Source organism: Rhyacophila brunnea, unplaced genomic scaffold (genome assembly GCF_057557595.1).
Source record: "Rhyacophila brunnea isolate RB1 unplaced genomic scaffold, BYU_Rbru_1.0 scaffold_6, whole genome shotgun sequence".
Classification (NCBI taxonomy): domain Eukaryota; kingdom Metazoa; phylum Arthropoda; class Insecta; order Trichoptera; family Rhyacophilidae; genus Rhyacophila; species Rhyacophila brunnea.
In genome coordinates, this window is record NW_028233276.1 from 13,343,659 (window position 1) to 13,415,747 (window position 72,089).

The 72,089-nt window shown below is 32.5% G+C and overlaps 4 protein-coding genes across 5 annotated transcripts; 2 read left to right on the top strand and 2 right to left on the bottom strand.

The window, feature by feature from the left end:
- Positions 1 to 13,803: 13,803 nt before the first annotated feature.
- On the top strand, positions 13,804 to 36,441 carry LOC147065217 (microtubule-associated protein 1 light chain 3 gamma-like). Of its 2 annotated transcripts, XM_085956720.1 has the most exons (5): positions 13,804 to 14,063; positions 14,341 to 14,396; positions 19,274 to 19,408; positions 21,114 to 21,254; positions 36,144 to 36,436. In XM_085956720.1, exons 1-5 carry the CDS (start codon positions 13,973 to 13,975, stop codon positions 36,147 to 36,149), a joined length of 429 nt encoding a protein of 142 aa, XP_085812846.1. In that variant the 5' UTR covers positions 13,804 to 13,972; the 3' UTR covers positions 36,150 to 36,436. The 2 variants fall into 2 exon arrangements, with proteins under 2 accessions (XP_085812846.1, XP_085812847.1); XM_085956721.1 differs by lacking the exon at positions 19,274 to 19,408 and having other exon boundaries at positions 13,820 to 14,063; positions 36,144 to 36,441.
- A 1,427-nt stretch (positions 36,442 to 37,868) lies between these two features.
- ix (mediator complex subunit intersex) lies at positions 37,869 to 42,507 on the bottom strand. The gene is made up of 4 exons (XM_085956526.1): positions 42,104 to 42,507; positions 40,499 to 40,560; positions 39,531 to 39,615; positions 37,869 to 38,239 (listed from the first exon to the last, which is right to left on the bottom strand). Exons 1-4 carry the CDS (start codon positions 42,320 to 42,322, stop codon positions 38,015 to 38,017), a joined length of 591 nt encoding a protein of 196 aa, XP_085812652.1. The 5' UTR covers positions 42,323 to 42,507; the 3' UTR covers positions 37,869 to 38,014.
- A 5,584-nt stretch (positions 42,508 to 48,091) lies between these two features.
- On the bottom strand, positions 48,092 to 54,609 carry LOC147065219 (protein phosphatase methylesterase 1). The gene is made up of 9 exons (XM_085956591.1): positions 54,344 to 54,609; positions 54,059 to 54,260; positions 52,443 to 52,552; positions 51,553 to 51,707; positions 51,353 to 51,443; positions 51,076 to 51,141; positions 50,579 to 50,794; positions 50,189 to 50,346; positions 48,092 to 50,038 (listed from the first exon to the last, which is right to left on the bottom strand). The coding sequence occupies exons 1-9, from the start codon at positions 54,415 to 54,417 to the stop codon at positions 49,881 to 49,883; spliced, it is 1,230 nt and encodes a 409-aa protein (XP_085812717.1). The 5' UTR covers positions 54,418 to 54,609; the 3' UTR covers positions 48,092 to 49,880.
- A 274-nt stretch (positions 54,610 to 54,883) lies between these two features.
- On the top strand, positions 54,884 to 67,161 carry Noc3 (Nucleolar complex protein 3). The gene is made up of 12 exons (XM_085957050.1): positions 54,884 to 54,987; positions 55,077 to 55,369; positions 56,141 to 56,322; positions 56,803 to 57,035; positions 57,970 to 58,135; positions 59,879 to 60,213; positions 61,734 to 61,922; positions 62,034 to 62,215; positions 62,963 to 63,177; positions 65,028 to 65,209; positions 65,616 to 65,845; positions 66,897 to 67,161. Exons 1-12 carry the CDS (start codon positions 54,979 to 54,981, stop codon positions 67,111 to 67,113), a joined length of 2,433 nt encoding a protein of 810 aa, XP_085813176.1. The 5' UTR covers positions 54,884 to 54,978; the 3' UTR covers positions 67,114 to 67,161.
- Positions 67,162 to 72,089: the final 4,928 nt, after the last annotated feature.

The following is a 72,089-nucleotide window of genomic DNA, read 5'->3' on the forward strand; positions in this document are numbered from 1 at the left end:
ATTAAATATGTAATAAACTGATATTTAATTTACATTTATTGTAAACTGTGCTCTAAATAAAGTAGTGTAACTTAATTAGTTAAGCAGTGAAATCATTCACAATGGCACCCTTGTGTGATGAAAGGATTAAACGTAAGTGAAACACATAACTACCTACTTAATATCTTATTAGATTTCAAAATAATTATACATTACAGTAGGTATACATTTAAGAAATTGATAATTTTGATACGTGTTTCGTTGTGTGATAAAGTAATTAAATTTTGTTTAAAATATAATACAAAATTTTGTTATATGTGTGACTTGCAATTGGTGGTGGCCTCCCACTGGTTAAATAACCCCCGGACATAATAATAGAAATAACTAAATTTAATTAAGTAATTATTTTTTACACATCCATAGACTCGTGACTGAGGATTGTGATCTGGCGAATTTTGCATGACGTTTCTCCATAATATGTTTCTGCCCTTAGAAATTATATAGATACGTAATAAATTAAAGGAATCTGATATATTTAGATATTATAACATTACAGTAATAATAGTGGTAAACGGAGAGTTTTATAACGTACACTGTAAGTCTTAAAGAAATTTTAGCTTTACTGCCAGTCGCGGGTAGAATTGGGTTTCTCGAGAAATTTTCGAGATTTTTAACATTTCGAGATTTCTTTAATATCAAATATTAATTGAAAAAATGATATTCCATATCAAAAAAGTGGACAGAAAACATAAAACTTTCAAAGACTGATCGGGGTATTTAACACAATAAGCCAACGTCGACTCAAAATGAGTGCAATTTTTGCAACATCAAGGAATTTTGTGTCTCAAAAGTGTATGCGATTGTCAGACGCAGCGATTGACAGTCTGTCTTTTTTGAAATTCCATTTTATTAAGTAGGTAATGTTTTGAATTATTTTTGTTTTCCTACTTCTATTTTGTGTTTTCTTACATAAATAAAAAAATCATATCATATCATGTCAGTTTTAACACTGATTTTAAGATTTTTACAAGTTTTTTAAATTTCCCGATATCTCGATAATTCTCGAGAATTCTTTTCTGGAAATCCCTGGAAATCATCTGGAGAATTCAAAATTTCATCATTTCGGGAAATCCCGAATCTCGAGATTGAGATTTTCTCGGGAAATACCCAACTCTAGTCTGGATTGATTATAGATTCGTAGAATAATTAACTTAAAACGTATTATATTTTTGTACTTTGAGCCATTGAAAAACAGTTATTAAATGATACCAAAAATATAATTGTGGGAATATTTATGATCACATACTACGGTAGTTAATTTTGACATTTTATAAAACCTAACCGATTTTTTTTTAACGGTACATGTTCAAAAACGCGCGTTAACATGATCTTACTCCCTACTTCCTTTATCGTTTGTCAATTTATAGCTACGGCCGTATGTTGTAGCTTAACCACTGGAAAATGCCAATAGAAATGGCGTATTTTAAAAAAATACTACCTTATTCTTAGGTAAATAATTATTATGAAACAAGCATTATTCGTCGGATGTTTATCACACTTGAATGGTCAAAGACATAGCTTAAAATTAGTATCTTTAGAATTATCTTCAAATGTGTTAATCTTGCCCATTTTTTGAATAATAAAATGCCTAATTCTTGTCAAATTCGGGATCACAGAGATTATCAATATAATTTTTTATCGTAAATATTTCACTATAATAATGTCGACATAAATGTTACTATTGGTTTAATAAATGCATTTAAAAATTAATAAATTTAAAAAAAATCTTAAAACCACTGAAATATGGCTATATTCTAAAACATTAGATCGAGAGGTTTAAAAGAATACTATTTTATATAATAAAAATACTTTATGCAGTCATCAAATGTTTAAAATAAATATAAGAGATAATAAGGCTTTAAAATTATATAAATAGATTATCTACAACGTTTAAGGAATGTCCAGGGTTATGCTCTGAAAATACCATAAAAGCTCCATTTTGACCTACGCTGAGCACTTCAATTTCATTTATCTGACATTAAATGATGTGTTCGAAATTTAAAAAATGGCGAACGATACAACATTGTTTGACTTTCCATTCCAGTATCATTCAAATTAATATAATAGACATGACAGCAATATTGTGTATTGTATTAAAATAAATTAAAAATTTAAAAACGTTGTATATAAAAAGTTCTTCTTATATTATAATTATTTAAAGTTTCCTCCTTAAGGGGGGACATGCTCGTCGAAGGTCAAAATTGAGTTTTTATTGTATTTTCAAACCATGATCCTGGACACTCCTTAAACGTTGTAGATAATCTATTTATATAATTTTGAAGCCTTATTATCCTTTATAGTTATTTTAAACATTTGATGACTGCATGAAGTATTTTTGTTACATAAAATAGTATTCTTTTAAACCTCTCGCTCTAATGTTTTAGAATATAGTCATATTTCGGTACATAACTGTGCAGTGGTGTTAAGATTTTTTACATTTATTAATTTTTAAACGCATTTATAAAACCATTAGCATAATTTATTACGAGATAATTTTTGTAAAATATTCACGATAAAAAATTATTTTGATAATCTCTGTGATCCCAAATTTTACAAGAATTAGGCATTTTATTATTCAAAAAATCGGCAAGATTAACACATTTAAAAATGATTCTAAAGATACTTATTATAAGCTATGTCTTTGACCATTCAAGTGTGATAAACATCTTATGAATAATGATTGCCTTATAATAATTATTGACCTAAGAATAAGGTAGTGTTTTTTTGAAATACGCCATTTCTTTTGTCATTCCCTAGTGGTTAAGCTACAACATACGGCCGTAGCCATAAATTGACAAATTATAATTAAAGTAGGGAGTAAAATTATGTTAACGCGCGTGTTTGAACATGTACCTAACCGAATTTTTTTTTATTTTTTTTTAAACGGTACATGTTCAAACACGCGCGTCAATATCATTTTACTCCCTACTTCAATTATAGTTTGTCAATTTATGGCTACGGCCGTATGTTGTAGCTTAACCACTGGGGAATGACATAAGAAATGGCGTATTTCAAAAAAACACTACCTTATTCTTAGGTCATTAATTATTATAAAGCAATCATTATTCAGAAGATGTTTATCACACTTGAATGGTCAAAGACATAGCTTATAATAAATATTTTTAGAATCATCTTCAAATGTGTTAATCTTGCTGATTTTTTGAATAATACAATGCCTAATTCTTGTCAAATTTGGGATCACAGAGATTATCAATATAATATTTTATCGTGAATATTTTACAAAAATTATCTCGAAATAAATTATGCTAATGGTTTTATAAATGCGTTTAAAAATTAATAAATGTAAAAAATCTTAACACCACTGCACAGTTATGTACCGAAATATGACTATATTCTAAAACATTAGAGCGAGAGGTTTAAAAGAATACTATTTTATGTAACAAAAATACTTCATGCAGTCATCAAATGTTTAAAATAACTATAAAGGATAATAAGGCTTTAAAATTATATAAATAGATTATCTACAACGTTTAAGGAGTGTCCAGGATCATGGTTTGAAAATACAATAAAAACTCAATTTTGACCTTCGACGAGCATGTCCCCCCTTCTGGCATGGTACAGAGAAAAATCGAATATCTTTGTGGAAATAATTGTAAAATATTAAGTAGGTATTTAAAAAGTTGTAAGCGACTACAAAATGATTTTTGACAGATCGATATAAAACTATTTTTTAACATGCGATATCTTTGAATGTTTTTATTAATGTATTAAAAAGATGTGGTAACCAAGATAGGTCTCGCAAATGTGAATAAATCAAAGTGAAAGTGTCAGACAACAAAATCGATGGTCACATATAAAAATCTTCTCATTAAACGTGCCTCATAAAAAAGTGGCGTATTCATTGTTACATTTTTATAAGAATAAAAGACATCGAAAATTTCAAACTAAAAAAATAGTTTATTAAACCCGATATCGTTCGTTTTCCGTTATTAATTTTAAATATACAAATATAAAGTAGTGTAGATATTATTGTGGTTGATGACCGAAAACAAAAGAACGAAGTAATAGTGTCAAATACCTATGTTCAATTTTTATTTTCTTCTTATATTTTATATAATATATTTAAAAATATAAACAAATGCTATTATTCGATTACATTGTTGCAACTATTTCAAAAGTAATGAATTAAAAAATATACAGTATTATTATCATTTAATTATAAAGAGGTCGTGGTACTGTTGATAAAACTTTTCGAAACATTTAGAAAATCGATAAACTTTATATCTGTAGAAAAGGGTCGAGTATACAACTTCATTATTTTTTATCGATCATGACCTAACAAGCAATGTGGCTAAACAGCGTTTTTCACAAGGAACGATTGCTTCATTATTATGTATTACAAAGCCTGAGCATATCTCTTTTTGCACAAGCATATTTCTCAAAAGAGTGGTCCTACTGTTCAGCTGTTTAAATCAGATCCCATATTGCCTGACATATTGATTTGCACAAACACATAATTATAAGCCCTTTCACGTTTCTAATTGAGTTATAAAAATTTGAGTCGGCTTTAAACCCATAAGTATTCAAATATTATTTCAAAGTTAAACAAAACTCAAGTAGAAGAAGGACAAAATGTTCTGACATTGCGGCCACGACGAAATCACATTGTAACGGTGTTGGTGTCATTTGAAAACGATACCAACACCTAAATGAGTCTCTTGCATTGGCACAAGAGTTTAATACCATTCTGCCATTCCGTACAAATATTGTTTTTCAAAAAAAAGTCTAATCGTTATGGTTCTATATTACGTTTGGATATTACGGATATTACGGTTGGATACATTACGTTTGTTCAATAAATAATTGTGAATTTAATAGATAGTTAAATTACATTATATATTTATCTCGAGTTATATATCTGTATGTCTGTCACTCTGTCTGTAACGCATAAGCTGTCTCTCTCCGACGCACGTAAATTTGCATGAGTTTGCGTATTTGTTGCGCGATCTCAAAAATAACTATAACACCCACGTTGGATTCCTCTCACACGCGCTGCACTTAATGGCTTAGTCATGTATATTATGTAGTTCGCTCACATGCACACTCATGTAAAATACACAGGTTTTATCGAAATAGATACCTGCCAATCTATATTGGTACTTATTCAAATCGATACGTTCTTTAGCTATGAATATCGTTAGTCTATAATGCTTTGCTTATGATATTATTGTAATAGTATTATTGTGCGCATCGCCAAGAACGTTGACAGGTGTCACTGCTACTTCTTACATTGTCCTAGTTTAATAATATTTACTTGTATAAGTATAATTTAGCTCTAAATATACGGAAAAAATTGTCATAAAGCTTTAATTAATGTAATATCGAAATCGACGCATCATGACATTTTTGCATACAATTCTATTTAGTAGTTGAGCAGTAACAAATGGGATGGTGTGTTGTATGCCATCGCTTTAAACCCGCTGCACAGCACCATTTTCAGAATCAATGGGTGTGTGTTTGAATCCCACATATGGCAAATATTCAATGATCTTTTGCCAACGTGTGTGCGATCAAGAGTACGCTTTCAATCAGTATGTTTAAAGAAATGGGCAAGCAGTATTTATTAAAAGTATTTTAATATAACCTTGACTCTGTGGAGGCCCTTATACTTAGCATAGAATGTATACATTGATCGATTGATGTGTCCGGCATGAACCGGCTTATAGAAAAAAAGACCAATCCCGCTTCACCGTGTCGACATAATATTCATAATGTTGGCTGTTGGTCGCCACTGTTGAGGTCACTCGTGTGTGGTGTTCGTTGCGTAGGTAGAGGATGATAGTAATGACGAAGTCTTCGATGTCGTATAGTGAGATTTATTTAGCAGCGTATTTATACAATGATAGTTACTTGCTAATTACTCTGAGTCGAGTGACTTGATTTGAGTGACATTGTGTTGAATTGTTTTCCCTTATTTATACAATACCAAAGTAACACGTCAACACAAAATTTACACAATATAAAATATACAATTACATTAGACTAAGTATAAGCATCAGCGTTTTAAATCGAATAGTGAAATGAAATATTATTTGTTATAAAATATGACACTACGAGAAAACTGATTATTCAGATTAATATAATAATAGTATAATGCGCTATGATATTATATTATTATAGTTGTAAGCAAATACTATGGGAAATGTTTACTTAGCTCAATACGCCGTAATACTAATTAAGTATTGTTATATGTAATACTACACCGTCTCTAATTTCGCTGATGATATGCTCTGTTGTTTATTAGAAAAACATTCAGTGGGAATGTATCCCTGTAAAGTAACTTGATATTTTTATAAACAATAGATGAATTCGCTCGAGAATATATTATCGCAGAGCAATTTGATATCTTAAACAATGGATGAATTTGATATTTATTGTATGCCGCTACAATAACATTAATAATTCTGTTTGATAATATTAATTTTTAATTTATAAATGCTGAAATATCATTTTATAATAATTTGCGTTTATTTCCAGTATACTCCCCACTTCCCGTCCCTTTCTAATTTTTGTTTTGATTTTCTGCATGTTTGTTTATTTAAAGTTGATATCAATATTTACATGAAAATAAAATTAATCAATAAATAATATCGCGGAATAGTTTTAAAACCTACGTATATAATGGTTTATCGAGATGTTATGTTAATAATAATTGTATATTTATTTTTAGAATATCGCAATTGGTTTTTACTAGTAAATGTTTCGTAGCCGGAATTTAACTTCCGGTCTTATTAAAATTTGGTCATATTGTATAAACTACAAGAAAATAATTACAAGATAAAAAGAACTTTTTATACGCCACGTTTTTAAATTTTCTGTTGAATCATATTAATAAAAACTTTTTATTGTACTTGATAGAAATACTGAATAAATATTATAGAATACACAAATGTCATTTTGACATTTCATATTGATTTCCATAGTAATGCACGTATATATTAATAATTTAGTTGCTAGGACTCACTTAGCAACCAATAATAGTGAGTAGTAAATATTACTTTTAACGATTTTTTTCCGAAACATACAAAACAGAATTAACTGAAAATGAATTCAATTCTGCTTAAAGATGGCCAAAAGTATTAAAAGAATGCATTGTCGTCGTGTTCTGATATATTCTAAAAGTTTCAAATATCCAGCTAGTCGGAAAGTTGGTTAAAAAAATTTTACTGCACAAGAAAAAATCTGTACCGGACAAACAAGAATACGAGCTAATAAAAACGTGGTAAAACAGAGCAGAAGTGTCAATAACGTCGATCGCCAAAATGATTTTAATTTATTTATTCATATTTTGCAAGAATAGTCGGATTTTATTTATTCTACATATTATTTTTATTATCCATTTTTTTTAATTATCTAATTCTTTCAACATGCCTTATTCATATAAAAGGAAAAATACGAGGTGAAGATTTATTAACCAGCTTTAACTTCAACAGGACTGCTCAAAAATTGTAGACACCTTACAATGTAGGATAAGTAAGACAAGCTAAGACAAGCTCAAAGTAAAATAACTACTGTTATGTAAATAAAAAAAAATTATGTATAACGCTTTATTTATTTTTCGTAGTAAGATGATTTGTTGGTTTAAACCAATATATATTATAATAATATAACTATACATTACATATATCTTTAATTTCAGAAAAGTAGATCGCGGAGGATTTTTCTTCTCTAAAGTAGATGTAAAAATTAGTTGAGACCCCTGAAATAGAGAATGAATTATTAAAAAAAATCCATCATATACAAGGCTGTGCTAATAGTAGTTGTAACCCAACACTACCCCTTTCCCCCACAAATATAAATATTTTTTTCAATGACAATATGTATGGCTAGATTTCTGAAAGATCGGTTATTCCGTATAGTCCCGGTGAGTTTGCAACATAGTATATAATACATACCACTGTGTTAAATAACTGTAGGAACAACTAAACTGTTAAAAATGAATAATGGTTATTTCCTAATGAAATAAGTTCTAGTGTAATGAAAAAAATGCCTCTTTTTTTATGTAAAAAAATGTAATGAATAAACCAAAATAATAAGATCGATTTGGAAGAGTTCGCGGTATACGTACTCGTGAATAGTAACTAAATATTTTTCCGAATTCTCGTTTAGTACCTACCTATTCAAATGCTCGGACGTTTTTTTAAAGCCATGCAAAACGAAATATCAAAAGTTTGTGTCATACTGGCGAAGAAATAAAAGTTGTAGTACATAAGAATATGTTTTTTATATCTACTAGGTATGCACGTACCTATTATGTTCAACAATCTATGAAACTATTTCGTTTTTTGAATTCACTTAGAAATGAGAATAATTATTGCCCCACGTAGATTTTGTCAGATGTCAAATATTACATAGATGTAGGACACTAGCGTCGTGTCGCATTTTCCTTTCTTTTGAGTGTAAATATATTAGTAAAATTATAATAATATGACTTTTAAAAACTCTATGCTTTCACTAAAAAAATAATCAATTCAATAAATATGTATCCTAGCATGACAATAACAATAAGAAACTGTGATTAGTTTGGATTTGTTACATGAAAAATCATTATAGTGTATTTGTTTTCTCTTGAGTTTGATTGTAAATATACGAATAAAATTCCAGTAGCATGACTAAAGAAACTTTATGCTAGCTATTACTCTTTTTTCCCTTTTAAAGTTTACAAAACTTAATAACACTTAATATTGTTATTCCTGCCCTGCCTCGTAAATCCGTTGGCAACCCTGTCAAATGTTTTTCAATACTATTGTCTGTAATCAAATAGAAACAATGATAAACAATGACTAGTTGTGAGGACAAACAAAATAATTACCTATGTACTTACTAAACAAAACGAAAATAAGTTTATATATACATTGAAATTATTACAATATATTTAATCAGGCGTACCGAATTATTGACTTCTCTTGAAGCGATAGCCTATAATCAGTGACAATTAATAAACAACTATTAAATGAAACACCAATGAGATGTTAAACCCATTAAAGCACGGATGGAATGAATATTAATTATATTATGTATTTATCAAAAAATCGAAGAAAGAAATAAATTCTAATTAATTTAAGATTTGGGTACAAATCGGTTATGGGGAAGCCAGGCTACCGGGAACCAATTGTCATTGCCAATTTTCTGTAAAATTCATGAATTCAAGAATGAAAACCTAACCTAAACTAACCCAATCCAACAAATAATCCAGTATATCGACTATTTTCAAAATGTATTTGCCGCTGGCTTCCCCATAACCGACTTGTGACAAGATTTGTTCTATTCAATTGTAATCATTTTTAGCGATCCTAGTTTAGACTTTCGGCTTATTATTCAGGCTTTATGCACATCTTCTTCGGCCATGTCCACCCTTTATCTGAAGCATATGGACACCACATGGCGCATCCAAAAAACCTCGCTCACCTGTATTGTACGGCATGCCAGCATCCCGTAGTGATAAATGTACATACCTATATTACGAACACTTGTATATTTGTTATTGCTTAAATATATTTACTACAGATAAACGTGCATAGTTGCTGAAGTTGCCTAAAGATGACACCAGGGACGCTAAAACAATTCAAGTAGATTTGCACACAATTTCAATCAATTAGGATTTAAATTCAATTCATATTAAGATCAGTGAATGGTATTATTTTTAAACAATGAAATTATACCGTCTTATTTTCAATCACAGACATTGATCAGCATATTGTTCACGAGATCGAAAGCGATGGAGACTAAATATATGAAAGTGAAGCTGAAAAGGAGGTCATGATCTACTATTTAAAATACTTACCTGCACTTAATTTAATGTTGCAGTTTCATTCGTAGCAAACTTCACTATTTTATAGGCAAGTTTGCGAATTCAGTAGAGCACAGGAGTTCCCATTCTCTTTACTTAATTATATCTTGGAATTTTATCAACCAGCTCTGTCCCACATAAGACAGCTCCAGCTTTTCCATATTACGAGCTTGAAGATATCTTTACTTAAATTTTTCGGCAGTCATAGCTTTTTGTTTTATGTTTTACCATTACATTTTTTGCTTCGATGAACTCATATCTTTAATTATTACTTAGCTAAAGCACACAGTGAATGGTGATCTCAGTCTTGGATAATTGCTCCAAAGATATTCTCAGATAAAAAAAAACTGACTCACATTGAAACGTAGGGTCTCGTAATTTTCGTCAGAACCTCACGACTGAGGAATATGGGTTGCATGATTTGGACGTCGGGCAGCCTTCTCAATGACTTGGATACATCCCTATTAGCACTCAGTGGCAGGTCCTGTAGAAAATCCGTAACATTTTTGGCTTGGTCCGTCTATCTGGTAGAAGCTCTTTTTCGTCCTATCTGACCTTTAACTAACCCACATGCCACAAGTTTTTCCATCTTACTCGAGAGCTATATAACCAATAATTTGGAAATTCTTGGCAAACCGAGAAGACTAGGACAGTCTATCTCAAATATGGAGTAAGTTCCATGTAAGACGCTATCTTTATTTTTTCCTTGCCTTCCAAGTCTCGATTGTATACATACAAATCGAGAAACAAGATATTACCCCATTCGCACTTATTAGTGGTCTCAGTAATGTCTCTGCTCTTCGAAATTGGTTGTAGTTCAGAGAGGGTGTTTGTTACAATTCGATAACTTAGTTAAATAATATGGAAACAATTCAAATGCCTTGTTCTAAGATAATGATGTTTGAAAATTTTGCACAAATTCTCATTTCAATGCTAGAGCGTTATTTTTTTTTTAAATAAATGTGTTCATTTCCTATTTAGTTAAAATGAACAAAGCAATGCACAATGATATTTTACAGTTTAACCAAAATCGACCCAGACATTCCCGTTTATAATTGAATTAATGATTAATCCCAGAAATGGTTATTCGATTTTATGGCCGGTTGAAGAAGGTTTTGGTTATTTTTTTTATTGAATTATAAAGAAAAGACCTTACTACATCGAATAGTATTATTAAATCAAAACCTTTAAATTTTGAAGTAGTTGTTTCCATATAGAACTACGGTATCGAATTGCTCTTCTCCTTTTGACAGCATTCAGCCTCGTAAGGAATTATATGAATTGGAGAATTAAATCATAGCGCATAGGTATAACGCATAGCGCATAACGCAAACACAATCATTATGAATTATTTATTTTAAGTTTATTATTCATTCCTTATTCCCTGAGAAGAGTTACAAAAACGACTAACGATGAATCCTCGTAAAAATGGATGCTAGATAGAAGGATAAGTCATAGATATAGATAGCACCACACTGTAGAAGTTCAATCATTCTGTATGTAATGGACTTTTTGATTATAAAATCTCAATATCTAACGTTTAAGTATTCTGAATTGATATCGATATACTACCTAAGTACGAGTATATACATAATTTAATAATATATTTTACTTTTCGCTACTTTGTGCAGAACTACCCTAATAGCAAATCTAGAAAACATTTCTAAAGTTACTTTTGTACATCATCTCTGACGCTCTTATTTCAACGAATCTTTTGAACCTACTTAATAATTCTAAATGTTTTTAATAAGATATTTTTATTATATGTGGTAGGTAGGTACATACATCAAGAACCCAGTAATTCAGATCAACATGAGAGAACAAAAGTCCATTTATATTTTTTTAACGAAATTTTTATTTCATATGGGATCTTTTCAATCACATTGGGACTGATTCATTCAAGGTTTCCTTATACAAAAATAATATTTTAGATTAAAATTGCACTTACGCTAGTTCTGCATTATGGTACCGTTTTATGGATGGCTCGTTAAACATCTAATTGCACAATTAATTAATGACCTGTCCTTCGGAAATAGTGTTGTTGCATTGATTTAGTATCCAAATTATTTATAATAATTAATTATAATATTGATTAAAAATACTCCAGGTTTAGTTAAATTTAATTTCATAAATCATTCACCGTCTTATAGTCAAGTAATGGACGCGTTGAATTATTAATATTTATTCATTTGTGTTAATAATAAAAAAATATTACATCCGTAATGTTTAAATCTGTTTCATTGAAACTAAATTATGGCCACTTTTACCTGAAGGACAGATAACACTATTTGAAAAACATTTTGTTGTGGTTGTGCCATTATTTCAATTTCAAACATAAAGGAAAACATGCGTGAGTTATTTTATATATTGTTTGCATTATACTTCTTTCAAATATTTGTCGTCAATCGGAGTTGATACCTAAATAAATAAATAATTAGTAGAGTATTGAACTATAACCAAACACCTGTTGAAGGAGTTCCAAGCCCCAATTAGATAAATAATAACAGTATATTTTTTTTTATTACTTAACATTATTATTATTATCATTTTTAATACAGTATAATTATATTATTATATTATTGTGTGTGTGATATTATTTGCTTTATTTATTAATCTTTCGTTCATAATTACAAAAATGGTTTGAGTGATTGGTTGATAACCAATCATCATAAAAAAGTAAACTATAATAAGCTGAACTACTTGCATCTTCATAATACATATTAACAGTAATATCACTAAGCAAAGTACCACCCCTACGAAGCCTCAAAATGCCACCCCCTGCGACGTTTACACGTCTGTGTAATGAAATTAATTAATAACAATGTCAAAGCATCAGGAAATTACGATATTTTATTATTTATTTATGGGTATACTTTACTGAAAAATCATACAAACATATATATTGAACTTCATAAATCGCACCGTTTTTTTTATAATCTGGCGTATAGAGTTAACTCTAGCATTTTTCGAAAACGCAAACAGCTTAAAATTTCTCATAAACCTGTTACACCTTCTAATATTATTTTAACATTTTTAATTTAACATACGATATTTTTAGTGATGGCCAAATTTTGCACCTGATTAATTTTAGATTGTACCACTTGAATGGTTAATAGTGTTGCTGAACAATAAATTCGTCTTCAATATATTTTATTCTCGCAAAACCATTTTCAAGTTTTTTTTTTTGAAATGCTAGTTTCCATACATTGTTTATAATTATAAGAAAATCTATCGTTTTTTCCTGACAATTAGCTTATTGTCTTACCCTACCTGTCATATTTCTGTACGGATGAATGACATAGAATTATTTGATTTTGTTGTGATTGTCCAACTAAATAATCATCTTCTTCGACCATATCCGATCCTAATGAGATCATATGGGGGCCTTCACAGATTAGAGGTTTGTAATTTGTTTTTACGAAAAATGGATGTCAGCCACTTTCTCAAACTATAAGGTCCATACTCTGACTCATACACAAATTGAAAAACAATATTATGTTTACTTGCCAGACCCTGAATTTGAACCTGCAACCTACAACGTTAAAGGCCGACGCTTGATAAGCTGTTTCATAGTTTACAATAAATAACAAATTCAAGTTTCATTGTCAATATTTAAAGACATTTAATTTAATATAATGATATTTACTGAGTGAATCTAAACTTGTATTGAAAGGCTTGCAGTTTTGGCAAATGTCAGTGTAAAGTACAAATGAATTCCCATACCAAAATAAAATAGCAGCTAATTATTGCCCTTTTTAAACTCACTTCCATATACCTAACTATTAACATATTTGTGATTTACGTTTGAGGTATTTTTTTAAACATTTATTTTAAATATAATAACTAATTTACGAATATGTGAATGAGCGAGAAGAGGTCACGGCCCACCGATATATTAAATATGTAGGAGTAAGTAGCATTGCATTTCGTTGAGAAAATATATTATGCACTCCATTCGTTTGGTCACCATCCTCGCAAGCGATCCACTCGTCTTCGGTCTCTTATCGTGTTGCTGCATTACCGTATTGGTGCATTGCATATCATTATTATTCCTGATCACATTACGTTGAAGTGATCCGTACAAAGTTATTGACACTCACAGTACCTATCTGTGTTGACAATATGGAATTGAATATTGCAGTGACCAAGAATTTAGTCAGACACGACATGAATTGCAACGTTAAACAGTGTTTTAAAAATAAAAAAGGCTTCGGTAAGAAGTTTAAAATAATATATTTTTATCAAGCTGTCATATTTATTTAACAATCAGTCATCTATTTTTGTTTGTTCGTGTTTATTTTTTTCCCTTGCTTTTGCGAACAGTGTGATTCTTTTGTCGATTTTTATTTAAAACAAGAACATATTTTGTCGTTATAAAAATAATATTACACTATTCTCTATATTTTCGTATAATATTATATGTTCAGTTATCAACATCTTAATTATCGTTTTAGTGTGTTAATTATTTTCTTGTTTTGTGCCCTTGACAGAAAGTCGAAAAGATGAGGTCGCTGCCATCAGAAGTAAATTTCCAACAAAAGTTCCGGTGAGTTCATAAACTGGATTGTTGATTGTGTCTTTTATCAACATAAATCATTAAAAATAACTTTCTTATTAGAATATTTTAATATAATAAATTAGAAAATATAAAATGTTAATAAAAGGTAACATCGAGTAATAATACTAATAATTAATTGTCCATGATTATTATTGTAGTACCTTTATTCTTATGCTTGCTAATATAGCAATATTTATAAAAAAAAGTATGAAATCACCGTGAAGTGTTATCAATATTAAAAAAAACACTGAAGTGATCAACTGCAACAATTTGTAAATATTAATTTATTGTAGAATATAATATATTATTTGAAATCTTGATTATATAAAAAATACCTGTGTGAAAAGCTGTTATGACAAACCTGTTGTGTATCTTTGGCACATATTAAAAAACATATGCTTAAAAAAATAATATTAATATGTATTTTATATTGGAAAGTCGCTAGGTATGTTACGTACTTTATAATAATTATAAAGCTCGATTGGATGGTGTAAATTCTTTATACGAAACTTCGAAAAAAACTACAAATCGAATGCTTTTATTGGAAGGACTTAGTTCTAATTTAATTTTTAAAATAGGTTAAAGCCAGCTTTGATGGATAGGTTAGGTTAGGTTTAACTATCCTAGAAAATGTGCTTTAAAAATTAAATTGTTTATTATTTGAGGTGAATATTCCACCTACCAGAAACACTTACTAAGCGAAAAATAAGAATCTTTTAGATTAAGAATTTGATAATTTACATTTTAAACAAGTATCTTATTTAATTAATACGTCGAATAATCGAGCATTTATATTATGACCATACCAAAATTAGTTTTTTTTTAATTTTTGAAAATTATTTAATTTTTTTTTTCTGAAACTAAATTTTAATAATAAACATGGCAATAAAATAATGTGTCGACACTAATAAGATAATCCTTTAATGAATTTATATTATTTATAACATTTTTTTTTAATTGTAAGTTCATCAGAAAATATTTTTTTAATAATTTTTAGATAGGTACGTATTTACAAATTAAAAGTTTCGTATTTTTCCGCTTGTTGGATTCTGGTAGATGGAGTATGCACCTTAAGTAATTATGGTGTAGTAAAATATGTATTATGTACCTATACTATTTATAATATATTATGTTTATGATAAAAAAAGCATTGCAAAGTATCAAAAAATCTGGGGTAAGAACATTTTCGGTGAACTTAGAGAATATGTGTGACTGTTTGTCGGGTATTTGAAAATTTTAGATAAATTTGTAACACTAAATATATGCATGAACGAGATAAGACGTATTCATATTTTACTTTAGTGGTCATCCATAAGCGACGTCACACGATTTTTAGTATTTTGACCTCCCCTTTATCCCCATTGCCATACATGTTATAAAGTCCTGGTAATAAAAATATCTGATAATATCTTTATTATCAAAATAATATACTTATATGAAATGATTGTATTTCTAATCTACTTACTTACCTATTTATTTCTGTAATTACCTTGTTTTCCGGTTATTTTTATTATGCATTTTTAAGTGTTTTATTTATCTCAGAACTATACGGTCATCTATTTCCGATATAACAGGGTAAAAAAATCCGGACACGACTTGGTATACGAATGCATTACAGTAACATCTATCGACATAAAATAAAACTAACCATCTTAGTCGGTACTCGATATCAAACCTTTCAATCAAGCAGTTTACAAATAGTCTCTCAATAATTGAATAATCGTTCCTCGCATGCCGTGTTTGTTTGCAATATACATAAAACTACAAAAATAATACTATCATGTAATATTAAAATAGACATAATAATAATAAAACACCATAAAAACAGTTATGTGTTTTTTCATTAAATATGTATCCATATAAGAAAAACTATACTTACTAGATGGACGTAATACTAAATTAAAATATAATTTGAATAATGAACAACTACTATAGCATAATGCTGTCACAGTCATTTCTCTTCCTAGTGCATGATATGCATCAGCATTTCCAACAGGTACCCACTGATTTCAATTACTTTAAAACTTGCATCACATCTTGGTCTATAAATTGAAATAAACACTTATTTATTATTATCTCGGAAACAAAAAAATATGTCAACAAACTATTGAATCCATATAATCAATTAAATACCTACTTATATGCTACACCTATGATAATAAAAGGTTATTTTCTAATTAAAATCCCGTTGAATTAACTAGGTGTGTACTGTGTATCTACAAACTACAATAACATGTTTTTGTTTTATAATAATTTAATATCATATTGTCTGACTATTGTATGAGTAGGTAGCAGATCTATGTTAATAACGAACGAACGTTAATTTATTATTGGGGCTTGAAAGTGACAAATTTATTATAATTAGGAAATACATATAGGTATATCAGCGCATCTATTCTATACACAAAGCTGCTATCAAGGGTAGTTTATCATATTTATGTATTGAGGTATTATAATTATTGTTACAATAAGTTATCCGTCTAAACTGTCAAAACTTTCAATCTCTCTCTAAAAATGAATACAGCCAAGAGAGGCGCTGTTAAAATATAGCACTTTTTGACAGATCAGACGGTTAACTTATTTACCTAATTATCCGCCTCAATACATATATATGATAAACTACCCTAGATATCCGCCGATAGCAGCCTTGTGAATAGAATAGATGCACAATACCCTTCTCTACAAATTTAATAAACTTACCTTTTCAATGACTAAAATTACAACATATTTCAATGGAATATTTCACTTTTTGGTACCAAGGTTACTGCGAGTTCCGATAAATAGGGTTTGGAGCTATAATCTGTACGGGTGACCTTGGAATGCGGTTGCCAAAAGCTATATTGATGTAGGCGCGAAAATTGCCTCTAGGTACGTTGCTTTCTGGATAAATAGGGTTTGGCAAGACGCATCCCGGACACGGCTATCTGTGATGTGTCAAAGTGGCTTGCTAAGTTATTTTCTGCCTACTTGAATAAAATTATCTTTAGTGAGTTTCGATTATTTTAGCCATTTTTCCAATAACAACAGCACGAATCTCAAATTACATAGTATCACTTCAAAATATATCTACCTAAAATAACAATGTACTTCAAATATACGCACTGGTAGATAATAATATTGTAAAAACAATATTATGAAATTTCTTAGTGGTCCAATCTTTTGCTCTCTCAGTACCTATGTATATACCAGGGCTCGAAATGGACCGGAGCGCCGTTCCGGTTCATATAAATTCCCAAAGTTATCGCTCCGCTTTATGGAAAAATTTATTTGACCGTCTGAGGTAGACAGGCCATATTATAACAAAGAATCTAAAGCACTTATTTTTATAAAATACACATATAATTAGAATACTATGTATTTATATATTTATCTATTCGTAAAATTTTCCATTTCGAGTGCTGGTTATTACGAAATCCTAAGAGACCTGGCACTAAGTGATATTAGTGATTTTATTTTGGGATGTTTTAACACTTGTTTTTCATAATAATAATGACATATTAAAATAGTCTTATATTCTGTACCACTGTAACTTACCACCATGCTGCGTTGTTCAGTAGAGTATACGCTTTATAACATCGAACTTTTTACTACACTGACACGCCTCTTTACCTGATTACCTCGCATAAAATTAGATCAAATGATATTCACTTATATTAATATAATATGTAGTAATAAATAGTTAATATAAGTATTTTTTTTTAATATATTCCTAGAGCCGAAGTGCAAAGTTATGAAGTGGCAACTCTAATAAAATTATGATAGATTAGAAAAATACTTTTTCGGATTTTAAGTTTATTTATTGATCAAAATAGTTATGTTGTAACGCATTACAAATGATTAATTTAAGACGTTCACAACGTGGCATTTAGAGTATTGTAAGATAATAGAAAGAGTTATTTAATTATTATTGTTTTCTTCTCCACATATAAAAATTTGCAGCCATTGTTACTTTTCATTATAATAATCGTAATATTGGGGGTTAAATTCAAGCTGCGAACGCCTTGAATTTGTAATTTGTAAAATTCATTGTATTTTAAATTGATACATTTAAATTTTTCACAATAAATACATTACTTTATTGATTATTTCTTGGGATGCTCCTCATCTACAGCACATATTCACATCTACCGCACATGATCACTATATTCAGGCCGCGGCACTAAGCTGTGAATTTCGATCGTGGTACTGTTATTGCTTATACTTAGAATGTAATATTATAGTAAAACTGGTTGTATTAAATAATGATTATTTCACATTTTAACGCATTCGCTGCTGAGTAGATAATGAGTTTTTAATTAGCACCTTTAAAATGCACGTTAATTGCATCGATCGGCCGCCTGGTCATTACGCGCATGTGCGTCTTCAGCGTCCAAAGTATTAAGAAAAGTGGGAATACGTTAATTATTAGTCCGAATGAATAAATCGAAAATATTCATTTAGTGCTAACAGGTTACCACATTCCATTCTAAGTTAATCAATAACTAGCACTACCATCAGATATCGCAATTTAGTGCTACGAACTGATTATAGACGGCATTGGGACTGCATGCCAATGCTAACCATCATTTCTCGTTAGAAATCTGCTAAAACGTTCTGTCTTGGTGCTTATATTGTTATTGTGTATGTGGGGTTACTTCCAAAAGTTGGTATGTCTCTATATCATGTTATGGAGTAATTGTAATCTGAAGTTCGACATGCCTTCTAAAATCAGGCATAATGCTAATTTCTTTGTGCTTTACTTGCATGTATTTGCATGTTCTATAATTATATCAACTTATATCGACTTACCAACTTTTGGCAGCAACCTCACTTAAGTATTTAAAAAAAAATACAATTTGTAATGTACTTACCGATTTTTTTTTCAGTTAGTGGTTGAAAGATATTACAAGGAGAGAAGTCTTCCACTGTTAGATAAAACAAAGTTTCTCGTCCCCCAAGAGATTACTATGTCACAATTTTTGGCAATAATAAGAAATAGAATGAAAGTGTTTCCAAACCAGGTACTATTCAACAACTTTACTATTGCTCACCTATACATTAAGCATTAAATTTAGGGATTGCAATACCGGTATTTAAAAACCGGTATCCCAGTATTTTTCGATACCGAAATACCGGTTTTAAAAATCAGACAATACATAAACATAAAAAGCTTAACAGAACTGTTTTTTGTCGGATTACGCGATGTCTGGTTAACTTCCGTGCCCATTCATCGTCCTTGGTGACCAGCAATGACACATGCTATAAAATATTAATATTTTAAAGAGATTTTTACATATTATATAGGTATTTTTTCATTCCTATTGTATATCTGTATAAATACCGATATACAATAGGAAATACCAAAATACCGGTATTGGTATTTTCATTCGGTATTTAATACTAATTGCATTTTTATAGTACCTATTTTATTTTCATTAATTTTGTCAACAATTTCCAAGAGGGAGGAGGTGCCTTTTGAGCTCTTCAACTACCTAGCTAATAGCTAATAATTCTTTAGTTTAACTTTTCACACAATGTTGATTATTAACAACCATGGTTATTAGAAAACATTATATTTTAAACAATACATTTCACATTTTTAAAAAATGACTCATAATCTATTTTATTCATGTTTCGCAAATGTTATATTATTGCCCAAAGACATTGAACAAACCCATCTTCACTGAAGTAAGTTTCTGTTTGTCATGAGTGCCATTTTCATAATAATATGCAACCAAAAACCACAAACCATTCAACCTATTCAAAGTTCGTATAAAAATTAGTTTAATTAAAGCAGTGCATCTATTCTAAGACTGCTATCGGCCGCTTTCGGCAGCTATCGAGGGTAGTTTTTCATATTTTTGTATCGAAGTAATAGCACTTATTGTAACAATTACAAAAAGTTAGTTGTAATTGTTACAACATGTGCTATGTTTTAACAGCACCTCTCTTTGATGTGCTGAATTTTAGAGCGAGATAGACAGTTTTGACTGTTTAGACGAATAATTATAATACTTTGATACAAACGTAATAATATGAAAAACTACCCTCGATAGCTGCCGATAGCAGTCTTGTGTATAGAATAGATGCGCAAGGATTCTTTTTGTTTCACTTTCATGGTTTTGTGAGTCTCCATCTCTATAGAAGAAGGTTTCTTTAACACCTTCGTTATTGTTGGAATAATAATTATATTATAATATACCTACCACACTTATCGTTCACTTATCTGCCATATATTTATTTTATTGTCTATGGTCATTAAATAAAGTGTATTGTCACACACATAACACGAACCAGTATTTATAGTATGCACGAAGTTAAGCACTACAAACTGTTTTACTTCTCCTAAACATCACACAAACAGTTATTGATAGTTTTAAGAGAAATTAGTATTAAATCAATGGCGTATTAAGTGGACGTAGTGTTAAAAATAAAATGATACGTTCGCAGTAAAATACGATATCTATTGAAATCGAAACCTGCCAGGGTCCTCTCCTATTAATTTAATTCTTTTGTGGACAGATAAATAATATGGTTTGTTGTTCAATTAACCCTGGCTACATTGATAATTCCAAAATAATATTCCGTACCGATATTAGGTACATTTATTCCGTAGCATTTATGTAAAACCAATGAGGTTTGAAGTTTTGTTATTTCTTGAAAGTCATCCCTTCTTGAGTGAAGCGTAATAAATACACATTAATAATAAATTATTACATGTTTCAGGCTGTCTACTTACTTATCAACAATCGTTCGATGCTCAGCATGAGTTTAACCATGGATCAGGCGTACGCTGACCATGCTGACGAGGACGGTTTCCTTTACATCACATACGCATCACAAGAAATGTTTGGAGGGACATTACAGGTGAGATTATTTTGACATATCCTAAAAAATCTAATGTTATCATGAGGCGCAGTTTATAAATTACCTCACACACTCATATTAAAAAATAAAAGGAAGAACTCGCGGTGACAGCCCAAAAATCTATTATCATTGAAGCTTATAATTATTTTATTTTTTTATCAATCTTGATCTTAATTCGGTGTTAAAATTTCAGATTCGAAAAATGATGCATATAGGCGAATTCTACTTTTATTATAATAATATGTACATATACCTACATCATCGTTATCAACCGAGATCAATCCATTGATGGATGAAGGCCTCTCCTAGCTCCCCCACTCTTCTCAGTCCAGTGATGCCAACCGTACTATAATTATAGTACAATACTATAATTGTAATTCCGCGAAAAATGTAAAATACTATAATTTTACGCCAAATATACCAAAATACTATAATTTTAAAGGATTCGAGACGAAAAATGTTCCTGTACTGTATATTTTTCAGAAATACTCTCATCTATTTTTACGCCTTTGTACTATAATCTTTTTTCTTCTTCTTCTTTCGACCATGTCCGATCCTAATAGGATCATATGGGCCTCCAAGTAGTTGAGGTTTGTATTAACAGATTTTATTTTTACGAGAAATGGATGTCAGCCACTTGCTCAACCTATTAGGTCCATACTCTGACTCATACACAAATTGAAAAACAATTTGTGTACTTGCCAGACCCAGGATTCGAACCTGGGACCCACGACACTATAGACCGGCGCTTAAGCCACGCGGCCAACGTGGGTGTCAATATATACTATAATCAGCATAGAAAAAGACGGCAACACTGTCTCATTCCCTAATTCTTCGCTGCGACGTACGTCCACTGAACTTTATGAGTCAGCGGTGTCCCATGTCCAGCCCATTGCATTTAATCTGTTTAGTTACCTCTATCACATCGCTTCCGTATCCATTGTTTTATTATGTGATTTTACGCGTTATGCCCAACATGTACCTTTCATGCCACGTTGCGAGTCCATATATAACACGCATACACGAGCGTTGGTTGAACACTTTACGCTTAACACAATAATAAGTGACTTTTGAAGATACTATTCAGGCACCCAAATACCTATTCGTATGTATATAACATAATGTGAGATATTATATTAATATGTAGGCATCTATCTGTATAATAATTATATAACACGACCCCATAATATCATTTTCAGTGTTGTATACAAAAGTAATGTTATACTAACTTGAGATGGATTTTTATTTTACGATATGTATGATATTTAAAAAAAAATCGTATGTATTTACAACTCCAGTTACGTCCTACCTTTTTTTTAACAAAAAAACAAAAAGAATGCAACCTGTAGGTATTCTTTATTTTAATGAATATTATTTTGGCTTTGTGTGTTATTCCATGAAATTGAATATGGGAGTGTTTTATTATCAATGTTATCATTATCAGCTTATTTCAGGACTTGTTAGACCGCGGCTCGCGACCTACATATCGCTTTTTTTGTACTCGTCTGCAGAGTTATTCGGACACATTTAATGTATTGTTTTTGGATTTCGTCTATAGTGAAACGATTCTAGATTTTACTACTCTCTCTTCTCTTCTCTTCCACGGCGCTACATCCCGGGGTGGGATTTGGCCTCCTCCACAAGCGCTCTCCACTCACTCCGGTCTCTCGCCACACTTCTCCAGTTACCGGGTCTTTCTAGATGAAGCCAGTCCACTTCTACGGTGTCAGCCCATCTCCTTCTTGGACGGCCTCTGGGTCTCTTCCATTGGGGTAGCCACTTCGTCATGATCCTTGGCGCTCTAACTTCAGGCATTCTCTCCACATGTCCCGCCCATCGTAGTCTTTGGGACTTACAGTATCTTATGATTGTTTGCTGTTCAATCAGCTCTTCCAACTCGTGGTTCATTTTTATTCTGTAGTTCCCATTTTCCAACGTGGGTCCAAAGATTTTGCGGAGTACTTTGAGCTCGAAGACAGCTAATTTGTTTTCCTCGTTTTGAGTTAAGCACCAAGTCTCACAGCCATAAGTGACCGTTTACTACAAATCCAGTTAATTCCAATATTTTTTTTCTCCATTTGATTTTAACAAGGGCACTATTGAAATGCAATTATTGCTGTATTTAATACATGGAGCTAAAATTGTAGTATCTACTGAATATGAAAGTATTTAGAAAGAAATATTGTCCGCTGCTATAAAAATCTACATATTGTAGACACAACTATTTTCGCATGAGTGTTCTTCGTCTTTTACCGTTTAAAGTCAGTCATTTTAAACTGTCATACTCTTTCCAAATAAAAATATATAATATAATACATAATTCTCTTGAAAATATTTAAATCGTTATGCTATTTGACTCCTCTCTGTCAAAAGTTTGCAGAGCACTGACCTATTTGAATGGTTGACCCATTACAATAATAAGTACCGTGTAACACAATATTGTTAAATGAATTTTTGTCATTGAATTTCACAAGTATCTATAAATAGTATTAGTATACCTACACACCTGCATGCTAGGGGTAGGCCAGGGCTTATGGGCCTACGTATAGAAAAGTATGATAAACAAACAAAGAAAAAATTGAATGTATCAGTACCAGAAAACACATAAATAATGGAAAATGCGTTATCTTCTGGATGTGGTAGAACAAACTATAGTTCTCGAGTGTGCAGAAATATGGGATAAACGTAAGCACGATAGTCGATAGCCGAGCAGCTTTCGCAACGGCTTATAATCTCGTGAGTCCCAGGTTAGAATCATGGGTCTGGCAAATACACTCATATTGTTTTATTATTTTTCAATTTGTATTTGAAGTCAGAGTATGGACCTAATAGGTTGAGCAAATGACCAACATCTATTTCTCGTAAAAACAAAAATCTGTTAATACAAACATCCACTCTGTGGAGGCCCATACTATGATCTTCTTACGATAGGATATGGTTAAAATAAAAAGAAAGGAAAGAATATATTATTTTTCAATATTTACGTATGCATGCGCATTTTAATTAAATATAAATATCACGACATAGTTTAAACAGCGAGAGTTTTACTTAGGAGGTGAATTTTTTGCAGCCACATGGAATATTGAATGAAAACACAATAAAATGAATCTGCATTGTCATCTATATACTCAATAATTTTACGGAAAAAAATATCTAATGAAATTCGAAAAATTGATTTTAATGTTTGTCATTAATATGTACATACTATTATTGAATTACATATTATACAAAATGAACTCTGACCGTCAACACACGTCCACAAAAGGTGTTATAAAACAGCTGTTGACAATGCAATATGCGAAAATATTATTGTGTCAGACAGCTAAGAACACAATAAATGTCTACAACAATTAATCATATTCATTTCAAATAATATCCATCTATAGCTATAAATCTACTAGGCAGTGATTAAATCAAAGAATTTGGACTATAAATAGAAGGAGCCTTCCACATTATTTTCAGTCATGAGATTTTAATTATTTTTTAAGCGTATGAAGCATTATTAAGTTGGTCAACTACACAAATATTAAGATCGCTCAGTTGCAATTCCGATTTTCGTATATGGCGGCCATTTTTATGTTCGTTAACAAGTGGGATATTCTTCAGCACCATCAATGACATCCAAAAATGCTATCATCAAGGTGGCCAAGGCCAATGCATGATTGGGAAAAGTTTAGGTGCATCTAACATAATATAGTCACGAAAGAAGATGTAAAATAAATATCTTTGACAGTATTCGATGAAGCATTCAAGTACAAACCTATCCGTCCGAGTGTTTTTCGCTGTCCATATTATAGTCCCTTAAGCCGAGTATGTACACAGAGAGAAAATAATGACAACTTCATACAATATTAATTATAGTAATTATCATAATTTATTATACCTACATTACAAAGTAGATTTGTAATGAATAGTTGCACCAATAGCATCGTTTTAATTACTTTTTTTGAGATTTAATGGGCGATTTAAGTCGATTAGACCTTTCAATGATGATGTTGTCAACTTGTGTGTATGCAGTGTTTTATTCAGCAGTAAAAAATAAATGCGCGCCGTTTAACTCCCATATACCTTTACGTTTCATCCACAAACCAACATAAAACTTGGGAACGAATCTCTAGTACGACATGACAAATCATTTATTTGGAAATATGATAATCTGAATATTATTGATACTTAATTATTTTGATGAAGAAAAGTTTATAATAGAGCAAAGACCTATTAATATTATTAAGATCATTTTTGTATTCCCTGATAGCAACAGATATAGTTTAGATATGCACAGGGATCAATTCTTGAGGTCAACAATATTGTATTCAGTTAACGCCAATAATACATACCTTATTATTATTATTATCCATCATTTACCAAGATGTTGTCAAGTGCTGACAATCTATTTTCCTTTGATGGGGATCCTTCACGGATCACAAATGTTTCTAGATCGGGTACCTATCTTTTATTAAAGTGATTCACTCATTATTTACACATTGTGATACAGATTTCTGTTCAAATAGACGTCAATGCCGATATTATTAAATGCTTCATCACAAATTTGATAATCTGTTTACAATGGGAGCTAAAATAAGCTACATACACCACAATCATTTTTTTCTGTTAAAATGGTAGGTACCTAGATGTTCCATTTTTAATTTATTAAAACTGTCATTTAAATGTTGCAATGAGCAGTAAAATGTAATACATAATAATTATATTTATTTTTGTGTTATTGTTATAGGTAATAGGTATATCAACATAATAATAAATTATCGCGTCTAATTAATTTTATGTGATGAATTGAAGAGGACCTCTAGCGACAAAATGCAAATGATGCAATTATAGTGATAATTTACATTTTAGTTAATTCTAAAAACAATAAAAAGAGAAATATATGTAAGAATATTGTTTTTGAATTGAAAAATAAACTTACAATTAAAAAAACTGATGAAAAAATATTGATCTATTTTACACATTATTTTATGGTTATTTTTATCATTAAAATATAGTTTAAGTAACTCCACGGTTCGAATCCCGAGTCTGGAAAATTCACAATATGTTTTTCTACGTATATTTGAAGTTAAAGTATTGACCTAATAGGTTGAACATGTACCTATGTGATTAACATCCATTTCTCGTGAAATCAAAAATCTGTTAATACAAACTCCACTCTGTGGAGATACATTTATTATGATCCTCTTAGGGTTGGGTTGAACCTGGTGATAATGTATGAAATGTAATGTTAATAAGTTCTCTTGAAAGTTGTAGAAGGATTTTTTTAATAATTCATTGATTTATTTTATTAATTAAAAAAATCAAAAAGGAGCTTTGACATTGTAGGTCAATTCGATATAAATAAAAATAGTATCAAGTATGTACGCACATTTTTATTTTCCAGAAAAGTCTAAGTTTTAAATATCTTCGATACCTTTGAAAACTTGTTAAACTACATTTAAATGATGAGCATAACCATAAAACAATCCAGGGCTTGAAATGGACCGGAACGCACCGGAGCGCCGTTCCGGTTCATAAAATCCACAAAATTATCGCTCCGTCTCGTGGAAATATTAATTTGACCGTCTAAGTTAAATATTTCATATAATAAAAAAATAACACACTTTTTTATAAATCATTTTTACAATTAATCTAGTATAGTATAATATAGTTGATATTTTGGTAAAATTATCGAGCGCTCCGGGTCGTAAAATTTTTCATTTCGAGCGCTGAACAATACATAATAATAAGATGAGATCTTCAAACGAAAAGATAACGGTATGTTTAAACTCAAAAAATAGATATATATTGTTCTTTTTAACGTTTTTAGATACGTAAATATAAATTATTACTAAAATGCATTAAATTGGATGCTTGGTATTCTGCCGCTAGATGCCCCTAGTTGACTGAGCATTCATATTAAATCGCATGACCTCCATACCCATATGGGATGTCAATATATTATATATATTTTTATGGCATGTTTAAAAATAATTGCTTAGTATAGATAGGGTATTCGCCACTGGTAATAGTAACGCCAACAAGTGACAATTTATTATGACATATTGTTTAGCAAATATTTGTATAATCATCATCAGCCTGAACCTATTCACTGCTGGATGAAGGCCTCTCCGGGCTGATTCCACTTCTCTCGGTCCTGTGCGTTGCATTACCACGTACTTCCGCAGAACGTTATCATGTCATCGATCCAGCGGCATCTAGGTCTACTTTGCGAACGTTTTGTACCTCTTGGATACCACTGGATGGCTTACTTTGTCCAACGATTGTCCTTTCTTCGACCTATGTGTCCAGCCCATTTCCATTTGAGGTTTTTAGCAAACTCTATTACATCGCAAACCCTTGTCTGTTCCCTTAGCCACTCATTCCTCTTTTTGTCCTTCCACGTTATGCCCAGCATGCACCTCTCCATACCACGTTGTGCTACTCTAAGTTTCTGGATCTCTCTTTTTATAATACCTACCTATAAATTATTTTCTACTAGTCATGGTAAACATTAAATAACCGTTTAGAATCGAGACTTCATCACTTCAGCACCCATTCTGTGCTTTCATCCTTTTACACGACATTATAGCGCTTTGATATGTCAGCTAGAATATAAAAGTTGAACTGTATATTATGTACATAATAATAAACATATAAATAGTGCACTTATTCTTAATAATTAGTGACATGAAATACAATATTAATATCAGCAAAATTCTGTCAAAGCACCATATTAATTTTTCTTGTTCTCGTGTCTTCCCTTATCATAGGTCGGCCAACACCTATCCAATCTTTACTTTATTGTCTACCTACTACTCAGAATAGTTTGATGGAACTGCACCTGTACCCAATCAAATGCGGCATCTTCCTCTGCTGTGTTTATTACTGATCTTTCTTTAGATAATGAGTTGGGAATGCAGTGTTTTTATTCTCTCATAATGTGGCCGAGGTACCGTAGATGTCTAGTTTTGAAGACATCAACATTAAATTTGTCAGCTTGTCGATGAAAAAGATTTTGAGGAGACATCAATACAGCCACATCTCAAAAGCCTCAAGTCTCTGTAATATTTTTGATAACTAATTTTTAATAAGAGCAAAAAACGTACAATATGCCTAACTTAATTGTAATCGCTTGAGTATGTTCGTGGTATCTGAATTCATACCTGAATTTGATATCTTCTTGACACGCATAATTATTTTATATATTTTTAATTAAAGTAATAATTAAATTATTAAAACCCTGATAGTGTTGCTATCATCGAATGCTTATTGTTAAATCTGAACTTTTTCCAATTAGTTCAAACACAAATTATTTTTTTTTATTTATAACTGGCGATAGCAATGATCTTTGACACAGGTCACAGGAATCATTGTTTATCTCACAGCATATTATTATCTACAACAATAATTATTTTGCATAAAAATTAATAATGTGCGTTTTCATCACAAATACTCCAACTCAGATAATGGTTTGTCATTATTAAATGAATTATTATGCATTTTTCTGCATGTAGATGTCAAAGTCCAATTAGGTATATTTTTATTATAAGTAGGTAGGTACCTACTTAACTCTTAAAATGCTGTCTGATCATAAGAAAGTATTATTTTGCATTCCAGTACCTACTTAATAATAATTAACAATACCTCTTTTAATGACACCTATATAATATGGGTACATAATTTTGAAACACCTCACATTATTAGTAAAAATCTTGAAAAAAATATGGCAGCGGGCAGGACATGAATCTGGCTACATGTAAATTGTAAGTATCACATTTCACCGTAGCACAGTTCCCCGTGAGCTTTCTTATCGGAAAGAGATGACCGTATACTATATGGTCATCTCTATGGCACCGAAGTGAAAAAAATATGCGTTGTTCGTGGAGCATTGCAGACAATAACGTTCCAATTTTATTAGATCCTAACCTAACCTAACAAGTAATCGTAATAAGTATATCGGCTATTTTCAAAATTGGTTTGCCACTGCCTTCCTGTAAACCAAAAACAACCGTGTTTTATTTAGACATGAATTTTATCTCAGTACTATACGACCCAAAGAGGTTCGACGGTCTTTAATATACGACCATATATTATTTCCTATACAAGACTTCACGGTGAAGTGTGATATGTAGAACTGCATACGTACAAATTTCCGGACATGGATGAACCTATATCCGGGTTATTTGCTTTAGCAATCTAGAGCTAAGATACGTGGTGCTGCTAGTAGAAGCAAATTGAAGACACACGCCGTTGCAAGTTGCAGTGTTGACGCAAATACACAGCCTTAGACAATGCAATGCACATCTGGTAAAATCAAACTGACCTGGTATCCATGTCAACACAGCCACTTACAGCACCATGTATCTTAGTCCTTAGCCATCTGCACTCTACCTGCTCCACCTAATTACAACAAAATTAACAAATTTAATAGTCATGCAACTGAAGTGCCTACTTTACAAATTTCGCTAATATTGGTAATTGGTTTTTGTGGTTTGAATCAAGATACCAATAATAGATACCTACTTGTACTTGCTAATAATTTAATTAACCTTTATTTTTATAAGATTTTCGAATGTAACTTTATTGAAAACATTTTTCAGACTTTTTTTCTAATAGGTATGTATCTGAGGTGTATTCAAATTATGTATGTACAATAAAGAATGTTACATTCTCAAATCTTGTTAATTAATTATTCATTTAATTAAAAGAATGTTTGTGTAGCCTATATTATAAAGCCCTGCTATATAATAATATAATATTACGCTGCCATATTCAGTAGTTGTATAAATATTGGGCCCCTATGCAAAAATCACCAATGTTCCTCCGCTCATGTTTCTAAATATGAGATAGAATTTACTTAAAGAATTGTAATAAAAGAATTAAATTAATTCATTCATGGGCTTGATACAAACTTGAAAGTATTATGGCTAAAATGGGAATAACAGAAATTGCCATCAACAATAATATTATTGTCAGTGTGTCATTAACAACTGCTTTCAGATATCTGTACATTTTGGTTTTAATCTATACAATCCTTTTTGTACATTATTTAGATTTAGGACCCCTTGTCTGACTGGGCCCCAATGCTTTGCACGCTCTCGCGATGAGGTCACAACATTACTGGTTATAATTTTATAACAAACGAAACTGACTAGTTATATTTATATATATTGGCACCTTAGTGGGAACGCCCACAGATGGCAACATGATGAATTAATGTAGAATTCACAAGGGGTTTAAAAGGTATTGCTCAATGCGCATGCAAATGGTCCCGCTTTACCCATGTAAGCTTTTTGTTATCTCAAAAAGTAGATTTAGGGCATATATTTTTTTTGATTTCTATCTCAAAACTGATCACGAAGAATCGATTACAAAAAAATTCAGACTGATAGGATCAATAACAAAAATGATAGGCAAATGACTTGAGCGGTGTACAGCTTTCAACCAAAATTCTAGCAGTCTAAACTGAAAGACCCACCCACTCCGTCAATCCTGCCCTTTCCTGTGGATCCTGTGCACTTGGTTATGGAGTACTTTGGTTGAGTTGTCAAGCCGTCTCTCCACTGCTTCCTGTTGGCTTGGTGTCTTTGCCTGGTTGTATTACATTAAGCATTTAAATTAAATTTGTGTAATTTAATTATATTACTTCTGCTTTGCGTTGAAAGATGTCAGTTTGTTTTTTAAGGATATTTGAGTCCTTGAAAAACAAACTGACATTATTATATATACATATTTTAATTTATATAGACATATTTTAATTAGCACAGTAATATTATTGTTGTACCATGAACCTAGTATTTTTTTATTGTTGTTTTGTTTTGATAAACAAAGCAATAATAATTGTACAGAAATAGTTTATGAATAAGACTTCAATGACCCCTGATTATTTTATATATATTTTTTTTTACCTTTTCACTAATAATAAATCAGTAGAGATACCATATATCATAACATAGCGATTGTGTATTGGTAACTAATACACACAATCGCTACACGCAGTGATTCCCAACCTATTGTGGTTAGTGGAACAGTTATATTTTATTAAATCTCAAAAAACTCCTAACCGGATAAAACATTATCTGGTTCGACACGTGAAGCGCCTAGTTTCAAATCCCCCTAAAACGGTTTTTGAAAATTTTTGAGTTAGATATGTATTTAGATGGATATTTTTGTTACCTGATGGCCAAAGATTGAACTTTAAAAAACGCCAAAAACCGTCATTACGTATGATCAAAAATTAGGGTAAATTTCAAAATCCGCTAAAATGGTTGGTTGTGTTTTTTAAATACCCCTAAAATGGAAAGCCAAAATACTCTTTAGAATGTAACGAATTAAAAAAATAAATACACAAAGTTCACAGATTTAATAGATATGAGTTTTTCTCGTTTTTCTCAAAACTACCTAAAATCGTTTTTCTTACATTTCTCAGAACCACCTAAAATAGTTTTAGGGGCTTTTGAAACTAGGCACTTCATGTGTAAAAAACATTGTTCACTTTACGTCAGGCACAATAATATTGTACACATATTTTGTAATAATTATGTGACAATATACCTAATTATTTTTAAAAAGTTATTGCAGTTTTTATGCAAATATCCCAACCATGGTAAACTTTCAAAATGCTTCTTCTTTTTCTTCTATCTGGTGCTACAAACCTAAATGGATCTTGGCTTCCTCCAGTGTCTACCTACATCCTGGTCTGTCCAAAGCAGCTTCCCGTCAGCTTAGGATGCCTAAATTTAAATCCAACTAGTCACTATCTCTCCATCTTGTACGAGCTCGACCAGGTCTTTGTTTGCCTTTCGGTTTCCTGAATGTCAGTTTCTTTTTCATGCGAGACTCGTCTATCCTGTGTACATGGCCCTGATATCAACTTGATGGACTGTCGATGTGCGGGCCCTCATATACAGTGTACAGGTCGAAATTGTAGCTTCATCTCCACCCCAACTGTGTGTCATTGATGGGTCCGGATATACCATACAGAACGCTCCGCTCAAATCTCTTTCCATGTTTTTGACCATGCGCCGAGTCTCCGAGACATACATGACAACTGGTCTTATTAGCATTTTGTACAAGAAACGTTTCAAGTGTCGATTCACTGCTTTGTATACCGAGCGACTTCTTTTAATTTAGATTTTACAGGTACATGAAATCCTTGACCCTCTCAAAAGTGCTGTTGTGAACGATCAAAGTATCACTGGCCCTCTTGATACAATCATATATTTAGTCCTAGCGTGCTGGTATTTTTCTCTTGGTCCACAAATACTTCTCTAACAGTATTTTTACGATGCCAATTCTTCTTAATCTTTTCCATGCTTCACAATATTACAACGGCAGTATCTGACAGGCCGCAGATTTTTAACAACACATGTTAAATGTAGAGCGACACTCTTACTACAATCGCTGTAATACTGATAATTTGTGGCGTAGTATTTCATACACAGCTGATGTCACACATAACAGATGTCACTGTGTGTTTAATTTTTTAGATTATGCAAATCAATCGACAGTGGCTAGTAATTTGAGTTTTAAGTTGGACAAGATAACTCGCTAAAGGCATAGAACCGATTAATAGATTAATAATTATTGTTAGCATTATTTTTAATTTGTTTAACAAACACAAACTCACATAACCATGGTTGGTAATCACTGACATACATACATACAGAAAAAATTTATTAAATAAAACAATAATTTTTAAACGTTTCTTATCCAAATAATGTGAGAAAGACAAAATGAATGACCTCTATCGTACAATATTAAGTTTTGATTATGCAAATTAGACATTTGGGTTCCACTAAAATTTGCAATAGTTATTTGTATCTTTAGTAGGAATGAATGTGAATCTGTTCTTGAATTATATTTTTTTTATATTCCATAATATAGGTATATGATGAAATTAAGAATAATAATATTATGTTAAATAATTATCATAGAAACTTTGGGCCTGATTGCTTCCAGTGACCAAAATTATTGCCATTTTTAAAATTTCGACTATCCAAAAATTATTGATACATTAATTTTTAACCTGTTCTATGCCAGGAGGTATTAGTATGGCCATATACGGAGGTCCGCGATTTTCTTTGAAAAAATAAACCTTTGTAAATATACTTTTTTTGGCATTATATTAATACTATATCATATAAACTTACCAAATTAATACACGATGTGTCCATTTACGCCGTCATTTATCGAAATAAATCAAACTTAATGTTTCACAAAACGTGAGGGTTGTCACAACACTTACACAGTAGAGATGAGAACGTGATTATGTATGAGAAGTAATTCTACAATATGCAGCTTCATATGCACTGGGAATCAAAACATCTTGTTCCTCTTCATCAAAATCACTATCATACGATTCAACAGTGAGGCCTGTTTGGCATTTTCTGATGTACTTTGTGTTCCTTCAATTTTGATTAGGAAAAAGATAAAAAAAATTGTATGTGAAAAAGATTAAATATCCCAGAAACTTGACTTATTATAAAAAGATATAATACAAAAATGTCAAATAAGTTAAACACTATGCCAATAAAATAAGTCCCGACACTAATATCTTATAAAATAAACAATTACCGATTGCATCTACTATAAGTAAACGGGAATCCCGGCGTGTGATTTGATAAATATCGGATCCGTGGCAAAACCCTACTAGCGACGCGTTTCGGTAACCCAAGAAAGCTTTGTTTAAAATTGACGTTTCGTTGATGATAATATAGAAATTTTCAAATGTAAGTATTACACTATGATCCTAAGAGATGTCGCTGTGTGGGCAATGTGATTGAATTATTCAAAACATTGAGCTCGGCCGATATATTGCGTTTCAAGTGGAGCGTCTTAGCACGCGCACTTTGCTTGGCCGGCCCTCTGTCCTCGGAATAGAAAAGCGTGCTAAGACGCTGGCGGCAGTTATCCGGTTAAATTGACATAAGTACCTACAATGAAAACTGCACAATATAAACTAAATAATTATTAATTGTGAGCTAATTTATTTTATCTTAAAATAATCGAATCGTTACTTTATCAGTGTAGATAAATTTTAAATACACACATATATTTATTTTAGTAATGGCACCCATGATGGACGCGCGGCTTTAGCGTCGTGGGTCCCAGGTTTGAATCCTAGATCTGGCAAGTACACATATTGTTTTTCAATTTTGTGTATGAGTCAGAGTATAGACATAATAGGTTGAGCAAGTGGCTTACATCCATTTCTCGTAAAAACAAAAATCTGTTAATACAAACCTCCATATGATCTTATTAGGATCAGACATGGTCGGAAAAAAAAAATGGCAACATGCTCATTACCGTCTCTTTTCAAAATACATCGACCACCGAAAATTAAAGCAAATGCTTGCAAATTATTCATTCTTTTTTGGTTGTTAATTCCATAAATAATCTGTAATCAATACAATATTACTTCGTCCGACAGCTGTCAGTTGTGTTTCAATGTTTTGCCGCCAGCGTCGCTATCTGCGTGAAATGGAGTTTCACAGTTTGATGTGACAGTTTTGGTTTATTACTTAATGAGGGGCAAGAAATTAAATGCAATAAATACATAGCCCCCTAAATGTCCTCAAATATCACCAATATTGAATGCACGTTGCATTTATGTACGTGACAAACTTTAATGTATATGACATAAATATTGAAAATAATATAATCTTTAACACTCCGCACTCGAAAATCGTACTTTCTTACAACCACACCCAAAAGGTAAATACATCCCATTATTTTTGTGTTTCCTCCATGTCACCTTATGCATTTACTAAAAATTGGTACAGTACACTCTCAGTAATCCGCCGCTCGTTTATTCGACAACTACTATAATCCGCTGTTATTTTTGTTGAAAGCACAAAATCAAGCTCTATAATTAGCCGGTATTCGATTGTCAAATTTAGTAGTCCGCCGCGTACAAGTATACAACGCAGATGAAGCGGGTTTGTTTTGGAAACTTCTCCTTCGTAAAACGTACATTCATCGCGAAGAAACTAATGAACCAGGGAGGAAAGTGCCCAAGGACCGCATCACAATTATTATGATGTGCTCAATGCAACCGGGACACACAAAATGAAGCTTTTGGTCATAGGAAAAGCCAGGAATCCTAAGCCATTCAAGATTATCTGTCTCACTGAACAACTAGTTGTGTCAAGTGATTTACTGTTTAATATTTAGTTACCTAATAAACTTAGTTTATAAATATGTGTAATTTAGTAATTGATTTTGATTATAAGAGGGCTCGCACATCAGAACTCGCCGCATGCGTCTTACGACGAATTCGTCGATGTGACGTCATCGTAAACCAAGAAACAAACGTTATCAAATGGAGCTTCGCAGATTGGCCGATGCAACTGCAACTCTGCGACCCTGCGACATTCGTCTAGTTGCATTGGCCAAAGTCTGCATGTCGATCTCAAAAAATGTCAGCTCCGCGCAAGCGCACAGCCCGCGGCCATCGGCCATTTCTGTCTTTATCTCTGTCTATACTGTCATCTCGCTCATCGCTGGTCACCGCGTTTGACGTTTGTTCATACAATCAACACAATAAAAATGGCAGACGAGAGACTCTCCGATGCGGCGAATGTCGATATCGCTAGGCAGATGTGCGAGGTTTTATCAAGGAACACCGCCTGCCCGTTCTCGGAAGCTTTGATTTATGGCGCTTAGGCACACGAGGCGAGTTGTGATGTGCGAGCCGGCTAAATAAAACCGTAATTTGCTAGTACAAATTTCTCAAAAAAAACTATTTTTTACGAAATACCTGTTTTCATTTTTACCATATTTTGTATGAATGCATTACAATCCACCGCTTTCATTAATTGGACACTTGTCTGGTTTTTGGGGTGGCGGATTACTGAGAGAGTACTGTATATTAATGTGAACTATGTTGTTTTTTTTCAGCCATGACGTGCCATCGGATTCCCAAGACTTCCCAGAAACTCGTCGCTGGTTGTTAACACTGAGACTGTGATATTCAGTAACGCTCATTAAATATATTCCTTCATAGTATAACTTCATAATGAATCACCTCATCATATAAGTCTACAAATACCTATATTAATTGCCCGTTGAGAGGCATTTCCTTTGCATTTAATAATAAATATTCATTTTACGATACTATTATGTAAGCATTCAACTAACTGTACAAATATGTACCACATACGAAGAATTTTCCAAGTTTTATATATTTTTTTATTTTAAAAACGTAAATAAATTGTAAAATTCATGTTATTATTATCTAATTTTATATTTTAATCAATAAATTAGTATTTTAGTTTTATTTTTTCCATTTGTTTTCTTTCTGTTTAGGATAGATAGATATAAAAATATAAACATGTTATATACATATCGATACCCTCCTCCTCCTACGTGGTCGGAACTGCAAAATGGTAACTTTTCAGTAGTGCGATTTCAATAAATTTTAATGACACCATAATGTTAATTTAAATGCTGGAATTGTAAATTTTTAGTTATGCCTATAAAATATTATTTGAATTTTTGTTTTTATTTGATATCATTGTTTTATTATCTTTAAAATTATTTAATAAAGGCAAAGAAGTCAAAATAGCCAAAAACGCAGTTCTGACCTTTCATGTAAGAGGTTTCGTAATACATTCTTCTTTTAACGCTACAACAGTATTACAGTACTAGTAGAAACGAAATGATTACATACACACCCAGGCTTTGAGAAAACCACATAAATATACTGTGATTTCACGGGGAATCAACCCCGGAGCCTCCGGGTGAAAGTTCAGTGCCATACGTACACTGGACTACGAAGGCTGCACATAACTCCCCCTCTCCCCAAGACAGTCGAGTCCTCATTGATGGACAAGTATATTTATATAAACAAAAAAATAAGTTAAAAATAAAGAATACTCTTGTACAATCTTGAGAAGATCATAATGGAGTTCCACCGGTGGAAGTTGTATTAACAGATTTTTGTTTTTATGAGAAATGGATGTTAGTCACTTGCTCAATCTATTCGGTTCACAATCTGGGTCCAAACACACATTGAAAAAAGTAATGCGATGTTTTTTGACACCACGATGGCTGAGCGGTAAGGTGTCAGCCTAAAATGTCATGGGTCCCGGTTTCAAATCCCGGGTTTGACAAAAATTACTTACAGAAATGAAATAGCAATAGAGGGAATTTCAACCCTGAACATGGCGCAGTTACGATTTCTTCTAGTACACACAAATTATATAGGATGATTGTGATTGTTGATACAGTTGCCATTGCCGATTGCATGTATATCAAGCCTATTACGTTGGTTTCTCTCACTCGGCATCGCTTTCATTTATTTTCTGTCAAAACCATCATGCCAATGTGGTACGTTTATACCTACTACAATAACGAAGTCACATATTACAATATTACAGTATCATCTAATTGACCCGTGTTCAGCATTGGATTGTAAACAAAAGGGCATGGAAGGCAAACTTTTGACAAATGTAAGCCTGTGAAACATTATCTAAAATCAATTTTAAATAAATTTAACTAAGTAGGTATGTAATTGTAAAATGTACACTATTTTGTTTGTTTTGATATCTAATTCTCATTTCATAAAGCTCACTATCGCTTAATTCCCTGTAGCATCACATAAAACAAAATAAAAATCACAGCCAGAATGATACTTAAAATATTTTTTATATTTGTTCTGAATCAGAAATGCACAATTTTTTGAGACCATTTACTTCAAACAAGATCATTAAAAAAGAACCTAAGTATATACTATACAAAAACCTTTATATTATGAGTAAGTAAATATTTTATTCAGTCGGCGATATATTTTGTGCAGCGGCAACCAGTGTGTCGTGGATTTCTTTGGCGTATGCCACTTGAGCGCGGGCTGTAGACAAAAACTGCGGATAGGTGAGAGTCGGAGGCGCAGGGGGCTCAGGGGGCGGTAGAGGCTCTGCTCTGAAGGCCGACACTTGCAACGGTAAATGCTGCGCGGCCCATCCTGCTTGTTGTAAACATGCAACGGATGTTTTCTGAAATGAAAAATAAAGGTTACTGTATAGGAGATTTCTAAACTGACAATGTCTCGAGGCTACTACTTCAAAATGGATATTTTGGCTACAGTTACAACTTTTTTTGGTTATAGTGAAAAATATATCAACAAAACCAATAAAATTATGACTTAATTTTGTTCTCTTGTAAAATTGCTTTAATGTTCCATACTCCAGTGATGGAAGAGAAGATAACATTTTATAATAAAAAGATCAGATTTTTACCACACATGTGCACACAAATGCTCCATGCTCCACAACATCGAAGAATCTTATAAAGATTTTTATGAAGATCGATTGTAGGCAATGACATTAATATGGACGAAGCATCTGGGAAAAAAATGACACTCACTTTTTTGTCGGGTCTGCCGAATGGCATAATCTGTTCTAACGCCATTACAATAAAGGTGATATTGCTATAAATTCCCAATGCTTTTTGTTGGGTCTGCCGAATGGGTTCGCTCAAATGAACATTGACACTAGAAACACTATTCTAACGCCATTACAATAAAGGTGATATTGCTATAAATTCCCGATGCGTGATATCGCATAATGGAAATTGCGTGACGTCTACCTCTACATGTGCGAATGTCGCTGTGCGTGAATTTAATTGCTTAAATGTATTGAGTGCGTTGTCTATTAATAATGTCATTGATTGTAGGCCATTCGCTCAACCCATTTGGTCCATGCCTAGATTCAAGCTCACCATATTGATCGAAAACCAACGTGTGAATTTGACTCAACTGTGTGATTTGAACTTGTGACACATAAATAAAGTGGTTAGCGTTTTAACCCCTACTATACAGTGGGCATGGCCCCCACAAGGAGGGGGCTGACAGGGCTCTAGCCTAGGGGCCCGGGCACAGAAAATATTTGATTGTAGGATGCAATTTTTAACTGTGTGCCGATACTCGACAACTCCGTAATTCAAATAGATGTACATATTAAAAATACACCTTAATTTGACTGCGTACACCATGGAAAACGCTACTGTAGCGCATCACACTGCCTTTACCCTTAGCTTAGATAAGTAGGGGGGCCCGCCAAACATCCTAGCCTGGGGGCCCGCTTCAGGATGTGGGGGCCATGACAGTGGGTGTTCATTTGAGGATAATATGAGTAAATACAGTTAGGTAATAATCTAAACTAATTGACAATTATTTTATATCAGGTTCAATTTTAACAATAGAAGAACATTTTGGATTTTGGAATTTTTCAAAGTTGAAAAAAGAATAGATAGCACAAAATAGGAACCCACAAAATAGGAACCTACCAAATGTAGTTCAATTTGATCGCATAAAGAGTAGAATTCTTCCATGTTTTTATCAAAGCGGGGTACTGGCGTATCGAGACCTTTTCTGAAAATATAATTAAACAATTTATTAGGTAAGTATGCACACAGAAAACTGATTTCCTAAATATTAAAATCCTAAACTTAACTGGCATACGGTAGCATATATATGTCAACAGAAGTAATTCAGATCATTCTCGCTTGCATATTGCATGTTCTCTTGTACAGTAAATGTTTTTTCAGCTTACGTTAACATCCAAAACAATGAATCTTTCAACCAGGCATGTCCAATTTCAAGTAGGCTGTGATCTACTATCCAGGATCAAAACTGGCAGTGATCAACAACACTCTCACATTGTCACTCTTTAACTAGAACAAGCATATTATATTTGGCTGATGACGCTGAGGCGTTACATATTAAACAACCTGTACACCATCACAAAAAAAATACTCAATTTCCCATTCGTCATGAAAATGATGTCTTGGTCTTCTTTTGAGCACTCATTGTACTCATTGTCAAACTATTCTCCTACTATAGAAAGAGCCTGCTGCGCGACGGTAAGAGAAAACTATGCCTTAGTTTAAAGTGCAAGGATTCACATCTTCTGTTTCTCTCATTATTGTGGCAGGCTGTGAGTGATTAACTCATTTAGTGCTAACAACGCAACTGGCGCATTTGCATTAGTTGGCCATTAGATATAATTATTAACATGATATTTAAATGTGGTAATTAAATATTAATTAACAGGTCAGCAGTGATTGTGTTAAGTGCTACTCTCGGGCTTCCTCGGGGTTAATTTAAAAATGACTTTCTAGTAAGCTGGATGGAAGAGCATCACTATTTTCATTTATTTTCAAAATAATGTTTTCATAATTGGTTCTGTGCATTTTTTGCTTCACCTACGGGCTTATTGTAAAATTATATATACGAAGTTTATGACTATACTTACTGTGAGCCAACATCAACCAAATAATTTTGATGCACGACTTGGGCGGCTGATTTCAGTGTCACCTTAAAAACAAGGAGAAGATTTATAACATACTTAATATATAGACAGATATATTATGCTCAATAAACAAACCTACAGTGTAGTTCGGAATCTATATTGCACAGTGCAATGATGCATAACCTCTTTATCGTTTGGGTCGATTTATCCATTTTCTAATTTGTTCATGGGCCAAAAGACTATAAGTGTCATATATTATGGTATATTCTTTCATAAATCTTGACATATTACTTATCTGCGAAAATACTGTTTATTTTTTAAACTAAATTTAATGCATATTTATCATTAACACGCACCAAGCTATAGCGAGGCCAATTTAACTATGCACTTCAAAAAGATGTTGAAGAAAATCTTTTATATAGATGACAGAGGCGTGCAGTGAATATTGCTTGAACGGATGCTGTTAAAATATGCCCACTACTTTTTTAAAATTGGCTCTACAGTCCGATGTGGGATCTGGGCCGCCTCATGAGAAATGGAGGATAGTCACTTGCTCAAGCTATTAGGTCCATGCACATACTGAAAAAATAACAAGTAAATTCGCCAAACCCTGAATCTGAGCCCGTGGCCCCCACACCCTGTAGCTGGCCTGTAGGCTATGATCTTTGGTAGGCCCCCTACCTATCACTAAGATTAAAGAAAGTATGGCGCTTTACAATATTTTTTTCCAAATGGTGTTCAAGGTAAAATTAAGAGTATTTATTATATATTTATATTTTTTTAGCGATTTTTAGTATTTTTTAATAAATCCACTTGAATTATTGAATTGTTGCGTATCGGATACACATCAAAAATTACATAACTACTTATATGTTTTAAAACCCTAATTAACATTAACATTTCAAATGAACTAGCGCCGCAGGCGATTTTTTTACTATTAGGGTCAATTTGTGATGTGTGTTTATCTCACTTATCTGGTTGACATACCACGCTGGGTTCCTCCTGAGTCCGGGCCCCCAGGCTAGAGCTAACATGTTACAATATATTATAACATCATGTTACAATTATAACAATTATTTAACCTTGTAGATGTGATTTCTTTACATACACAGGAATTAAGCAGGGTTAATGATTATTGTTATGGTTGCTATCATTGACTTTACATACATAAACAAAATTGCATCAGTCTCTTGCTCGGAGACCATACAACTATGTGTTGTTTCACCCCAAAACTATCGAACTTCACAGTAATATGGCATACGCTTTAAAAGTTCATTTAAAGAAAACTTCTCATATTGTCTTTCCTCCTCTAAGTGAGGATCGTTTGGGCTCTTAACCGGATGTATGGTACAAGTGCATTTACGCACTCTACAATTCCATGTGCGCAAGGCCGGCCATATAAAATGAGAGTGTATACACGCTGTACTTTACACTCATTATACTAGCCCCGGTAGATTGGTCAACAATGCGCAAAAGTCATACATGTAAACCAGTCTCGATTTAAGTGACTGTATAATAAATGGTGGCCTGATGTGTTATTTTATTTGAATCTGGAATAGAGAGCATTTTCATAACCTAAAAATCGACTAAATATCAATTATTGCATACAGTTAGTGATTCTCTTAACTGTCCCACGAGAGATTTGACTTTTGAAACATTATCCAATTTATCAGGCGGCTGCTGGGGCTGTTGGGGCATTGCCTGTTGCATTTGTTGTGGAGAAGCTTGCTGCATAATTCCACTCGGAACCCCTGGCATCGGCATTCCGACGCCTTGCCCTCCAACCGGCTGGTTCATGCCAACACCGTGTATATTCATATTGTTCATGATTGCTGTTCTGTTATTTCCATCAAAATTACTTTACAAAATACACAATGATTGTTAACTTTTTCATTGGTAGGTGATTTCGGTTATGCACTCATAGATAATATACGTAAATATGCACTGCAGTAGATATAAAATCAACAAACTGAACAAACGAAAAAATTTATGACAGCTGTCAAAATCAGTGTAACCAGCATAGTTAAAAGTGTACAGTGCTGCCAGCTCTCGAGGTAAAAAAAAGGTTCGTATCATTCAACCTGAATTGAACAAATCAAATTGCACGGTTGGATTTGGGACTGTTAGTAGAATGTCCACGGAAACCAGTGTTACCAAAATACAATACCTACTACAATTATAACTGATTCAGCAAAAAAATTAAAATACTATAATTTTACGCCAAATATGCTAAAATACCATAAAATATTCCTGTACTATATTTTTTACAGAAATACTATAATTTTTACGCCTTTGTACTATAATCAGCATAGAAAAAGATGGCAACACTGACGGAAACGCTTTTCTGACATTTGAAAGATCGTCATTAGTCTGAACCGTCCGAATTGGTTTGACGTTTCATGTCAAACCATTTCTGATGGTCCGAGAACGGTTTGATTTTCAATGATACACTGAACCAAACGACAAATCTCAAACCATTTCCGGTGTATTTTCTAATTATACAATTTGTACGTAGGTATATTGTCTATGGTTTAGTTTGATTTATTTGATTCGGGTTGAATGATACGAACCTAAAAATAATAGCAAGAATAGAGCGGAATGCAGAAACATCGTCCTTAGCGATGGTGCCCATATAACGCGTCGGGCGGGCGAAGTCGGCGTATGAAGTGTTTATTCATAACCATAATCACATGTCTCTTCCCGCGCATTACCCTTCACCTATGTAATAAGCGGCCCAAGCAGCACAAAATAATTATTTTTACAGCGTCTCTCATAAGAAAGCAATAAAAAATATTATATTATTTCGGGTCTTGTCATTAATATTTACGACGACATTATTCAACCAGCGAAATATAGGACACGGAACAATGACTTCTCTGTAATTAAATAATTGCTTTTCGCTCGTCGATCGACGACGCTTCGCGCAGTGATTTTGGTAGTCGTGTTCAATGAATGGACTTCTTTGTATTTTCATTAAATCGTATCGCCGAGAAGCGAAAAACAGTGACTCATACGGCAGGCGGGGCGCAAGGCATCGTCAAGTCCAGTGTGCGCTGGCGTATTTGATTACGTTGTATTTTTGATGATTTACGCGCCACTTGTAGAAATTTTGCGCGAGCGCCGCACTCGCTGCGTCAATGGGCTTTATGCCTTAGAGCGCGATGCTCAATCGTCTGTCATAATTACAACAAAATTACAACAAAACACTATCCAGAAAGCCTTTAATAGTTATGACCGAGTTGTCTATGGTCTACCAAATCTGCAATAGCTTCGTTCTGTTTTTCTATTGAAAATATTACCATATATAAAAATTCTCTTTCCTATAGTTTAGGTAAATTATTTTATAATTGTTAAACGATGACAAAAATATGATAACTGCACTTTATAAATGCAATAACTATAAATACATATTAATATTTAATTATAATACTCTTATGTTTCCGTTATAAGTCATTATACGTGATTCTAGAGGCACCGCAAGATATTTTTTTAACATGGTAACACTCAAAACGTAAAACGAAGTAACACTGCATAGACCCGTCTACCCATTGAAAAAGTATCGATACATGGAATGGGTATCATTCGAATTATTTCCGCTATAACACAACATTTCACTTTATTGAAAGAAAAGATTGTAAGGTGAGTCGGGGTAAGTGTTACTACTAAGATATCTCAGTATCTACTACAAATTGGATGATGCCATCTATGGAAAGGTGATAGCAAAGTCACCGATTTATAAAAATAATCAGAAATGGTTTCGATACCATGTTTTTTGAGGTGACTACATGGATTATTCTCCAGACGACATTTTGAAGTCGACGAGTGAGATGGTAGCTGTTACTAAAATATTTTTTTAAACACGGAAATCTGCACATTGTGGTTGTAAAAATTGGTGAGTATATGTATTTTGATACGCTGCTTCACGTTGTGTTATCGTTTTACTGAATTTTAAGCATTTGAAATCTTTATTCAAGTAGATACACTTCCCCCACGAAAGTAAACACGTGGGGTAAGTGTGCCTTTGTATTGTGTCACACTTCCCCCATATATATTTTCTATGAATTTGCAAATTCAAGCACAACCGATATTATTTGAGTAATGATTTAGCATGCTAGGCGCACATGTCCAGCATGGTTGCTGTTAGTCACTTCCAACCCGCCAGTCGCTGATGACACGCTCAACGGTTACCATCACTATGCCTCCAATTTAATAAAAAAACATTTTTAGTTTAATAGTTTTTCAATCCTTGCCGACGAAACTTGTGACATTTCGACAACGCAACAATTTTCTTTGTGTATTAGATACATAGACAATGAAAATAACAACAAAATTTGTGAACAATTCATTCAATTTGTTCCTGTAACAAGCACCGCAGGAGAAAGCTTATCTGACAAAATATTGGAAAGTTTCCATAATTATGGAATGGATTTGTCATATTTACATGGATAAGGTTACGACGGTGCCACACCAATGAACGGGAAGTTTAATGGTGTCCGATCTCATATATCCACAAGTTTTATATGTTCATTGTGCATCACACAGTTTGAATTTGGCAATTGCGATGAAGCGTGTGCAAAATCCAATAACTTTAATGTTGAAATAAAAAATCCGCGAACTACATCGAAACAAATATTGAGGTGTAACGTTCCAGCTGATTCAGTAGAAGAGTATTTCAGAAGAACTATCTTTGTTCCATTTATTGATGAAATATTAAATCAGCTCAATGAACGTTTCATGCGACATCGCGAAGTACTGAAGCGAATTTTATGACCGTGATATGCCTTCTACAAATCTTGAAATCCTACTAAATGTTTTTTTTTCATTTGCATGAAAATCATATTTAACCCTCCTACTTGGCCCACCCCCAATAATAAATCCTGGGTGCGCCACTGCCTATTACAGTATACCTGTGTATGTGAATCTTAAATTAGGGCTCTACTTATTGCTTAGGCTTAGAGAATAATTAATCTCTGTTGGTATTTTTATACCTTTGAAATGTCTTTAAAATTATTTTTTTTGGGAAGGTATGCTTTAAAATTTTAAGTAGGTACCTAATAGCCTAATATGGAGTTTTCCCCACTGCTACATACGCAGATTCAATTTCTTACCATATCACCAACCGTAATTATATCACACGTATCATATTTATTAATTATTTCAATTGGTCTCTCTCCGGCTCTTTCTTGTTACTCTCAAACTACCAAAACTTATTCTCAACATGGTATACATTATTGTGTATGTAAATATTTACATATGAATTGCGTATTTTTTATTGATTTATTTAACTGTATATCTTACACACCAAGGGACACAATAATATTAGACATTTTGTCATTATAAATATTTATTTAATTTTTCTGTTTTCAAAATTTATTGTAAATTTGTACAATCATCTGAAAAATTAAAAAAAAGTAGCACAAACAATAAATAAACAAATTATCAAATTTGTAACTTAGGAGAATCAGCATTGGTGCATTCCTGCAGTCGGTTTACCAACCAATTTCAGTGACAATAGCACAAGAAAATTAAAGGCGGGTTGCATTCTGATATATTTTCTTTTCAGAACTTCACAAGTATATAGTATACCCGTATGAATTACACTGATTTATTTCTAACTGTATGTTCGATGGTCGCTGAAACGTGTGAACATAAATTTGATTTAATTTTAGTTGATCAACAAAAATCGAATCACAAGAATGCGCCACAATAGAATAAATTATGAATAATTTAGTAGAATTCTATGGTTTAATTTAACTTCTAAGGTGCATTTGCCAGTGATACAAATATATATATATTGCTTTCCTCCTTAAGTACAATAATCCTCAGAATAAATCGTTACATTATCGAACAATATCAATGTTAGATGAATATAATATGAACAAAATCAATTGATGTTACTTTTTTAACAATCTATTTTTCACGTTAGATGAAATTATGTTAGGTAAATAAATAATACGTATATTATCTAGTCATATCATGGATATATTTATGCATCTATCGTCCATAATAATAATAATTTAATGTTAAATTCCTTCACGATACACATAACAAAGATTTAAAAAAAGTCCTAACCTCATAATTCCACAAATCACATTCAGTTTCACAATTTTTAAATTTAATTAATTTTAATCAACTTATAGTAGACGTTAATATTCTAGCATTTCATACTACAGTAGCACCTAACTAATCCGCCTCTTCAATGGTCAAGCAAGCCTATTAATCCGGCACTATCTGACCATATCCAAATGATGACAGATGGCAAAATCTGTGACGAGCGGAATAATGAAGATAATCCAGATATAGTTCAGCCCAAGTCAACAAGTTCCATTACAATAAAACCAGAATTAACATTGTCATGTTTTACTTCCTGCATAACACAGGTAGAAGATAAACTGAAAACTTTTTGGTTTTACATAAATTATGGAAGAATTTTTAAGCGAGGTGTAAGTATGAGAAAACAATCATTGATAAGAGATTATTTTGGTAAACAATAGAAAAACATAAAATTGATTGATTTTAAAATTAATTTATCTAAAATAAAAGTACAAATACATACCTACATAACATGTGTTTTTTATTTTTTAGTTACCCATATATCGTCGGTGTTTTGTAAAAAGGGCGAATCAACCATTTTGGCGAAATCGAGATTTTAATGAAAATAATATGTGTACCCCACTAGCTTTGTTGTGTATAAACGGCGAATTTGTATATCCACAGGAAAGTACTTAAAAACGATAATTGACTAAAAATTAAATTAATTAAAATTACGAATAAAAAGCGAATCTGACATATTAGGCCTTTTAAAATATTATATAATAATGACTATTATAATGTCAGTATTATTTCTAAGCTTTATTATAAACTTGTTAGATATTTATAATCATCCACAGGTCATAAACAAATAAATGTCAATAGTTAAAAATCCTCCTCCTGTAAAATAGCATTTTGGTTAATTCGCCTTTCTTACAAAACACCGACGATATTATAGGGATTTGTTACCATTAGGTTTTAAATAGTGCACGGATTAGTAAGATCGTACTGTAAATATTACATCCTTATCAAAAAGTATGTCGAAAAAATATTCAATAAGTGGTAATTAGAATATTTTAAAAGAAACAATATTTAGATCTGATAATCATTTGTATCATTGTAAAGGCCATATACAATAAAATTATAATATAAGACCCATATAAATATAATTCTTCAAATTTTGTAAGTTACTTTAATATCTAGAATCTTTATTACGTAAGTCAATTTACCGACATATACAGCGAATATCATTTACTGTCACAAAAAAAGACATTAATGAGAAACAATTGTACAATCTTAATTATTGTATCGTAGTCAACATTAATAGATAAAGAGACATAACCAACAAATAATGTTAGGAATGCCATCTGTTATTAGAACCATTAACTTAAATAAGAAAAATTTCATTTATCAATGTTTCCATGAGAGTTGCTAACGAAAAAAACTTACTAGAAATCCCACATTAAGTAACACTCTCTTGATTGATGATTTAGTTCATATGAAGTTATAATTCTGTAGTAAGATGGCAAAACATGTGTCGCTAAATTTCCATTTTTTCATTATTTTGAGAAAATCATTAAAAACTTTTTGAACTAAAATGTTTTTGAATGTTACACGTAGTATTATAGCGGGAATTATTGATGGATGAATTGATTTTGTTTCATCAATGACAGTCAATCATAGCGAATTTTGAAAGAGGTGATAAAATTTTCATGTACAGATTTTAAAAACGAATCCATTAATATAAATATACAATTGAACTCGGTTATTACGATCTCGGACATAACGAGACCTCGGATAATGGACCTTGGATCACATAATGAGGAAACATTCGTTGACATTTTGGTAAAATACTGTTAATGTGTCGATCATTTAACTCATTTAGTGCTGACACCGCGACCGGCACGTTTGAGTTAGTTGGCCATTAGATATAATTAACATGATATTTAAATGTGGTAATTAAATATTAATTAGCAGGTCAGCAGTGATTGTGTTGACCCTAAGCAATAAAATCCGATCGGACAGGATGCCGCCGGGGACGGATTACGTTTATGACACTAGTGTCTAAGTACCTACCTTATTGTTGTTTTCGCCGACAATAATGAAAAAGTATCCACGCATATGGTTAAAAAATCCAAGGTTTTTACCTACCTACCTACAAGGTACCTACCAGAATTCATTACAATAAACAACTTCTTTTGTAGTTTATGAAGGATGAAGGCCAAGCTTGTTTCGGGGATTTTTACGATGGTGTCCAGATTTTTTATTTTCGACTTTTTTTGTTATGTGACCGCTCATTTAAAAATATCTATTCTCTGATATAACAAGTACCGCTTATAACGAGAAAATTCAGTCGGTCCCATTTTCCTCGTAATAACCAAGTTCGACTGTAATTATAAAAAGTGTTATAGCGGGTTTTGAAATTTAGTGACACATAATAATATGTCAGTTTTTTTGGCAAGTTGAGTTATATACCTTCAGACTCGTTGCAGTGAGATCTTCAAGATATCAAAATATGGTATGTCTAGATCTTATAGGTTGGGAGAAATAAGCTATGTCATTATGTCCATTGTTTGAATTTTATTTAGAAAAACGAACATATCTTACTATAGAATTATAACTATTTAGATCATGTAATCTTGTGTATTAATTTATACAAAATTATACATCTTTTTTTGTTGAAAATCATATAAAAATGTATCTCGAAATTCCAACATGTAAGATCCTGATAATTTGGTTCAAGAAATCGATCAGAATTATTGGATTACAAACTCGATTAGCTGTCTAATCATTCGAAGAATTTCAGCGTTTACTTCTTGATGGTAATTCAAAACAATTCATAAAATTTATTCATCTAGTTAATTACGATTCGCAAAACACCCCATGATTAATTACAAATGCACATTGTGTTACAATTATTGATTAGGATAATTTATAAAATAAATTTGATAAAAAAAATCATACTAATAGCATGCCACTCGCACCATTAAAACAAATTTTAAAACATTATAGACTTATCTTTAAAATTGAGCCATTCTCTAGAAAAAGAACATTATCATGGTAACGCTTGATTTCAGTAAATCAGTTCAAATGATGCACCATACATCTGTCTACATATCAGCCAGAAATCACTATTTAATCTGGATAATATTATAAAAGTGCACTAGAAGCATGAGTTTTGAACTGGTGTCATGTTTAATCACAATTATTTCAAGAATTCAGGATGTGACCACTTTTCCGGAGAGGGGCTCAATTATTAGTCAATGATATTCGCTGGGAATGTCGCCAACATTAACACCTTTGTACCATGAGAATTTTAAAATATTTTTTCCTTATTGAACTATCGCTCTGTCGGTTAGCACCCTGGAGTTACGCGAAAACTTTGATCATCGGAAGCGGGATCTGTGAATTTGTGTCTTAACATGAACGATGCGATGACCTGCGCCACTTCTTCTGGACAGTCCTCATGAACGGCATGGCCACAGCGCGTCAACACTTGCATTTGGAATTTGCCTGTAAATAATCATAAAATAATATTAACCCATGATACTAATTGGAGCATTTTAATTAGTGCACTATCAATGAAAAAAAAATTGATACTACCGACCGTCACTGAATGCGATCCGTTTACAACATCACAATGAAGTGAAAAATATTATTTACCTTGCATTTGACCAACAGTAAGCTCCCGATCCAGCCCGCTGATGCTGGCTAGTAAAAGAAGTTTGGGAGGCGCACAGTTGAGAAATGCTGCTGACAAACCCTTAAACCAACCAGCCCAGTAGCATTCTGTGCGTGAGAGGTTTATTCGCCAAGCGTAACTGTAAAATAAATATTTAAATGCATAAAGTATCATCAAATATTATCAAATCATAATAGTCTGACTTTCAAATACATTAGTAGAGTTCATTTCACCATAAAAAAAAAAACATTTAAAGTAGACAAAAGGGAAATAAATATAAATAAATAAGCATCTTTTATGATCATGTACTTCAATGTTCGCTAAAAGATTTGAATTAGTTGGTTGATAGTAGGTGTGACTGTGTAACTCACTTCTTGGAGTCATCCTTTGATGATTGAGAGCCAGGTGCCTTGAAACTTCTGGGGCTTTCAGTAGGGAAATAGTCTTCTTGGGATTCTTCTTCAATACTGTCGCTCAAGACGACGCCGGCCAATCGTTTGGCTGGCGGACCGAGTGAGTTAGGATCGTCAGATTCTGGCGATTCATAATTCTCCAATTCCGATGAAGCGACTGCCCCATTTTTGCAACTGAAATAAATATTATGTACCATTCATATTATTATTGTGTTATCTTTTTGCTAGCCCTCTCCATTCGGAGGATGGATACCACTGATTACTAGGGGTCATCAATGTAGGTGGATTGGTATAACAAAGGTGTTATTGTAGAAAATGTGATGTCACCAAAGCAATAAAATGTAAATTTTTGACAAATTTATGTTTAAACGAATGTGAGGAGGGGTTAAAAAAATAGGCAAATTCGTCTGACATTGTTTATAGAGAAACCCTTATTGTATAACTGATTTACTTACTTCACGATTTGTCCGGGCATGGAAACTTTGGCAGAATCTGTATTTCTAGTCTGCCCACTTCGTACACTGAAATTGGAAAGAGAATACCAATAATTATGATTATAATTCAACAGATTTAAAAAATATATAAAGCAACACACATAAATCACAAGTTTTGTCAATGAAATATGAAATATGTTATCCCTTAAAAAGAAAAAAACGAAAATATTTGCTATTTACAAGTTTACTTAAAACCTATAGTAAACTCAATCAATTAATACATATAAGGAGTACTCACCACCACTCTATGGCATGTTCTATACTTTTGAAATGAGTAGGTCTACCTCTAAGAAAGCTTTGCATACTGGATAATGAATCCATAGCGGTACCTAAATAATCAAGATAAAAACATTTCAGTAATTAATAAGGATAATACCGTAATATACATAGGTAACTATGACTTTAAAATAATTTTAAAATAATAGATTTTTAACAAACCTTCCACAACGTCAATGACAGCAAGTCCTAATATATTCAGCGACAGTTCATTACTGGCAACCCTAACTGCAATGGCACCGCCCATAGAATGTCCAATGAGGACGATCGGAGGTGAATTTTCTGAGAACACTTTCTCCAAGACTCTAGCGATATCTCTGAATAAAATATAGAACGTATTAGCAATTAATAATGATAAAATACAATTTATTAATTTAACTTGATCTGACTCTGTTGAGTGGAGGTTATATTAAATGACTTTGGGTGTTTGCACTGAATCAAACATGTACAGTAGAACCTCGATTATCCAGACTGATTGGGGATGGAGATAAGCCGCAACCTTCAGTGTACATTGCCATATTTTATCAATCAACTTAAGTTTATGCTATCTGAAATACTACTCCGATTGTAGTATCTCGAAAAAATTCGGTTTTGAGTTAACTATACTTTTATAGTCGGTTATTCAATTTAACAGTAAAATTGCCATATCTAATTAAATTTTATTCTGGAATCATTACTGTCATCCTTCTAATAAAATTATGGATATTATGCATTAGAGTAGACTGAATTAAAATACTTACTACAGTTAAACTGTGCCTCAAAACTTATTGCAGTTTTATCATTGTGGTTTCTAGCTTGGTTTAGTGAGGTTAAAATCTTAACAAGGATTATTCACATACTAGTCTGGTTCCAGGACGACGATATGTACAAATATTCAATCAACATCGTATATATTTGGATTCAATTAACTCAAAACCAATAAAGCGCAGATGCAAAAAGTGTTATGACTTGAGTAGTATTGAGTGTTTTTATTTATGTTTTAATCAACTGAGAAATGGATTAGAAAATCTACCCCAAAAATTTGAAATTGATATTTTAACATGAAATCTTACAAAGAAAGGGTTTCAGCACTTAGATCATCATCATTTGTGGTAATTGTATTTCCGTGGCCCCTGAAGTCGATAGCTACAACTTGACAGTGAATCATTTTTGTTATCTCCACCTGTAATAAAAGGTAAATTACACATAAAATTTTGAATATACATATGTATATATGTAAATTAAATTAAAGTGATAACTGTAATTCTCTGGAATTATTGCTGGAGCTTGCGGCGCATTGTTTGAATACCACTTGGACACACCAAGAGCCTAGAGATTCCTTTCTTCTCCGTCCATGCATGGAAACGTGATCCCTCAGCATGTTGTGGTTTCTCTGACTTTGTTTTGATCGTGTTGTTCATTCTTTCTGCGTCCAACCCAAGAGTCTATTTGGATTTCTATAAATTTTTAGATAGCCAGCTCATTGCAGACACTTGCTTTTCCCTCCACCACTGAGCATAATGAACATTATGTACCCTTCAAAGTAGTGCTGAGTGACCCAGGAGTAACATCCCAAGACCTTGGTTGACATCCACTAGAATGTGGGTGATTTCTATTCAGATATAATATATTACTGTCAATCCATAATGAGATAAGACCTTTTTGTTTGTCATAAAATGCTACAAACTTTTTTAAAGTTGAAAAATTTTCCCTCGTAGACGCCAAGTCACAATGGCCGACCGGTTCAACTGTAGGTCGGACCAACTTGAGAAGCTCTTTCCTTTCAACAGACATAATATGCGGACACTCCCAGAGGATGTAATCATCCTGCAATTCGCCACATAAGCAAGTCGGAGATTATATTATGAGGCTAAGATGAGAGAACTTGGCAAAACCACCATGTCTGATTAAGAACTGAGAAGTCCAATGGTCTTAAGTCAATCTGGTTATCTCCATGCGCCACTTTATATTTGGAAAAAAAAACAAATGCATTTGTCTGCACTCGGAGGAGATCCATGCCCATGGCATGCACGCAACGCGAAGTTATACACCAGAGAATATATAACAACTTTTTGAGTGCGGTGATATTAAAATACTGTCAACCTCCACCCCCAGATTACCAAGCAAGGCGGTCGTGGCATCACCTGAATGTGCTAGTCTACTAGGAGCACTCCAGCAAGGACAGGCAAGTAGGTAGAAGTAGTCTTATAAGCTCATACATAATATTTGTTTGTGATTAATTTTGACGGATCTGTCCAAGGATCTTTTTGAATAGCCTGTGCTAATACATCATAAGATTTTGATAATCGGCGGATCACAGGGTCTACCGCTCGGCTTGATATGACAGTGTCATTCTGATGAGAATTTTATACAGCCATATTTTTGTTTACTTGGATAATTGCTTTCAATTAATTTACTATGGCAGACAATAGCACACATTAGTAATATTTACTGCTGACCCTATGCTTCATTAAAGTGTTACATGGCCGTACAATTATCGTTTGTATAATTATTGCCTTACATTGTACATTGGTCTGACTTTGCTCATTTAGATTTCTAGATTTTAAACTGTGAATTTCAGGCCTATTACTGCATCTTTAGAATATCATTCTCTACTAACCGATTTGGACAATATAATTAACACTATTTTTATGAAATTATAAAAAATTTAGGAAAAGAATATACTTACAGTAAATTGAGACCAACTCAACGCCGAATATCCACCACCATGCAGAACAACAACTCTTGGCCTTTCCGCATCATCTGGAGGTGATGAGAAGTAAACTCTGAAAGTTCCTCCTTCTATTTCCACATCCCGAAATTCGTAATAATACTGTTTCCATGACACGGGAGTGTAATCTCGTTTTCTGGCATTTGCCGATCTCGACTTCCTAAATATCGATAATGCATATTATTCATAAGATGATTAACGAATACAAAGAAATGTACGATAATGTTGTTTTTATTTACGTACTCTAACGCTGAAAATGATTTCGGCGGGCGAGGAGGCAGCTTGGATTTCAAGATGCTTCTTTGAAGCGCTGACATTTTCAAAAGTGTTATAGAAATCAGACTCGCATTACATCCAAAGATCCAAAAAAATCATTATATCGTTTTATAAAAGAAAAATAAATAAGCGGGCCTCGATTTTAATGAGCACTGTGATGTAATTTTCAGTATGAAAATAAATAAACCAGATGTATTTGTCGGTGGCCAAGTGCTGTCAAATAATTCGACCACAAACATAAAGTCAAAATTGAGAAAATGACATTACGGTTATTGCCAGAACTCATCAAATTATAAAATATTTTTTTACAGATTTAATTATAATTTTACGATATTATCACTCCCTATAATTTTAAAATGAGAATGAATATAAAAATATATTTTTTAAATAAAAAATTTAAAAAATACTTGATATTGAATGAATTTGACTTGAAAAATATGTTTAGTACATCACTATTTGAAACGTCAAACATGCTTGCTTTGCCTGACAAACATAACCTGAAAAAATACGTCCAGTTTGAGTAGTTGCCAAAATAACGTGTGTTTTTTGACACTAGTAGGCGATTAACTTGAAACTTTACACATTTATTTATCAATAAGAAAATGGCAGTGGTAAGTAGTCATTTGATTTATTTATCTACGTGTGTTTGATACTATTATCTAAGTTCATTGTAATTAAAAAAATGTTTCTATTTATGCAGAAAAAGGGTAAGATGAAAGTCAGCAAACTGAAACACAGCAACCAAGTCATAACAAAATTAAAAAAGCAAGGCAAAATTAAAACTCAAAGACATAGAAAGCGGAAAGTGGTCCATAGCCAACCAGCCAAACCGCAGAAGAAAGAGCACAATTCCCAAGATTACAGCGAAGATGAATCAATTCAAGGTTCTGACATGATGGATATGATAGAAGAGGAGGATCTTAATTTTTTGATGAAGGGAGCTGCTGATAAGTTGCAAACCAACTCGCATCTGAAAAATCTTATTGTCAATAAGTAAGTGAACGTAATATTTGTAGTTTATCCCTCGTAAGTCGGGCACTTGTGCCCATGCACACAAGCTTTTATAGAGCTCACTTGAGACACGGGATTGACTATCCTGCACTTGAGATATTAACTCGCCTACATAGATAGGTCAATCAAGTTAAAAACAATAGAATATGTGGGTTAATAAATTGGTAAGTAGGTTCTCAATATTTTTTTCAATATAAAATCCTTTTCACCTTTATTTTTAAACACCAGTAATAAAATAAATCACAATTAAAACTTTAATACGAAGGTGAAACCATAGGATGACAATAGAAAGCGATATTTATGTTACATTTGTCAGTAATATCACCACCAAAGTCTGAAACTTCTTCAGATTCAATTTGCGATTTTTCTGAAACATATTTTGACTCACGGTTGATTACTTTTAACACTACAACAGACCATGAGGCCCAATGGCAGTAGTGTAGTAGTAGAAATGAAACGATCGCGTAATCACTTAGGTTTTGAGAAAATCATATAAAAATATTGTGACCTCATTGGATCTAACCCAGACCCCCGGATGAGAAGCCAGTGCCTTACACATTGGACTACGAGGGCCGTATTACTGATGCAGCATTAATAAAAGAAGTACTCCATGTTATGTTAATCATATTATAAGATTACCACCGATTATAAGATGCACTCCAAATTCAGTGACATGAGAAAGAAAAAAAGAATTATTTCAATATCTATTTTCTCGGTATGAGACAATAATTATTCTTTATTTTTAATTTATAGTAAAAAAACAGGCTCCAAAAGGAAAGCATCACCCGATATTAATGCTCTAATCGACGAAGAGCAACTGGAGAATGATTATGAAAGTATTGAAAGGCCAGTAATTGCGAATGAAAAGAAACAAAAACAATTACTGCCCATAAAGACAAAACATGGATTTATGTCGAGATCTATTGATCATGAAGGTAATGACTGTATTTCTATAATTACAGTAAAACCCTGTTAATACGAAATTCACCATAAATCGCCATAATATTCGCCTAAATATATAAAATCCATTCAGACCGATGAATGATATTAATCAGAATGAAATTGTATCAGAAACAGAAACAGTGTTACAAAATTGCAACAAATTTTTTTTTTCTTTCAAGTTTTATAGTTTTCTTGTCATACATTTTGTAATTCGAATTTTTTTTATTTTCGGTTCCTTCAATCTCGAATTAACGGGGGTTTACTATACCTAAGTGTTTGTATATAACAGTATCAAGTTTGCCGATATTAGTTGATCATTTTTGGATTATAAAATACTTAGGCAAATGTGAAAATATGTCATGGACCAATAATTATTTTCTTTCCCATTGAAACATTAAATTAATTGGTGGGAAAACTACATCTGGAATTTATTAGTAATATGTCAGAAGTAATAAAAAAATTCCTTTTTTTAGAATATGTCAGAGAAGAAAAACAGATTGAACCGCCAATTGAAGAAGTGGAAGAGACCGCTAATGAAGTTGATTCTGAAGAAGAATTCTTGTCAAAGGAGGAGCCATCTATGCTCGATACGGCTAAACCAATGTCGGCTTCAGAGATTTTACTTGCAAGGCACGAGGAGCTGCAAACTAAAAAATTCAAAATAGGCGTGCTGTGTTCTGGTTTATTGGAGAGCCCTGAGAATAAAGTGTGTATTTCAATTAAACAATTATTATACAATTGAATTCCTTTTCAATTGAGCAGTTTTAGTCAATAGTATTAAACGGACTACACTGTGCATTTTGACTAGAGTAAAGGAAAAATTGTTATGAATGCTAATTACTTCTTATTCTTTATGTCCCATATCAGGCTGTCCTTTGGTGAAAGCATCTTCGTCCTGTGCTATGTGTTCCTTGTTTCATCTAATAGTTTCAGTCCAGTCTTTGATGTTCCTGTGTTAAAACGTTTGTCTTCGTCTTGATCCTCCGTGTCCCTCTATTTTCCCTTTCAGTGAGCCCTGCAGTACATAGATGATTGTTTTTTTGCTCACAATACATGCTATCTTGTGCAGTTTCAAGATAACTATCAATTTTTTTCACACAGCCCTTTGCAAAACTGTGTTGGTGATCATTATATGTCTATCGGACACAGCATTCTCCGATGCAGCCAAATTTTAAATACTTTTATGCCAACTATGTATCAGTAAATCTTGAATATGAAGAGTATTGAACTGTTTTCTCAATTCAGCAAAAACCTCACTTGATGTACTTACAGTACTGTCCTATTAATAAATTGTATTTTAATAATATAATTTAAGCACGTGGGAAGAGAGAGAACTACCGACAGTTTGGTAAAATGATTCTTTTAGAAAATTAAGGTGTTTTATTGTGAGATTACAGTTATGCTGTACAATGTACCACATCATATGTATGTACGGTTTGATTGTTTGGACCAGAAATAAAAAGAGTGAAAGGGGCTCCGAACAAGAAAATGCGATACAGCAAGTGCGGTGTAAACACTGCCTGATGATAGCGACTATAAAAAAAACACATTGGCCCCTCTTAGTTCTTGCACACAGGAAGGGTTGTTCATCTCAATTGTCATGCGGTACCACTGTAATACATAGTTTCTTATTATTTTAGAGTGACAATTTCTTTGGATTGCTTAACATGATGGATGAAAAAACCAAAAACGGAAATGAAAATCTGTTGACAGTAAGAAAACTCGCCGCCATATCTGTGTTGGAAGTTTTCAAGGATATATTGCCAGATTATCAAATAACGCAACAGGATTTTGGGGAAACAAAATGTGAGTAGTTAATAGATTTACTTTATTAACATAAATGATGAGGCGATGTTTAACATGGTAGGAGGGTGGGTCAATAATTCCTTAGAAAAAAGCATTAAAACAGTTTTTATTTTTGTATTTTTTTTTTATTTCTCAACATAATTTCCTTGGAGCTCAATACACTTGGTTAGACGTTTCTCAATTTTTTTTAAACCGTCAGAAAAATAAGTTTTCGGAAGGTCCTCAAAATAAGCATTTGTCCGATCGATGACTTCTTCATTTGAAAAAAACGTTGTCCACTTAGCCATTTTTTTAAGTTTGGGAAAAGGAAAAAGTCACTGGGGGCTAAATCTGGCGAATACGGTGGGTGGTCGACCAATTCGAACTTCAATTCTTCAATTTTAGCCATTGATCGTAAGCATGTGTGAACACGGGCATTGTCCTGATGAAAGAGGATTTTTTTCCTGTTTAAATGAGGCCGTTTTTCTTCAATTTTGTTTTTTAGCTGGTCCAATAAAGATGCATAATAATCCCCTGTTATTGTTTTTCCTTTTTCCAAATAGTCAACGAAAATAATTCCACGTGCATCCCAAAATACAGTAGCCAAACCTTACCAGCTGATTTTACGGTTTTCGCCTTCTTTGGACATGGTTCGCCTTTCGCAATCCACTGCTTTGACTGTTCTTTCGTCTCGGGAGTATAGTGGTGTATCCATGTTTCATCTACAGTCACAAAGCGACGAAAAAATTCATCGGGATTGCGTTGCATAAGCGACAACAGGGCTTTAGAGGCCACCACCCTATTGCGTTTATTGTCGACTGTGAGCAAACGCGGCACCCATCTTGCAGAAATTTTTTTCATGCCCAATTTATCATGTAAAATAGAAATGACGCTACCTTTTGAGATCCCTGTAACCTCAATTATCTCACTCAACTTTAATCTTCGGTCACTTAACACCATATCGTGGATTTTATTGATCATTTCTGGTGTAGTCACCTCTACAGGACGTCCTGAGCGTGGTTCATCCTTTGTTGATGTACGACCACGTTTAAATTCATTTAACCAGTTATAAATAGTTGCAAGTAAAGGAGCAGATATGCCGTGAACTAAATCCAACTCATTTTTTATTTCCTTTGCTGTTAACCCTTTTATATTAAAATGTTTAATAACAGCTCTCTAAACTCAATTTTCTCCATTTTTGTAAACAAGCAATTTTTTTTTTTAAATGTACGAGAAACACACAACAACCCGACCAATCTGATTGAAACTTCGCAGCATACTGAATCGGTAGTGCCGCTGCATGAAAACAAACCGCTTACAGTACTAGTCGCGCCACCTGTCGGCTTTTCTAAGGACTTATTGACCCACCCTCGTACATGTGAAGTACCAGTGAAGTTATGGTCCTCTATCGTTCATATCAGTTGATAAAGGGATAATTTTATGAAGAATTTTATTTAAGGTTGTCCAGTATTATTTGTAATGCGTTTCTGATAAAACCTGTATTAACATAGAAGCACCCAGTCCTACACTAATGCCGAAATTATTGTGTTACATTTTCGGTGAATTTGCATTTTAAGGAATGGGTTTCACAAATGTGATGTAATTTATTTAGACGGCTGTGGATGAGGGGGGATCAAAAATACTGTAAATATTGTGACATCTCATTTATGGGCGACCCCTAATCAATATTAACTCAAATAGAGATTTCAAGATAATGCTACTTTTCCAGGGCTCATTTCTATGATTATTAAATTCTGTTTTCAGTGAAGAAAGACACGCTTGCCCTACACAAGTACGAGGCTGCGCTTCTCGCTCATTATAAACGGTATTTGCAAAGGCTCGAAAAGATGACATCAGTGCTGGTGAAGAAGAAAGGCGATACGCGTAATATTAGCCCGCTGAAATCCAAGCTCGGTCACGTAGCCATTACTTGCCTCTGCGATTTGCTTGTCTCGCATTCCTACTTCAACTATTCGTCAAATATAGCGCAGATGTTGGTACCTTTTCTCAACAACAGAAATCCGGCGGTCAGATCTATATTGAATGATTGCTTTAGAACGGTGTTCAAAGCTGATAAGAAAGGACTTATTTCACTTATGGTAAGAAGGATTTTATTTGACATTGATTATTTTATAGACGAGCATTTCAATAAACAAATTAAAAAAATTGTACTTAGCTTGAAGTAATTACAGGGATGGCAAACAGTTCTAAGGAATTTTACTATGATACGAGGCGTCTAATTCCAAAAAGCGATAAGTCCACATTTGGTCAGAATCGAGAAAAAATACGCACATATTCTTTGTATAATTTTACACAATATGTATGATCCATAAATTCCAAAACGCGACATAACCCTATGAAAAAAAATATTTTAAGTCTCGATTTATTACAAAAAGCGCCTAGTCCGTGTTTCATATTATTTAAAGCTTGGTTGATTTCGCGCGTGTTTAAGTCAACCAATAAGGGAACGTTCAATATTGAAAAGGCCGTCTTCCATGCTGTAGCATCTGGTAAACTCATGACAGTGCCACAGAAATATGTGCCTTATGCAGAGTAAATTAAAAAGTGAGATACAAATGGCGTTACGTCCAATTTTATTTTGCCTATATTTATTACATTATTTTAAGAGTATCTGCTGCTGAAACAAATTGCCATTTGGTTTTTAATTTTGAACTAGAAGACAACGGAAAAAATAATCTCACATTAAAACAAATAATTGAAGCTTGAAACATAAAAACGTTGTTTCCCGAAAATATTGAATTGTGTACTTGTCGCTTTTTGTAATTAGACGCCTCATACATAAAAATAAAATATGTAAAATTTTATTTTCAAATTTTGGACCTCATGGTTAATCAAATATTAAGTAATTGTAAAATTAAATCTCTTGTCTGAAAATTTAACCAGTGCCTGTGCTTCTTGTGAAGTGGTATTTTATCTAGGTCTCCTTCACCCTCAAATGGTCATAATAATTGTTTGTCCGTTTTCTGAAACATATTGAATTGCGCAAATCAATTCATTGATCTAACAGGATTTTTTTAAAATTGTATTCGAACATTCTATATTTAAAATTTGTTTTCATACTGTATTTAGAGACAATTAATGATAACTTGACTCTCGTTTTTTTGAAAATTTCACCCGGAATACATTATAGAGGGGAAATATTTTTTAGGAGAAAAGCTTCAAAAATTGGGGTAATTGAAGATAAACCAATGTTTTCCCGGTTGAGCAGAATGTCTCGCTTCACTGGAATCCCGAAGTGTAAATCGATTATACATTCTAATGTTATCTGGTTGAACACTTCATTTAACGTAAATATCTACAATATTGACAGTATTTTTAATAGTGTGGATTACCTACACAACTTTTGTGTTATTAGGCCTTGTCCAGATGGCGCGATTTGACTTGCGTGTAATTAGTCACGCATTCTCCAGGTACATGTGACCTCATGGAGCCGTCCACATGTAATCGCCGTGGGTCAATTCTCACGCGCGGTCTAGGTACAGGCGACCTCATCGAGCTGCCCACATGCACTCGCGGTGAATCGCGGCAAGACACGCGTCATCTGGACATGCTCTTAAATCACCCATAAATAATTTGTAATTTGACTTTTATTTTGCAGCTTGTTCGCAAAATAAACCAACTCGTAAAAACCCGTTCCAACGATGTCAATTGCGAAGTCTTGAATTGTTTGCTAGCTCTTAGAATAAAAGATATAAACTTGGACGATGAGAAAAAATTAGAGATGAAACAAAAAAAGCAAATATCCCACAAACAAAGGCTGATAAGTATGTCAAAGAAAGAACGAAAGGTAATTATTGTTTTTAGTATTATTCCATATTATAATATGAATTAAAAATACTGCATTAATTATCTTGGTTTATTAATCTGTCAGCATCTGTAATAAATTTATGTCTTGCAGAGAAACAAAAAACTTCTAGAATTAGAAAAAGAAATGTTGGAGACAAAAGCTGAAGAAAACAAGCAAACCAAGCAGCAAAATTTGACAGAAATCGTTAAAATCGTTTTTATGATTTACTTCAGAATTTTAAAGCGATTCCCGAATTCTAAACTACTCAGTGCCACGTTAGAGGGGCTCTCAAAGTATGTATAATTTAACATCACTACTTCTGATCTCCTGATCTTTTTGCCGTAACATATATTTTTAGTAAAACTCAATTTATTTATATAATATAGTAATGCAGTGATGACAGCTAATAATCGGTTACTTACTTGTTTAATATTTACCTTGATTTGTGATGATATCATTTAATTACATACATTTATTAACCACAATATAAAACTAATGCTACAAATAATGCAAATCGCAATTGGATAATTAGGCATATTCCTCGTTGATCAAAGTTCAATCGTAAGTAGTTCAATCTAAATAGTAAGAGGACACAGTGACATCTTCATAGTTTCCTCTGGATTAACTGGATTATAATTAACTGTATTATTAATTAATTTTGTAAACTGCCGATGAATTCTAATAATTCATTTCAAGTACTAAATTTTATAGAGTTCGTATGTCAAAATATTATGTAGCGTGTATTCCTTTATAGCTATTCCATAGTATTATTATTTAAACTATTGGTACTTAAATTTCATAAACAATCACCCACTGATAATTATTTTATTGTCCCAAGTGTTCGCTTACGAGTTATTTACCATCCTCCAATAGACAATTTTATTACCGCCACTGATTTTATGCAATGGTTGGGAATAGATTGATGAAATCCATGTTATATTAATTCTAATTATTTGTTTTTCTTATTCTGCTGCATTTAAAAGTCAATATATATCTATAAAATTTAGAGGATTCTTCCTAATGAATATGTTTGATTATAGGTTTGCACACGTAATGAATCTGGAATACTATTCGGATTTAGTTAACCTACTCGACAAATTATTGGAAGATGAAGACCTGAATCTTGGATATCGAGAGCAATTACACTGTGTAGAGACAGTCTTCACGATTCTATCCGGCCAAGGAGATGTCTTAAATATTGATCCTACGAGATTTTATTCACATCTCTACAGAAATTTACTAACCATCCATGCAGGTATAATGTCTATTTTATAAATATTTACAGCGAAAAAATTAAACAAATGATGTACCTAGGACTTGTAACAGATGACCTCTGTTAGGTGCTACTCGTGAACAGTGGCGGCCGGTGGTCTTCAGAATAGCATTTTCTGGTAGTGCGCAATGGTTTACCTTCTATAAAGAGAAGATCTTCTTCTTTCACCCTGTCACGACCCAGCATTGGGGCATAGGGCAAGCACAAGTTCGCGCCACTTCCCTTGGTCCATCGCCAACTCTTGCGCCTCCCGCCATGTCAGACCTGCAGCATGAGGGTCGCTTTTGTGGCACCGCGGCATGGTGAGGGAGGGCCGGCCATGGCGACGGAATCCTTGAGGCTGTGCCATAAGGGTACGACGTGTCACACTTTTTGGCGGCATCCGGAGCACGTGTCCTAGCCACGTAAAGTCGTAAAGCGTCTTTTCATGATTACCTCAATCACCGAAGGCTACCGTGTTCTCTTACCGACTTCTCAGAAGGTAAATTAAATATGTCTCTGTTTATTTTATAAATGTCACAGTTTATGGCTTTACGCTCTGAGCGAACTATGCGTTAGCCAAATAAATAACCGCTGATGTGTTTTTTTATTATTTTGAATGAATTTGAGTGGTTCAGAAATAAACGCGGCAAGTTTGTATTTTCGTAAAATGTTGGCGATTCATTAAATATGTTAACTGTAAAATTATTAAAAATTAACTCCCCAACATTGTTATAAAACAGAAACTGGCGCCGATCTAAAAGTGTGTAAAAAATTCTACACATTACGCCATTACAGGAACATTTGGCCACCGTTTAAGCAGTATACAATGACCTCATTGTAATGCTATGCAAACTGAAAATCTATTTGGATCGCAATCGCTTTGCGCACATGAACGGAATATTGTTAATAATACTGCTACATGTTCTACTTCGCGAAGTGAGTGATACACGTATGAATAACAATGAAAAGTTGAGCGGTGTCTTCAAAAATGCAGGCAGTGCGTTGCACTCGCATGGTATTAGAGGAGCCGCCGCTGCTCGTGAAATCGATGCAATCAATCGAAAGGTTATGGTTACCTTGCAAGCATTAGACATATTTTGAGTGTTGATTATATATGCAAATACTAGATGTCTTAAAAGTCATGACAGTGACTGTTTACACATAAAAATGCTGACTGTCTCTCCAATCTCATTCTTCAAGAGTAAGCGAGACGCGACGTTGTCATTTTATACTACTATCTGACAGGTCGTATTGAAAATCGGAGCTCAAAATGAGTAGTTCGTTTTTTTACTGCCATGTTCGCCCCAATCGCTCTAATGCGCAGGCGCAGATCGAAAATAATCTTACTTGTGCGCAATAAATCATCACAATTTGTAATCTTCCAATCTTGTTTGATTTATGCACGCAATCTTGCCAACTGCAGGATAATACATGTTTCCCCATACATTTTCTCACTGTGCACAGTAAATCTATGCATGTGTAAACGGGGTATAAGACTAGCAGTATTTTAAATACTTTTTATTATATTATCAACAAAGTCTACATTTACTTTTTGCTGATGGACGTTTTCTCAGCACAATATAAATGAATTTCTTGCCATGTCAATATAACATGATATGTTATATTATAATATATGGACCCAGTATAGTATTCCTTACTAGGTATACTCTATGCGCATGTATCAATTAATTCAGTTAATCACTAATCAGCAATGATTAAATTATTTATAGTTCATCAACATCATCAACTTTTTATAATTATTCAATTTAATAACATTAAATTGATATTCAATATTATAGATAATTTTATATTGCAAATAATATTTATTGTATCTTAATTTATGTTTTAAGGAAAAAACCATTCTGATCTTGTTATCATTCTGAGAGCAATAACGAGCGTTCTGATTAAACGGAGGAAAAAGGTTTCACAGCAAATACTGTTGGCATTTTTAAAAAGGATTTCTATGCTAAGTACACAAGTTCTACACAATGGTGCTCTTGGATGCTTGGGAACTATTAAGACCGTGATGCAGGTGAGCGTTGATTTATATTATTAATAATGAATTTACAGTAAAACCTCAAAAAAATTCGAATTACTAAATGTATTGGGGAAAAATATTAAAATTTAAAAAAAAAATATTTTTTTGATTTTCATTAATTTTGTTGGTTACGATCATAGATGTGCCTACGAAATTTCCGATTCCGTGTGTGTTAATTAGTCATAGAATGTCAGAATTATTTATATTACCTTCTTAAAATAAGTAATTTACGATGTTTTAAGAAATATTTGTCACAATTTTCAATGCTCATGAAATATTGTACTTTATTACGATTTATTGAATATTTTTGTATGCCAGGACTCAGACCGGAATATTACGAAATTCGAATTAAAGGTATGGTTTTATATGAAAATAATGTTCAAGAGACTTTTTTTTATAGCAATCAAAACAGACGGAGATATTGTTGGAACTCGATCAGGAGTTAGGATCTGGACAGTATGATCCTCATTTGATGGAGCCTGAATATTGCAACGCCACGTCCACAGCTCTTTATGAACTGGCAATTCTTCGGCGTCATTACCATCCGACTGTGCGTCTATTAGCCTTGCACATAATGAATGGTATTCCATCGACAGGAGAAGGGAGTCTACCGTCCGAAATAAGCAAGCTGTGCGTATTTTTTTCTTTTCCATATCTTATAATATTCACTGATGTACATAATGCATCTTAAAGTTTGATCTTCTATAAAATGACAATAAAACGATTGAATATGAATCTTTTTGAAAACAAGGTGTCTGATATTACGTTTGAATGTTCTTTAGAATATATAAAAGGAAGCAATATTTTATGTAACTTGCAATCTTGAAACATAAATTACAAAATAAAATATGTCAAATTTGTTTTCGATCCATTCTTTTTACCCACGGCAACATTATTTTTCTATTATCCCTATCATAATTCCCTCGGAACCAATATTTTTTTATGCTTGTGAACATATTATATAGGTAGAGTCTGTCTTCTATAAACTGGCGTGCCGGTTTCCCCCCCGCTTCAGCATCCATCTCGTTCCCTCCCATTGAAAACTTGCAACGGTTGAACGCGATGGCACAAAGCTTTCCATGTGACGTGTACGACAGTTTATGAATACAGACTAGTATTCTCTCCAGAGTCAAGATATATTATTTTTGTTAAATTAAATAGATACCTACATTCCAGATAATTCGGTCACCCTGCACTTTGCAGTACATGCGTATGTATGTAGAAATGAAACTCAGTGTTAGCGCTAGTGAGATCGCCGACTCTGCATGCAGGCAGCAAGTGTCTTGGGGGGTTTGGTTTAATGTTTGTGGTCACTACCCTTAATGTATCACTGTCCGTTTATATTTTAAAATCACGATTTGATCATTGTGTCATATTTTTTACATCCCCCGTTTGTCACAAATCATATTGTATCAGACCCCCCCCCCTTAGGATACGATATTTATATAGACGACTTCCAAAGGCCATACAAATAGCTCTATACTACAACGTAACTATCAATGGTATTGCTGTATGGGTTGAATCATTTTACAATATTTCACTAAAAACTTAATTGCACCTAAATGTAATTAAGGATATGATGGGATTTTTTTCCGCATATTCCATTTAGTTAGTTGGCCGCCTGGTATGCACCGTTACATCAAATGCCGTAAACAATTTGACATATGAATAATTTTTACAGAACGCCTGAGAAGCTTTTCCAGAGCTACGATGGATCCCAAATGGCGTTCAAACCATCCATTCCTGTACCGAAGAAGGTTGCTCCAAAATCAAGAGTTGGATACCATGTCTTCACTCACCCCAACTTTGAAGAGTATTGTAAAACAGCGGCCAACAAGAAACTTACAACAGGATCTTTCAACTTCTATAAAAAGTTTGACCCCAGGAAAAATCTTTGAATTGTTATACATAGCCAATATTATTATAATAAAATTATTTTGGACAAATGTTTTCTTTTTACTTAAAATATTTTATTCATTTTACATACATAACTACATGTAATATAAGTAAGTAATTAAATAATACTACGAGATAATAATATTATAGGTCTATAAATCAATGGTGTTATTGTTTACATGTTTACAATAATCATTAGTGTTGTAACTTATAAATTAAAAATATACAATTACATACATAATATGTAATATTGACATAATATGTATATATCTGACATGAATTGTAGCTTCCATGTGATTTTTAACATTACGTCAAATTATTAACAAATTACAGAACTTAACATAATATGGAAACATACACTTCAATAACATTGTTGTCTTAATGTTATAAACAAAATTAATGTCTATAGATAATATTTGAATAATAGCCATTGAACATATTATAATATAATAGTATGCACTAGTTTTTAATACTTATATAATTTTTTATCAATTAATAAAGATATTGGTGTAGTGATTTTTCCACTTGGTCAACAATCTTGGGGAAATTTGGATCCATGATACATATTTTCAGAAATTCTTCAAAAGGAAAATCAACTGGGAATAACGAACCTGAAACAGAATTAATTGACCAAAGACGTTGAAAGAAACCATAGAGACAAAGCCTAATTATATGAAAGTTAAGTTGAAAACATTTATATTAAGGCTAATAATTAAATCAGTTGCAAGTTACTTCGCATTGCAGACTTATTTGTAGCAAGTTCGTAGCGTTCTAGTGAGATTTTTTCGCCAGAGTTTTAGTGAGATAAAAAAGAATACCAAAGTTTTATTAAAGCCTAAACGAGGCTTGTAATATTACTGCAAAGCGTTTTTATTTTGGTGTATCGACCTCACAAATAAATCCTAGCACATAAACGTGAAGCTTGCTACAAATAAACCTGCAATGCGCTTCACTTTCATACGTACAGGCTCCGCCTACATAGAAGAAAGTTTTTCATGTACGTGATTTTTCAAATTTTGAAGCCTGAAATGCGCATGGTTTTAATGTCAAAAACATTATTTTGAAGTCAAATAATGACATGACAGACGGACATTGCCGTCATTTGCATTGCACGCTAAGAAATAGTTATTAATTAAATTATACGTGTATATTATATTGTGGTTGTTCCTTAAATAATGGGGGACATTTTACAAAGTATCAAAAAGATTTATTGCAAGGTTTTAGAATACGTTCTAGCCAGTTAGTTGACTTTATTAACCCATAGCTTACGGGCCGCACAAAATTGTGTTTTTGCTAATTACTTTTCAAATGCAAATTAACACGTTAATTACAAAATTAATTAAAAGGGCCTGTAAGCATTGTGTTAATTGTGGATATAATACTTTTACATATGCAATACATTTTCTTTGGCAGTAGTAAAAAATGATGATGGGACTAGGTACCAACATTATAGGGAGCGAGAGGCCGACTAGGCAATCTTTTTCTAATATTTTAAATGAGGTATGTTCCTAAAAATTAAGAGGACTTTAGATATTTTTGCGTACATGCTTGAATAGACTTCCCATCTAGTAATTATATGAAATATTTTAAAGTATAATTATATATACATATGGCCAGTTGCAATAGTTGATTGAATGTTGACAAAACTTAAAAAACATGGATTTTGACGCTTGAAGTGCGTAGTCATGAGTCAATATCGAGACTTAGTGTTTACTTTTATTGTTTATGTAAAGTACCTAGGATGCTGACCATGAGAGCTGAAAGAGGGTAATTCGATTGCTATTATTGTTGTGTAAAATTCTTATTACCATCTGTGACATAATTGTTCCGTCTTCCCATTTCATTTTTGAACATTTCCTGGAATGTCGATAAATCATCTTTTGTATTATTATCATGAAGCTTCTCCATATTCTGTATGATGCAGAAATTACCCATCGCTTTCATGATACCTTCTATTTCATCTTTGGTGCAGGAAAAGAGTACCTTAATTTTACGTACTTTTTTCTAGAATGGTTAAAAAAAAATTTAAAAAATGTTTAAATTTATTATTGAATTTCGGATACATAATAGATAATTATTTCGTAGTTTACTTATGTACTATGAACTAATTTTAAATAAATAATATTTCCAAGTGCTCATTTTGATATTAATAAGAAATTATCTTAGTATCATTCTACATATCAGTTTGTAGACCAAAACATTTCATAAATAAATCAAATATCTTTGAATTGACAAAATACTTTGTTTTTAAAACCATTATAGGTATAGTAATATAAAAAATGACGAAAACCATTATAGGTATAATACAAAAAATGACTCAAATATAATAGTACAAAACTTAAATCCATTAGAATTCATTATAGGTATAATTCAAACAATAATTTCATTTATTAATGTTATTTAGTATGCATACATTCAAGGTTTTGATTGTTAAATAATAATGTTTGGATAAAGCCACGATAAACCCTCGATGGCCGCGCGGCTTAAGCATCGGACTATAACGTCGTGGGTCCCAGGTTCGAATCCTGGGTCTAGCAAGTACACATATTGTTTTTCAATTTGTGTACGAGTCAGAGTATGGACCTAATAGGTTGAGCAAGTGGCTGACATCCATTTCTCGTAAAAACAAAATCTGTTAATACAAATATCTAGTCTGTGGAGGCCCATATCGTCGGTGTTTTGTAAAAAGGGCGAATCAACCATTTTGGCGAAATCGAGATTTTAATGAAAACCCCACTAGCTTTGTTGTGTAAAAACGGCGAATTTTTATCTCCACAGGAAAGTACTTAAAAACGATAATCGACTAAAATTAAATTAATTAAAATTACGAAATAAAAAGCAAATGTGACATATTAGGCCTTTTAAAATATTATATAATAATACCTATTATAATGACAGTATTCTTTCTAAGCTTTATTATAAACTTGTTAGATATTTATAATCATCTACAGGTAAAAAACAAATAAATGTCAAAAGTTAAAAATCCTCCTCCTGTAAAAAAGCATTTTGGTTAATTCGCCCTTTTTTACAAAACACCGACGATATAATCTTTTTAGGATCGAACATGGTGGAAAAAAAAAATTAATAATAGTATAACAATTACAATAATGTAATAGCCTCTCTCTGAAACCTTATGCATCAGTTCAAATACACATTATTCAATGCATGTTTGATCCAAACCAAGGAACCAATGGATTGAACAAATACTGTTACTCGTAAAAATGCCTTATCTCGGAAGACTATAATTATATTTCCTAATTATTCCATATTGTATGAAATAATTAAATATCGCAAGCAAATAAAAAAAACCTATATTAATAGTTTGCATTATAACATGGACAGCGCTTGAAATGGGTTGGAATGCAACTCCGGTTTGTGAAAGTCTTCTTGTGGAGAAATTAAAAATAGCATTTTGGTTCGTGAATTATTATGAAAAAATAATTATATTCATTTCACATATTTATAAGATGTCGTAAACCCCTATTTCTACAGGCGATAATGAGATATTGTATTGTAGCAAAAGAGTTTTTAGGCGATTTCAGTTTTGAACTTCAATAAACAGACTTTTTTATTGGGTGGTCCTCATAAAACAAGAATGCCATGGCACCCCGACAAAACCGCCCGGACATTACCGCCCAGACATTGCTGCCAAACCAAATGCGCCTACACCAGTGCTCGTTAATACCGCCTAGACAAAACTGCCCGCAAAATATATAAAACAAGTGATTTTTTTGGTCTTTCGAATTGCATATTGATAGAAATTTACATATTAACTATAATCAGTGTAATTTGAGATTTCATCCACGGGAGCTGTTAGTAGATTAATAACATAAAACCATCAGTTTTTAACACTAGTTAATGCCTTTGTATGGTAGTACTTCTAATTTAGAATATTTAAGAAAGTTAGCACACAATATTGAAATTTAATTTTAAATAATTGATATTCTTTTTATATCCTTATTTGTATGTTTTTTTTATTTGTGTATCTAAAATATAATATGTAAAATAAAAAATGTCTCATTTCTAAATTGTTTTGGCGGCAATGTCTGGGCGGTAATGTCCAGGTGGTTTTGGTTCGGGCGGTTTTGTCGGGACCCTGAATGCCATACATACGCATGCTAATCAAGTTGTTACCTACCCAAGTAATTATGATTTTCTAATTAATGAGAGTTTTATACTATTCCTAGGATTTGGGTATAGCTTCCTGGGTATTGCTTGACAATATCTTCAATTTCTGCTGATATGTTGTTCGTTATAAGTAAATAGCACTGACCTCCATGGCGGTAAACAGACTACACTGCTTATGGGCAGCAGATAAAGGAAGAATAGAGAATAATACCATTTTTGACAGTACACATGTTTTGAAGAAATTAATAATTATGTCACCTGCGGTGCTGACAATCTTTGTCTGCCTAAATTGTCAGTGAATCAAAAAGTTTAGAGTGTTATTGCATTTATCAGTCCAAGGAAGGTAACCTAATAATAATTACAAGATAAAAAGAACTTTTTATATACAACGTTTTTAAATTTTCTGTTGAATCATATAAACTTGACTTGACTAGCTAAAACGTTCAAAAAAAATTATAATTGATAGAAATACTGAATAATGAAATGTCATTTCATATTGATTTCCATAGTAACAGGTATATATTATTTAATAATTTAGTTGCTAGGACGCCCTACCAACCAATAATGGTATCGAAATAACTTTTCATACAAAACAGAATTTACTAAAAATGAATTCAATTCTAAAGTATTTAAAAAATGCATTGGCATCGTGTTCTGATATATATGTATTCTAAAAGTTTCAAATGTCTAGCTAGTCGGGAAGTTAGTTTAAAATCGTTTGCAAGATTTGTACCGGACAAATAAGAATACGACCTAAGAAAAACGTTGTAAAAAATCGAACACATTTCCCGAAAATTCCAGTTCATAAATTAGTCTTCCATTTCAAGTACTGAACATGAAAGAGTAATTT

What these genes read in the sequence shown, in the direction of transcription:
- LOC147065217 (XM_085956720.1), top strand. Translation starts at nt 13,973, where the DNA reads ATGGAATTGAATATTGCAGTGACCAAGAATTTAGTCAGACACGACATG. An exon ending in AATTTCCAACAAAAGTTCCG is followed by an intron (nt 14,397 to 19,273) that starts GTGAGTTCATAA and finishes TTTTTTTTTCAG; the next exon opens with TTAGTGGTTGAAAGATATTA. An exon ending in TGAAAGTGTTTCCAAACCAG is followed by an intron (nt 19,409 to 21,113) that starts GTACTATTCAAC and finishes TACATGTTTCAG; the next exon opens with GCTGTCTACTTACTTATCAA.
- ix (XM_085956526.1), bottom strand. Translation starts at nt 42,322, where the DNA reads ATGAACAATATGAATATACACGGTGTTGGCATGAACCAGCCGGTTGGA. An exon ending in AGTTAAGAGAATCACTAACT is followed by an intron (nt 40,561 to 42,103) that starts GTATGCAATAAT and finishes CTTGTTTTTAAG; the next exon opens with GTGACACTGAAATCAGCCGC. An exon ending in TTGGTTGATGTTGGCTCACA is followed by an intron (nt 39,616 to 40,498) that starts GTAAGTATAGTC and finishes TTATATTTTCAG; the next exon opens with AAAAGGTCTCGATACGCCAG.
- LOC147065219 (XM_085956591.1), bottom strand. Translation starts at nt 54,417, where the DNA reads ATGTCAGCGCTTCAAAGAAGCATCTTGAAATCCAAGCTGCCTCCTCGC. An exon ending in AAATCATTTTCAGCGTTAGA is followed by an intron (nt 54,261 to 54,343) that starts GTACGTAAATAA and finishes ATCGATATTTAG; the next exon opens with GAAGTCGAGATCGGCAAATG. An exon ending in GAACATGCCATAGAGTGGTG is followed by an intron (nt 51,142 to 51,352) that starts GTGAGTACTCCT and finishes TTCCAATTTCAG; the next exon opens with TGTACGAAGTGGGCAGACTA.
- Noc3 (XM_085957050.1), top strand. An exon ending in TGGAGAGCCCTGAGAATAAA is followed by an intron (nt 57,036 to 57,969) that starts GTGTGTATTTCA and finishes TTATTATTTTAG; the next exon opens with AGTGACAATTTCTTTGGATT. An exon ending in TGTCAAAGAAAGAACGAAAG is followed by an intron (nt 61,923 to 62,033) that starts GTAATTATTGTT and finishes TATGTCTTGCAG; the next exon opens with AGAAACAAAAAACTTCTAGA.